The following is a 52,141-nucleotide window of genomic DNA, read 5'->3' on the forward strand; positions in this document are numbered from 1 at the left end:
GAAGCATAAAGATCACTTCTTTCCAGAAAACTTAAGGATGTACACCACTAGCATGGCGTGGGTTAATACAAAGGGAGGGGGTAGTATTCTTGGGGACATCTTGAGGTAGCATTTTCTAAAAGTGTTTAATTACAAAGTAACCAGTCTCTGTACCAGCATGATAGGATGGGAGTCTGGAAATTCTTTTCAAAATGAAAGTACTCTTCATAAAATTTGAGAATTCTGATTTCTAACAAATAAACTTGAAAGTGTCTAAAAAATTAAACTAGAGGCCAGCCCTGTGGTGTACTGGTTAAGTTTGGTGCGCTCTGCTTTGGTGGCCCAGGTTCATGGGTTTGGATCCCAGGCGTGGACCTACACCATTTGTCAGCCATGCTGTGGCAGCAACCCATGTATAAAGTGGAGGAAGATTGACACAGACGTTTGGGCGAATCTTCCTCAGCAAAATGAATAAATAAACTATAGTGTGTGAATGGAAGTGATCTTAATGTAAAATGTGCTTGTTCCTACAAACCTCAGTTTGATAGAGCATCATTCGAAAAGAACCCCCAGGCCACACACTGTCACATTGCTTTAATAACCTCATGGTTGATTCTGATCCACAAATACACTTCAAAAGATTTTCAAACGGCTAACTTATAAATGACCTAACTTCATCATCTACTTTTAAAGAGCCTAACCACAACTAGAAAGATAGGGTGAATGTTGGAAAGTAGTAATATTTGGGTGTTTTTATGGTTAATGCATTTTATCATATCTTAAAACTGGTGTGGGGGCCGGCCCAGCGGCACAGCGGTTAAGTGCGCACGTTCCGCTTCGGCGGCCTGGGGTTTCCCAGTTCCGATCCCGGTGCAGACATGGCACCGCTTGGCAAGCCATGCTGTGGTAGGCGTCCCACATATAAAGTGGAGGAACATGGGCATGGATGTTAGCTCAGGGCCAGTCTTCCTCGGCAAAAAAAGGAGGGTTGGCAGCAGTTAGCTCAGGGCTAATCTTCCTCAAAAACAAACAAACAAAAATGGTGTGTACGTGAGATAGAATTATGTTCAGCCTGGAGGGACAGAAACCCACAATATGGCTGAAACAAGGCTAACACTGATGTTCTCTTGTGAATGTAGCCAATCCGGGGCTGGTGTGGCAGCTCCTCAGTTCTCCAAGACCCAGGCTCCTGCTCTGGTCTTGACTTCGTCACACGTAGGTGGAATCACAGTTACATCAGGATCTCAGGATGAGGCTCAAGCATTGTGTTATATTTCTGGATATACTGTAGTTTGTCAATGCTCTTCCTAAAATGTGGGGCCCAGGGCTGGCCCCAACTCTGTTCCATGGCAGTGAGCACTGTGAGGACAGGGACTGTGTCTGTTCACAGGTGGGGCCAGCTCCACCTGCAGCCATCATGTCTGTGTTCTGCCAGGGGGCAGGAGCAAAGGGGAAAAGAATGACTCTCCCCTTGAGGACACTTTCCAGAATGGTCACCATTTCTGCTTACAGCCCAGTGGCCAGAACTCAGTCAAAAGACCACATCCAGCCTCTGAGAAATAGTCTATACTTTGAGCAGCCGTGTGCCCAGTTAAAATTCAGAGGTAGTTTTGCTGAGGAAGAATGGAAATAGAGGGCCACAGGCTGGCTTTGCCAAATTATAGCTAAAACATACTCACCTACAACTTAAAAAGCATCACTTCAGGGGCTCTGGGTTCAGTTAAAAAGGCAAAGATGCCAGTAGATATTTGTTTTCTAGGCCTGCCGTAACAGCACCACAAACTGAGTGGCTTGAACATCAGAGACATTGTCTCACAGTTGTGGAGGCTAGAAGTCTGAGATCAAGGTATCAGCAGGGTTGGTTGCTCCTGAGGGCTGCGAGGGAGAGACTGTTCCACGCCTCCCCCAGCTCCTGGTGATTGGCAGCCATCTTTGGCGTTGCTCAGCTTGTAGATGCATCACCCAGATCTCTGCCTTCAAGTTCACATGGCTTCTCCTTGTGAGCGTGTGTCTGTGTCCAAATTTCCACCTTCTGTAAGAACGCCAGTCATTGGGTCAGAGCCCACTCTGTTCTACTAACCTCTCTTCACTTAACTAATTATATCTGCAATGGCACTCTGTCCAAGTAAGGCCACATTCTGTGGTTCTGGGGGCTAGGACTTCAACATATGAATTTTGAGGGGACACAATTCGAACTGTAACAAGAGGCGATCACAGAGAACTCAATTTGAGAATGACTTTCCAAAGGAAATGGCTCCTTACAGAGTCTGGAAAGACTTTCCTGCCTGGCCGCAGGCACCTGTCCTGTAGCTTCTGTGTGGCAGCAGCAGGGGGCAGGGCTGCGCCACCTGCTAGGAGCCTCTTCTCCTCAGGCCGCCCTTGGCTGCTGGAAGGATTTTACAGCTCACAAAACTGAGAGTTCAATGTGGTTATTTGGGCACCACCAACTCTTCCTCAATGCCTTAAGTGGCATCAAGACCTATGAATAAACAAGAGAGGAAATGGGTCAGACGACCACAGCCTGTGTGGGCGTATATAGTAGGTTGGTGGGAAGAGGAGGCGAGGGCAAGTGGGAGAGTCACAGGCCCCCGGCCGGGTGACCAGGGGTGTGTGGTGGGAGAGAGAGATGGAGATAAGGAGGTAGCAGCTGTGATTTGCTGCTTCCTCCCTCGCAGCAGGAGGCTCCTGGTGGCCAATCCAGTTCCCAGTCCAGGGAGGTGGGTCTGCCCCGCCAGATCCAGCCAGGACTGGTAGGCTAAGTGGAGGACCCAGCTGTTTGATGTTCCAATCCTCCTATTACAATTCCCGCATTTCCTCTTGTAATTCTTTTTTTTGTTTGCTGTACTTTTGTGTCTAGGAAAGAAAGCATGATGATGATATTCAGCAAGGAAGGCCCACTATGTGCCTCATGACTTTCAAAAGAATTACGAAGCAGCTGGGGAGACAACACTGAAGAGGACAGAATTAAACAACACAGCAGTGAGGACAAACAGAATGTCACTTGTGTGTGGCGAGGATAGGGCAGGCCGGTGTGAAGTGGAACTCTCCATTCACAAGACCAGCAAGCAGTCTGGAATATATTTAAGATAGTGTCGTGTTGATTCATCACTGAGAACATTCTTTTTTAAAAATTTACTTTATTGAGGTCACGTTGGTTTATAACATTATATAAATTTCAGATGTACATCACTATATTTCAACTTCTGTATAAACTGCAATCATGCCCACCACCAAAAGTCTAGTTTCCATCCATCAGGATACAAATGTGTCCCTTTACCCCCTTCATCCTCCCCATGCCCCATCTCCCTCTGGTCTGCATATCTGTGTGTGTGTTTATCTTCCACATATGAGTGAAGTCACTCATATGTGGTTATTGTCACTCATATGTGGTATTTGTCTTTCTCTGTCTGACTTATTTCACTTAGCATAATACCCTCAAGGTCCATCCATGTTGTCACAGATGGCACGATGTCATCTTTTTTTGTGGCTGAGTAGCATTCCGTTGTGTATATATACACCTCATCTTCCTTATCCATTCATCCCTTGATGGACACTTGGGTTGCTTCTACCTCCTGGCTATTATGAATAATGCTGTGGTCAACATAGAGGAGCAAGTATCTTTTCAAATAAGTGTTTTCATGTTCTTTGGATAAGTACCTGGAAGTAGAATAGCTGGATCATATGCTATTTGTATTTTTAATTTTTTTAAGGAATCTCCATATGATTTTCTATAGTGGCTGCACCAGTTTGCATTCCCACCAGGAGTGTATGAGGGTTCCCTTTTCTCCACATCCTCTCCAATACTTGTTATTTCTTGTCTTGTTAATAATTGCCCTTCTGACAGGTGTGAGGCGATATCTCATTGTAGTTTTGATTTGCTTTTCCCTAATAATTAGTGATGATGAACATCTTTTCATGTGCCTGTTGGCCATCTGTATATCTTCTCTGGAAAAATGCCTGTTCAGAGCCTCTGACTATTTTTTGATCAAGTTGTTTGTTTTTTTATTGTTGAGTTGTATGACTTCTTTATATATTTTGGAAATTAACCCTTATTGGATATATTATTTGCAAATATTTTCTCCCAGTTGGTGGGTTGTCTTTTCATTTTGTTGATGGTTACTTTTGCTGTGCAGAAGCTTTTTAATTTGATATAGGAGAGCATTCTTGATACTCTTGGATTTTGCCTTCATAGTCTTTTGTTTTCTAAAGTAATAATTATGTGATTAAAAAGGTAATGCATTTATTTTATACATAAACATATAAAGAAAAGTTATCTGTAATCCTTGCAAGCCAGAGAATCAGTATCTTTTTTCTATACTTATGTCTGTATATAACATTTTTCTTTCTTTCTTTCGTTTTGTAGTCTTATCTAAGCATCCATGCACATAGTTGAAAAAGTCCAATAGTTCTTATAAGGTTTGTTGTGGAACCCTCTTCCCTACCATTTCCCTTCTCACGGACAGCCAGGTTCACCTCTCACGGGGGATCGTGTTGGTATTTTCCTCCAGGTCTCTAAATAATGTGCTCGTATTACCACACCTTGACTTTTCATCTTAGGCATTATCTGAAAATTCTTCTCTTCCTTCCCCCTCCTCTGCTCTTCCCATCCTCTCATCCTCCCAAAGTGGTTATATCGAATTTCAGTTACAGCATTATTTAGCATTTATGTTGTTAGGAGCTTGGAAATATTTTTCGGGGACAAGATAAGACACCACGACTACTTCTTTCTTGAACACCTTTTTATTTTCCCAAAGTGAGTACTTGGTTTTTTGTTTGCTTCATTTTCCATGTTCTTGTCACAAATTTAACCCCACCCTCTGTGTCGGTTGTGATCTCTTGATCTTCAGCCACATCAGGTATTAACAGTTTCTCCTCCCTGAGGAGGTCTGGGCAGATGGTGCTGCGCTGGGTGCCCACCTGGCGCCTGAGAGCTCCCTGCTCCTTCCGCCTGCGATTCCTTGCATGTCCATCCCGTGTTCTCCGTACCGCATTCTTCCTCCGGCTTGGTTTATTTCCTCTTCGATTGTCAAAGGAGAAAGGGTACACGGGAGGTAAAATTTTTCAGATCCTCACACGTTGGATAATTCAGCCAAGTAGAGAAAAACTAGTTGAAAATACTTTTCCTTTAGAATTTTGGCGAAGGCAGAAGATGTTTTGATTCCTGATCTTTGATCTGAGGTGTAGCCTCCCCCATCCTCCAGCCTCCAAGCTTGAGATCTTCTCTTTGTTCCTGGTCTTCTGTCTGAGTTGTTTTTATCTATTGTGCTGTCGTTGGGACGTCATTTGTAAAGTCACGTCTTTCAGTTCTGGAGAATTTTCTTGAATTATTTCATTCTCCCTCTTCTCTCTTTTGGCCCTCATGTCACTCAGATGTTCAATCACCTGGACTTGTCCTCTCATCTTCTCATCGTTTTTCTCCTGTTTTTCAACCGTTTGTCTTCTCGCTCTACTTTCTTACAGTTTCTCTCATCTTTATCTTCCAATCCTGATACTGAGTTTTTAATTTCTGCTTTCTTGTTTTTCTTACCCAAGAGATCTGTTTTCTGAATGTTCCCTTTTTGTGGTAGCTCTCCTTGTTCCATGGGTGCAGTATCTTCCCCTTCTAAGGATGTTAGTGATTTTTGTTAATGTTTTCTTCTTCCTGCATCGTTTGTTTTGTCCAAGCTGCTTTTTCCTGTTGGGTCCCTCTCCTGCATGGTGGAGGCTTTGCTTGGATGGCTAAAAGCCACTGGTGGTTTTTTCATATGAAGAAACTCGGACTGGGGGCTCTGAGCGTGTACGTGTTTGCGGCTGGCTATGAACTTCACTGTAGGGTGGGCTGACTGTGTATCACACAGACTTTCAACTGGTTCTGATTCTAGCCCCTCTCTTTAATCCACTTGGTGCCTCACGTATCCTGAGCCTTTTGAAGATTTTGTTTTGTAAATTGGATTGGCTCTTGTCCCCACTGCTGGTTAAGAATTCAATTTTTTGTTTCCCCTAAACCATTTACCATTTGGTGCACTGCTTTCGAGTCTCCAAAACATTTTTCCTGTTGTTCCTCTCCTTTCTCTTTGATTGTGTGGGGTTTGCCTTAAATTTTGTTTCCTTTGCTGTTGTTGAAGTGGGATTTTAGGAAGGAGCAGAAGTAAATGTGTTTCTTCAATCCAACATTTTTACCCAGCTCTGTTCTTGTTTGTTTCTTTATGTAGTTTATCCCTCCAACTTTATTGAAGTGTAATCAAAATACATTTAGCTGCATGTATTTAAAATGCACAATCGAGGGGGCCACCCTGGTGGTGCAGTAGTTAAGTTTGCATGTTCTGCTTCTCGGTGGCCCGGGGTTTGCCGGTCCAGATCCCAGGTGCGGACATGGCACTGCTTGGCAAAAGCCATGCTGTGGTAGGCGTCCCACGTATAAAGCAGAGGAAGATGGGCATGGATGTTAGCTCAGGACCAGTCTTCCTCAGCAAAAAAAGAGGAGGATTGGCAGTAGTTAGCTCAGGGCTAGTCTTCCTCAAAAAAAAAAACAAACACAATTGAATCAATTTTTACGTGTATATACACCTGTGACATCATTATCACAACTAAGATAATGAAGATTTTATCCTCCACAAAGGTTACCTTGTGGCACTTTGTGATTCTACCAGAGCCCTGTTCTCAGGCAAGCACTGATCTGCTTTCTGTCTCCATAAAATAGTCTACATTTTCTAGGATTTTATATCAATGGAATCATATAGTACGTGCTATTTTTTCTATGGCTTCTTTCATTCAGCATGATTCTGAGATTCGTCCATGGTGCATTTATCAATGGTTCATTCCTTTATATTGCTATTACAGTTACGCGCCATATAACAATGTTTCAGTCAACAGCAGACCGCGTGTATGACAGTGGTCCCGCAAGATTATAGTGGAGCTGAAAAGTTCCTATCGCCTAGTGACATCGTAGCCATCTTAACATCCTAGGGCAACACATTACTCACGTGTTTGTGGCAATGCTGGTGTACACAAACCTACCGTGCTGGCAGTCGTATAAAAGTGTAGCACATACAGTCATGTACAGTACATAATATTTGATAATAAATAACTATGTTACTGGTTTGTGTATTTAATATACTATCCTTTTCATCGTTATTTTAGAACGTACTCTTTCTACTTATAAAAAAGTTCTCTGTGAAGCAGGATGCCGTGTTATGCTGGTAGCAGCGTCACGTCTCATCTTTCCCACGTCTCTTGATTGCATCATTTCTCTTGTGCTTGATTTAACCTCACGTTGTTTTGTTCAGCATGGCCCCTAAGTGTACAAAATCCACTGCTAATGTTGCCAGTAGGAGCCCACGTGGAGTGATTGGCCTGCAAATGAAATTAAAAGTGATTAAGGAGCCAGCCCTGATGGCCTAGCAGTTAAAGATCAGTGCACTCTACTTCAGTGGCCTGGGTTCAGTTCCCTGGGTTTGGTTCCCGGGCGTAGAACCAGACCACTCTTCTGTTAGTAGCCATGCAGTGGTGGCAGCTCACATAGAGGAGCTAAAGAATTTACAACTATACACAACTATGTACTGGGGCTTTAGGGGGAAAAAGGAAGAGAAAGGAGGAAGATTGGTAACAGATGTTAGCTTTAGGGCAAATCTTCCCCTGGGGGAAAAAAGTGATTAAGGACTACAAGGTGGAAAATCTGTGATGGTTATTGCTCGCCAGTCAGGCATGTCCCATTCCACCATAGTTACAATCTTAAAGAACAAGAACAAAGTGACGAAAGTTGTTAAAGGATCTGCTTTATTGAAGGCAACGAGAATAACAAAAATTTGAACACGTGGAAACACAGATTAGATTGGTGATTACCAGAGGGGAAGAGGGGAGGGAGGAGGGCGAAAGCGGTTGTTAGGCACATGTGTGTGGGGATGGATTGTAATTAGTCTTTGGGTGTTGAACATGTTGTAATCTACACAGAAATCGACATAGATAATGATGTACACCTGAAATTTATGTTATAAACCACTATTACCACAATAAAAAAGGAATTAAAAATAAATACATAAAATGTAAAAAAAAATTAGAGAAAGGTCTATATAAGACATGGAGAAACTTCTGATGACCTGGATTGAAGACCAGACACAGAAGTGTACCCCTCTCAGTGCTATGACGATCACGGCCAGGGCAAAAAGTTTGTGATGTTGAAAGAAAAGACTGGACCCTGCTACGATGTTGAATTTACTGCGGCTCTGGGTGGCTTAAACAATTCAAGAACAACAACAATTCATTGCTCATTACATCATGTGAAAGTGAGTGGTGAGTCTGCGAGGCTGATGTGACGGCAGCTGAAGAATTTTTGGAAACTCTACATAAGCTGGTTGTGGAGGAAAATTACTTGTCAGAGCAAATATTCGATACGAATGAAACCTCCCTATTCTGGAAACAGATGCCTGAAAGGACTTTCAGCTGTAAGGAGGGCAAGTCAGTGCCAGGTTTCAAGGCTTTTTTTTAAAAATTTTTTTTGAGGAAGATTAGCCCTGAGCTAACTACTGCCAATCCTCCTCTTTTTTTGCTGAGGAAGACTGGCCCTAAGCTAATATCCCTGCCCATCTTCCTCTACTTTATATGTGGGACACCTGCCACAGCATGGCGTGCCAAGTGGTGCCATGTCCACATCAGGGATCCAAACTGGCGAACCCCGGGCTCCTGGGCCACTAAGAAGGGGAATGTGTGAACTTAATCACTGCGCCACCGGGCCAGCCCCCAGGTTTCAAGGCTTTTAAGGACATGATAACAGTCTTGCTTGGAGGCAATGTGGCGGGCTACAAATTGAAATCCTTTGTGATCTGGCACAGTGAGAACCCCAGGGCCTTCAAGCATATCAGTAAACACGCACTGCCAGTGCGCTACAGGAGCAATAAGAAGTCATGGGTGACCCAGCACCTCTTCCAAGATGCCCTCCTGAATTGCTATGCCAGCAAAATGGAGAAGTACTGTTTGGAGAATAACATACCTTTCAAGATTTTGCTTATTGTTGATAATGCTCCCAGACATCCCCTTTTTATTGGTGATCTTCATCCCAATATCAAAGAGGTGTTTCTCCCTTCAAACACCACCGCTTTGATCCAACCTATGGATCAAGGAGTTACAGCAGCTTTTTAGGCCTATGACCTGAGGAGGACCTTTGCCCAGGCTATTGCTGCAACTGAGAGGACACTGATGCAATTCTGGAAGGATGACAACATCTGTGACTGCATCAAGCACCTTGCTTGGGCTTGGGGTGATGTCACCAAGGAGTGCATGAATGGCATCTGGAAGGAGACACTCAAGAGGTTTGTCCATGACTCAAAGGATTTGCCAAAGATGAGGAGGCTGCAGAAGGCGACAAGGCTGTGGCTGAGAGGGCAGACAACTTGACCCTGGCTGTGGGTGAGGAGGACACTGAGGAGCTGCTGGAGGTGGTTTCTGAGAAACTGACTAATGAGTTGATGGAACCAGAACAGAAACACTCGGCTGAAGAAGAGGCGAGAGAGAAGGAAACTGCAGCAGCAGAAGAAGACGGACCCCCAGGAAAATTCATAGTGAAAGTCTTAGCAGAAGCCTTTGCAGATCTTAACCATCTCCTTAAAAAGTTTGAAAACATGGACCCCAACCCTGAAAGGTTTTCATTAACAGAGAGAAATGTTCATGGTCCATTATCTGCTTACCAGTAACTCTGTAATGAAAAAAAGAGCAAACCAAGCCAAACACCAGGGACATATTTCTTTTTTTTTTTTAAGATTTTATTTTTCCTTTTTCTCCCCAAAGCCCCCCATATACATAGTTGTATATTCTTCGTTGTGGGTCCTTCTAGTTGTGGCATGTGGGACGCTGCCTCAGCGTGGTTTGATGAGCAGTGCCATGTCCGCACCCAGGATTCGCACCAACGAAACACTGGGCCGCCTGCAGCAGAGCACGCAAACTTAACCACTTGGCCACGGGGCCAGCCCCTGAGGACATATTTCTGAAAAGAGTGGCACCTCCTCAAGAAGAGCCTCAGGCAGGTCCTTCGGGAGGTGTTCCAGAAGAGGCACTGTTATCAGAGGAGATGACGGCTCCATGTGTGTTACTGCCCCTGGAGACCTTCCAGTGGGAGAAGATGTGGAGGCAGAAGACAGCGATGTTGATGATCCTGCTCCTGTGTAGGCCTAGGCTAATGTGTGTATTTCTGTCTAAGTTTTTAACAAAAAAGCCTAAAAAGTAAACAAAAATTAAAAATTTTAAAAATAGGAAAAGCTGAGAATAAGGGTATAAAGAACATATTTTTGTACAGCTGTACAATGTGTTTGTGTTTTGAGCTAAGTGTTATTACGAAAGAGTCAAAAAGTTTAAAAACATGAAAAAGTTTATAAAGTAAAAAAGTTACAGTAAGCTAAGGTTAATTCATTATGAAGAAAGAAAAGCTTTTTAAAACAAATTTAGCGTGGCCTAAGTGTACGGTGTTGTCGAGTCTCCAGGAGTGCGCAGTAGGGTCCCCGGCCTCACACTCACTCACCACTCGCCCACTGACTCACCGCGAGCAACTTCCAGTCCCGCAGGCTCCATTCGTGGTAAGCGCCCTAGACACGTGTACCATTTCTTATCTTTTACACTGTATTTTTACTGTACCTTTTCTATGTTTAGACACACAAACACTTAGCGTTGTGTTACAAGTGCCTACAGTATTCAGTACAGAGACGTGCTGTGCAGGTTTGTCGTCGAGGAGCCATAGGCTGAACCGTAGAGCCTGGGTGAGCAGTGGGCTAGACCATCTGGGTTGGTGTAAGGACACTCTGTGATGTTCGCACAAGGACAGAATCACCTAACGACGCATTTCTCAGAACGTATCCCCATCAGCAAGCGATGCAGGACTGTATCCACTGAGTGGATGTACCACAGTTTGTTTATTCATTCACGTTGAGGGGCATTTGGAACAATAGTTTTTCACTATTACAAATAAGGCTGCTATAAACATCTATGTACAAGTCTTTGTGTGAATATGTTTTCGAGGTTTTTTTTAAAGGTAAATACCTAGGAGTGGAATGGCTGAGTCATACCGTAGGTGTATGTTTAATTTTTTTTTTTTTTAATGGAAGATTCACCTTGAGCTAACATCCACCGCCAATCCTCCTCATTTTGCTGAACAGGACTGAGCTAACCTCAGCTAACATCTGTGCCCACATTGCTCTCCTTTATATGTGGGATGCCTGCCACAGCAGGCCTTGATAAGTGGTGCGTAGGTCTGCGCCTGGGATCCCCCACAAACCCCAGATCAGAGCACAGGAACTTAACTGCTACGCCACTGGGCTGGCCCCTGTTTAAATATTTTTAAGTAACTGCCAAACTGTTTTCCAAGTGGTTGTAACATTTTATGTTCCCACCAGCACTGTATGAGCTCCAGTTGCTCCATCTCCTTGCCAAAACTTGCTATGGCCAGTCTTCTTATTGCACTTTTAATTTGCATTTCCCTAATGACTAATGATGTTTAGCATCTTTTTATGTGCTTATTAGCATTTATAAATCTTCTGTGAAGTGTCATTTGAAATCATTTGCTCATTTTTTATTGGGTTGTTTGTCTTATACTGTAATAAGAATTTATTACAGTAAAAACTTTTTCTCTTCTTTTTAAAAATTGAGTTATAATTCACATACTAAAAATTCACCCTATTAAAGAGTGCAATTCAGTGGTTTTGAGCATATTCTCAAAGGTGTGCAACCGTCAGCACTATCTAATTCCAAGCATTTTCATTACCCCTCTCCTCCAAATCCTCAGACCCATTAGCAATTGCTCCCCCATCCCTGCCCCATAGCCCCTGGCGACCACTAATTTGCTTTCTGTGTCTATGGAACATTCGATGTAAATGGAATCACACAATATGTGGTTGTTTGTGACTGGCTTCTTAGTATAATGTTTTCAAGGTTCATCCATGCCATAAAATGAATCAGTACTTCATTCCTTTTTATGACTTAATAATATTCCACTGTATGGATAACACCACATTTTGTTTATCAGTTGCTGGACATTTGAGATTTTTCCACTTTTTGGCTACTGTGAATAGTGCCATTATGAACATTCATGTCCCAGTTTTTGTATGGACATGTGTTTATAATTCTCCTGAGTACATACATACCTGGTGGTGGAATTGCTGGGTTACGTGGAAACTCTATGTTTAACTTTTTGAGGAGGTGCCGGACTCTTTTCCAAAGCAGCTGCACCATTGACATTCACACTAGCAACTTATGAGGGTTCCAATTTCTGCACATCCCCAACAACATTTGTTATTGTTTTGTCACTCTAGCCATCTCATCGGGTGTGAAGTGGTATCTCATTCTGGTTATGAGTTGCATTTCCGCCGTGACGAATGATGTTGACCATCTTTTCATGCACATATTGGCCATTTGTGTACCTTCTTTGGAGGAATGTCTATTCAAAACCTTGCTCACTTTTAAATTGGATTGTCATTTTATGGTTGAGTTGTGTATTTATATGTTTTAGACGCAAGTCCTTTGACCGATATGTGTGTTGGGAATATTTTCTCCCTGTCTGTGGTTTGCTGGGGTGTTTTTTTAATGGTATCTTTCAAAGAACACAAGTTTATAATTTTGATGAAGCCTAATTTATGAATTTTTTTCTTTTATGTTTTGTGCTTGTATGTTCTACAAAAAACCTTTGCCTAACTCAAGGACACAGAGATTTTCCCCCTATGTTTTCTTCTAGACATTTTATAGTTTTAGGTTTTACATTTAGGTGAGTGATCTGTTCAACTTAATTTTTATATGTGGTGTGAGGTAAGAGTCATGTTTGACATTGAAGATATTTCCGATTGTTCCTCGTTGTACGTTTTACGTGTCTCCTCATTGCATATTGTCTCATATTTCATATGAGGCAGTCCCCTTCTTCTCTGAGTCCTTTGTCCTCACCGTGTCTCACACCCCTTAGAGGGAAGGTTTTTGCTTTTTCTTATTTTGAGAGTAAAGATGCAGAGAGATTTTGCTAATATGGAGCATACTTTTTTGACTCAATACTGCCATGTTGCTTACCCTACATCCTTGTCAACACTTGGTATTATCTGACTTTTTGAATTTTTATTTATTTTCTGCCAATCTTGATGGTGTAAATGGATATCTCATAGTTTTATTTTTGATTTCTCTAATTGCTATGGAGTTTCAGTATTTCTCCACACACCTGTCAATCATTCAGATTTCCCTTATATAAATTGCCTTTTATGGCTATATCCATTTTACTGTTGATATTTTTCTGTAATTCCTCTATTTTCTTCTTGATTTGCAAAAATTCCTGGTATATGCTAAATTAGAATTCCTTAATAGTTTATTTTATTTATGAAATTAAATGAATACATATATACAATAACTATTGTGAGTTTTAGACGTTGCAAACATTTTCTCCCAATCTATCACCTATCTGTTAACGCTGTTATGGAAACATAAATCTTCTTTGTGTGTGTGTGTGTGAGGAAGATTGGCCCTGAGCTAACAGTTGTTGCCAGTCTTCCTCATTTTGCTGAGGGAGATTGTCACTGAGCTGACATCTGTGCCAGTCTTTCTCTATTTCTGTATGTGGGACACTGCCACAGCATAGCTTGATGAGCAGTGTGTAGGTCCGCACCAGGATCTGAACCCTTAAACCCTGGGTCGCCAAAGCAGAGTACACGAACTTAACTCACTATGCCACTGGGCTGGCCCCAAGATCTTTTTTTCATATGTGGTTGAATCCATCATCTTTTCAACTATAACTTTCTAAAATCTTTACTGTCTTAAGGTAAAAAAGATGTCCTCCTACATGCTCATCTCTTAGCTTTATCATTTTACCTTTTACATTGAGATATTTATTCTATTAGGTAAGTGTTGTGAGGTAGGGATCCAACCTTATTTTTTCCATCCTGGCTTACCAGCTCTATGTACTAAACATAGTTAGCACAGCAGCCGGGCAGCTAAGGAGCAGGAGAGGCCGTGAGGACCAGGGGCCCCTGAGTGTGAGCGTCAGAGACTGACCCGTTTGATGGTTTTCTCCAGCAGCATTGAGCTGCCAGGGCCAAGAGCTGGACTGAGACAACATCAGGGTTTTTTCCAGGTGTCAGGGTTGGAAGGGCAAGGAGGGGAGGGAATTCAGGTCTTGGCAGGGGTGGGAATAGACAGGATAAACCGTGAAGTCCTGTGGACAGGAGCAGGGGTTTTGGTTCCTGTGGGTAGGCACCTGAGACATGGAACACGCTTAGGGTACAATAAATGAGAATAGGACAAGGAAGCTGAGAGTGTGGGCTGTAACACAGGGCCTAAATGTGACAGCAGGGATTTCCTGCTTCCCTCCACTCCCTCCACCCTTCTTGGTGTCGGCACAGATGGGGGTAGACTGCTGGCGGCAGAGGCTTTTTATAATAACAGCAGAGTTAGGCCCAGCGGCAGCCACCCTTCCTCACAGGAAAGGCTGGGCTGTCCTGAAGGTGCTGGCTCTCAGGCCGGATAGGTGAGACCCCCTCACTGTCCAGGATCCATACGAGGGGGTGGAGTGGCCGCACATGACTGACTGTCTGAAGGCCCTGGAGCTCAAGACCGGATGGTGATGGGTGGCAGGAAGCAGAGAGATTTAGGCGGGAGATGGAAGTTGGGGGTGGGGAAGCGGGCCACAGAGAGTGGGTTTGTCCCAGCAGCAGCAAATGTGGGGCTCTCCAGCCGAGGCAGACTGGCTGTGCTGGGCAGGGTAGCTGGGTTACGTTACACAACAGTCCTATCGTCCAGCCACTTAACACGTTAACAAAGGTTCAGGGCTTGCTGAAAGAGCTCCTCAGGTAACTGCCCCGCCTGGAGAACCAAGGGCTTCTCTATCCACAAGGCAGAGGCAGAGAGGGAAACCGGAAAAGCCCACAGGGCTTTTTAGCGCCTCAGCCTGGAAGTGACGCTTCATTGGCTGGAATGAATCTCCTGGCTCTGCCCAGTGGCAGGAGGGCTGAGAAGAGGAGGCCTCTGCGCAGCTGGCAGGGGGGTCTGGAGAACCCCCCCTCCCACCATGTCCTCTACAGGATGTGCGATGCTGTGTCCCCTTGTCACGACTGGCCTCTGCCTGGGCCTGCCTGGGCTTCCAGCCCCACCCCAGGGCTTGTCCTGGAAGGAGAGAGGTTGATGAGAGGCAATACTGGGGGGGCCCAGGGAGGGCTGCTCTCCACTGAGGGGCTGGCGGGACTAGCTGGCGAGGAGGAAGGGGAGGGGAGCCGGAAGGGTCCCTCCGTGCTGCCTGAGGAGGGGCTCCCTGCCCGGCCTTGCGGGCTGACAGCCGGCCTTGTTCTCACTGATGGATTCGCTTACTGCTCCTTCTCGGTAAGGGCGTTGCAAAGGGCTCACATCCAGGGAGGAAGTGACTCCAAAAACGGACTGACCCCTGGGTTACGGGCAACGCTCCACTGTCTTTTCCCTTTTCTGTTTGTTCCCAGTGTTCTATCATGTGGATGGATTTCTGAGACAACCAGAGAAGATAACAAATGTTATGTGATAAATGTGTGCAGGGTGGGTGTGGTGCATGAGGCTCCGGGGAGATAAAACTTAGGGTCTTTTTGCCCTGACTTGGGGTCTCCAGGGCCTCCCTGGCCCAGGCCTTGGGTGTCCTTGCTGCTGGCTTGCACCAATGAGGCCACCTCCTTGCGTTCCCACTTGGTAGCCCATGAAACTGGGGCTGGGGTCGTTTAAGGGCCTTCCGCAAGGTCACGAGGCATGCTGGTGGGAGAAACAAGCTTGGAGCCCAGCCTCCTGGCCCCAACCTGGCCTTCACCCTCGCTCCTTCCCCTCCCCCTTGGCGCTGGCCTGAGCTGAGCCTGCCCCACAATACCATATTTGACACATTAAGACTGTCTGTTCAGGAGAGTAGAACAAGGTGTTAATTCCTTCAAGCCCTAGGAGTTGAAAACAAGAGGCCTGTGCCCCTAGAGCAACCCAGGAAAGGCGATGTGAAAACCCAGGAGGCGGGGGTGGGGGCCCAGAGCCCGGGGCCCAGGGTGTCAGAGGGTGGAAACAGGATGTGAGCAGAGAGGGGGCCGTGAGAAGCAAGGTGGCTCCTAGCAAAAGGCGCCACCTGGTACGGCATGTTCTGAGCCACGGAAAAAGACCCTGGCTGCGTGGGAGTCGTCACATCCTGCTCCCCAGGAGGCCTCCCCCTGCCCTGCCTGGCTCCAAGCCAAGGCAGAAGCTGACCCCTGAGCTGGGGGCGGGGGAGAGGGGGACAAGAAGGTCGGCTTTGGAGAGATGGAGATTAAATCTTAACAAGGACTCCCAGCTCTCCCGGGGAGGCCTGCCACCCAAACACAAAAGCGAAAATGAAGGGAGAACAGGGCAGATGGCTCACCTGTCTTCCATCTACCCGACACTGATGGAGGACCTGCTCGGCCAGCCTGAGCCAAGAGCGGGGAAAGCGAAACTGCCAGGGCCCACTCCCTGACTCCAGGGAGGCCCAAGAGTTGGGAGGTTCTTGTGATGAGGGCAGAGGTGAGCCTGGACCCTAGGAGGCCCTGGGAGATTCAGCCTGAGGATCTGGGAAGGCTTCCTGGAGGAAGTGAGGCCTAAGGGGAGTCTCGAAGGATGGGCAGGTGAGGGATGAGTAAAGGCATGCCAGGCAGGGTCAGCCAGCCCAGGGTACTGAGGGGACACCTGGCCTAAGGTGTAGGTCCAGGTCGCTGGGGCCCTCTTTTTGCCCCCCTGGCCAGATCCCACCCCCTTGGCCCGCTCAGGGCCTGTACTCTCCCCTCTGGCCTGGCCCCTCGCTAGCATTAACACCTGGCATTCTCTTTTCTTGTCAAAGCAACACCCCACCCCACATCCCCCCAGCAAACCTCGGGGCCCCTTCCTCCCACAGTCCAACATGGAAGTCTCCCCCACACTCACCCCCCACCCTGCCCGACTGTGTGTGCTCCCGCAGCTCCCGCCCCCAAGTCCCCATCGACCTCTCTGTGGTTCAATGCTTTTCCTTGGTTTGTAACCAGACTTTTTCTCCTAGAGCGTTTTCAGACATTTATACATACATACATACATATATAGAGATATATACAATAAAGAGCTTTCTCTTTTTTGTAGAAATGGTATCATACTATATGGCCTTACTTTGCAGCTCACTTTTTTCCTGTTGTCCTGGAGCTTGTGTGTAGATCCACCTCGTTATTCTTTTATAGATGCTTGGCAGAACTAGAAAGATTGTGTATTCCCTTTTCCCCCGATACAGACAAGGCTGCATTGGAAATCTTTGTACAATTCCCTTTTTGCAGAGTGATGCCCTGAAGAGGGGTTGCTGGGTCAAAGGGCATGTGCTTTCCACATTTGGATGGGTCCTGCCAAACCGAGCTCTAAAAAGACATGCCCCTCACGCTGCCACCACGAGGGCACGAGCTTACTCACTTACCGGCCCTCCCGGTGCTGAGTGTCGCCGACCGGATGGGCAAGTGATGCCAGCTCATTGGTCCAGTGGGCAGAGAGGAGTCCCACGTGTGCTCTAAACATGGCACCTCCCGGCCTGTGGAGTCTGTTTTGCTACAGCTGCCCCTTCTTCTATTGTGTTCCCTGACTCCTTACTCATTTTTGGAGGGCCTCACGTCTGTGCTTGCCTTCCCCACACTCCCTTTCCTCCTTCCGTGTTTTCTGTCTTTTTCCAAGACTGCCATCTCACACCCTATATGTTTATTTCTTTATTTTCTACCCTCCTGCCCACCCCACCCAATTAGAACGTGAGAACCAGGAGGGCAGGGATTCTGTCATTTCTTCATGCTAATGTTTCCAGCACCCAGGACAGTGCCTGGCACAGAGTAGGCACCCCTGCTTAATTGTTCTATGAATGAGCGAATGAATGAATGAGAGAATAATAACCTTTTATCTGTTATTTGTTTTTCAAATATTTTCTCCACGTCTGTCACTTGCCCTTTACCTTGGTTTATGGTGAGTTTGATCATACAGAAAATTTTAATTTATATGAGGTCGAATCTATCAGCCTTTCATACATGGATTTTGTGTTCTCCAGTTTGCTTATGATCTTATTTCTTCCAAAGTTATAAACATATTCTGCTATATATTTTCCCTAATACTTGCACATTTGGGTCTTATTTTAAGTGAATTATTCCACATAGAATGTATTTTTGTGAAAGATATGAGATATGGATAAAAAATTTTTAAAAAAAGGATAGTCGGCTCTGCTATTGCTGTATACTGGGGTCCAATCTTTGCCCTGCTGGTCAGAAATGCCCCCTTTACCACTAACTGGGGTTTTGGACTTTCTATGGGTTCCTGATCCATCTGTTAATTACTATGCCAGAACCACATTTTTAAAATCACTAGACTTTTGTAGTTTATTTTTATATCAAGTGGGACATGTCCCCCCTCTTCATTCTCGATTTTCAAACATTTCTTTGCTATTTTTGTACACTTTCTCTGTTGGAGGAATAGAAAACCAGCTTGTCAGGTCCCATTAAAACATCTTGTGGTTTTGACTGGGTTGTGATGCTTTTACAGATCAAGTTACAGAGGCCCCAACATCTACGTGTCAAATATTCCCGTTACCGGGCAGGACTCAGTTCTCTATACGCTTAGCTCTATCAGGTCCTTCAGCCAAATTTTACAGCTGTCTTCCTAGAGGTCCTACACGTTCCTCTTAGGCCTATTTCTTCGTATCCTATTTTGAATGACAAAATTCTATTACAATTTCTCATGGGTTTTTCAGTGTGGAGAAAAGCAGTGCTGCTGTGTGATTATCTCGAATCTGGGTCCCTTGCTGGATTTCCCTTTTTAAAAAGTTCCGATATTTGTCAGATGATTTTTCTGACAGGCACTCATATTTTCTGCAAATAATGATGGGTTATGCTCTTCTACATCTCTTTCTTGCCCCACTGAAAGACCGGGACCCCCCAACATGACCCAGCAGTCCTTCTAGTGGGCTTGCTCGTCTTCCTCCTCCATTAAGAAGATGATCCTTGGGGGCCGGCCCCATGGCTGAGTGGTTAAGTTCGTGCACTCCGCTGCGGTGGCCCAGGGTTGCACCGGTTTGGATCCTGGGCACGGACATGGCACCGTTTGTCAGGCCACGTTGAGGCAGCGACACACATGCCACAACTCGAAGGACCTGCAACTAAGATATACAACTATGTACGGGGGAGCGGGGGGGGATTTGGGGAGATAAAGCAGAAAAAAAAAAAGAGAAGAAGAAGAAGATTGGCAACTCAGAAGAAGTTGTTAGCTCAGCCGCCAATCTTTAAAAAAAAAAAGAGAGAAGATCCTGGAGTTTTGCTATTAAGTTGATGTTTGCTGGAGTTAAGAAGGCTTCTAATTTTCTATTTCCAGTGTTTTTCCAAGAATTCTGCTTTTCTATTATCTCAGATGAGTGTTAATGGTATCCGTTTTTTGACAAGCTTGCTTGGTGCACTGGGCACCAAGATAACGAACACCTTTGTTGAAGTCAGGCGTGGCTAGGTGACTATGTTCTGGCCATTGGGGTATAAGCAGGTGACCACAGCTTCCGGGAAGTGCGCTTCACCTTCTGGAGGGGGCGTGAGGAGAGGGGAGGGTGTCCTAGGAGGCCCGCCCACTTTCCCTCTTGTGAGTCTGTTCTTCCCTATTATTTACGTTTTTTACGCAGGGACAGCCCTTCATAGTTTCCAAAATGCCTTCCTGGATGCCGGCTCATTCAATTCCCACAACAGCTGGGTGAGGCAGCGCTGCTCTGCCCCTGTCCCAGGAGGCGGCTGGGGCTGGGGTGACTCACCGCCCCGCCCACCCGCCTCCCTGCAGAGGGGCCGCCCAGCACGGCTCCCTGGGAAGGGGAAGGCACCCCATTGTCAGTATGCAGCAGTTTCTGTTTCCCTTATTGACTGGGGCTGTGGGGCCTCTTCCTCACTGGGACCCGTCAGCCGCGCTGGACCCAGTCTGGGGGAGCTGCCCTGGCCCTCTGCAAGGTGAGGGTGCAGGGTGAGCCCCACCTGGCCTTGCCTGGGGGCTTCCAGGCTGCTGGATGCTGCCCTGCTCTGTGCCCCCCAGACCCGTGAGGCCCCCAGTGCTCTGGACGCTCCAGCACCCGTTCCCTCCTTGGCCAGGCTGCCAGTATGCCTCTCCTCCGGCCCTGGGGGCTCTGGATGGGGAGGAGGGAGATCACTGAGGACAAGCAGCTACACTGTGACCTGCTGCTTCCACCCCCCGAAGGAACCATGGCTGCCAGCTGTCCACAGCCCCATTGCCCAGCTTGGCTCTGGCAGGGGCCGCCCCTGTGGTTAGGCAATGGGGCCCCTAATGGGAGCCGCCATGGGACTGTTGTTGGCCTGGGGACAGGAGAGCTCTGCAAAGGGGTGGAGGGATGGGAGTGCTGCTCTAGGCAGCCTGAACAAGACCTGTCCTCCACCCCCTGGCCTGGACTTGGCCTTGCAGGACTCAATTCCCCTCTCTGGGCCTCGGTTTCCTCATCTGTAAAGTAGGGCTGATGAAAATCCCTGGGGTGAGGCCTGGGTGAGGGAGAGCGTGGAAAGGAAGGAGGACACAGGAGAGCGCATTGCACTTGCCTCGTTGACTGCATCCTATGCCTGCTGCCAGACACAGAGCGACAGAGCACATCCAAGAGGGGCGAGGGGGTGGTGGGCAGGTGGCCACCCAGGCTGCACAGAGACTCCGGTAGGGCCGGGAGCCCTTGAGGACTCTGCAGTGCTGTGGTGCTCCCAAGAGGGAGTCAGTGCTCCATGAGAGCCACCAGGGAGGCCTCCTGGAGGCAGAGGCGACATGGCCTCATCTCTCAGCCAAGGTCAAGGGGGTTCCACAGCCCCTGGAAGATGAAATCTGGCCCACCTCATTTGTGACCACAGGTGAGGTACCTGCCCCAGGTCCTGGGCAGATGACCCCTCTGTTCTGCTCCTGTTGGATGGGTGAGGGGTGAATGCTGACGCCAACCCAGATCAGAGGCTGCCAGGGGGCATGGAGCAAGACAGCCCACCAGGCCTGCTGCCCGTCCTTGGGGCATCTCTCCCGCAGGCTGTGGGCTAGGGCTTTGGGGCCAAGGCACACTTCAGGGTTGTTTACCGTTGCTGAAGAGGCAGGACCAGTGCACCGAGCGCTGGGACCTCCCGGGGAAAGGAAGGGCTGGTGTCCCAGCTCAACCTTGTGCACACTAAGGAAAATCTCTGAGCCTTAGTTTTTTCTTCTGCAAAATGGGGAGAATAAATAATTCTTATCTCTTAAAGTGACATAACACTGATGCGCAATGGGATGGAATGTAGCTAGCACATGGTAGGTCTGCAAATATGTGAGTTTGGAAACATTGCCAAGTGGTTCTTGCTTTCAGCCAGAATGAGGCAACACCCAGAAGCCTCGGGCTGCTGGAAGAGAGCAAGGAGGCCTTCGGGGTCTCGAGTGGGGCAGCAGAAGGCATGCCCCGGGCTCTTTATCCAGGGCTGGTCTGGCCTCCAGGACCTGGGGAACGTGGAGCAGCTTCTGGGTAGCCCCCTGGCTGGGCCCATTTGCAATGGGACATTCTGGGCTGGCAGAGGGGCCTGGGGTGGAGACAGGTAGGGGGAGGTGGAGTTCTGGTGCATGGGGAAGCCAGCAAACATTGCCATCTACCTGGTGAGCATTCTGTGCTGGAAGGAACTCTCTGGGTCATGTTTGCCATACCCCTGCCTCTAGGAGGGCTGCAGTCCCCAGAGGGAAAAGACATCCCCAGGCTCTGGGGCACCTTCCCTGTGGAGGGCAGGGGAAGTTCTTCTGCAGTCTGACCTTGGCCCCTCAGAGTGCCGGTTTCCCCTCACGCCTCTGCCTTGATGGACAAAGGCCTCAGGCTGCGGGTTGGCCTGGCCCCAGCAAGGCTTGGGCTGGACCTCACCCTGACGCCCAGGGAGTGATGGCTGAGCTCCTCCTCTGGCCCGGCCAGTCCACCTCCCTCTGCCCCAGGCTGGAGGGGCAGCTGTGCCGGGCCTGGAATGGGTGTGGGGGCGCAGAGCAGGACAGAGGAGGCCCAGAGACTCTGGGCAGGAGGAGAAATAAGCTGGGGCTGGGCTAGGGCACTGGGCAGGTTTCCAGGAAGGTGGCTTCAGCGATCCACGGGCAGGGAACAGCAAGGGCAGAGGTTGGGAAGTGGGGACGCAGGGTGGATGGGGGTCGTGGTGAGCTCTCAAGGCCAGGCCCATGAGTAGGGACTGGGCGGTCACCGCATGTGGTCTCTGACAGGGAGAGGTGGCTCCACACTCAGACCAGGTGCTGTCATCAGGGGCCCAGTGCTCATGTCCACACTAGGAGGCTGCAGTCCTGGGGGGCCTCACTCAGGGTCACCCACTGAGACCAGGGCAGGGCGTGCCAGCACCTGGAGCTCGGCCTCAACTCACTGCTCCGTCCACCTCCCTGGGCCTCCTCTGGCTGAGGTGGATATTTAGCAAAAACCGCTGAGGGTGGGAGGCAGCCTGAAGAGGCGGAGGGGAGAGGGGCTGAAGGAGGAGGGGAGATGCTCCTGGGAGAAGAAAGTGGGACGAGTGAAGGGAGAGGGGAGGGAAGGAAGGGGGCAGGTGGCTTTGAAACTGCAGGCCTTTCCAGCTGCTGCACAGACCTTCCCCAGGGCAGCACCCTCCTGCCCTTCTGTGGGTCCTCCTATGGCGTCAGCCGCCCTGTGGCCCTGCTGTCCCTCCCTCACCTTTAGCAGCCGGGCCAGGAGGGGGAGGCTCCAGCCACCTGGGTTGCTGGCCTAATGACTACTATCTTTGGGGCTGCACCCTGGGCCCCGTGGCCTTGTTCTGGCCTCCTGCTCTCCCTCCCTTGGGCCCACTGCTGGGCCAACTTGCAGCCGGAGCCAGCCAGCCCCATGATGGCAGGAACACCGGGCATCTGGGCATGCCTGGCCCCTGCAGGCCCCGGGAAGCTGGGCCTCAGTTGCTATGCCTATGCCTGGCCTGGCCTCCAGGGGCCTTTCCTGTCTCAGACTAAATCTGAGGCCTGCCCTTGCCCCTGGGGAAACTGAGGCAGGCACTCCTAGTTCAGGCCCTGCTGTGCGTGAGTCAGGCTGGGGACAGGGCCAGCAGCCACACCCTGGAAAGCAGCAGGGACAGCAGGATAACCTCTCTGGTTGAGGTCCTCGAGGAGGGCCTGCTGAGAAGGTGGCATGGCTCTGGCCGGGCCGTGCTCTCCCTGGAGCAGGGGTTCCTGACTTGCGGCAGTGGACGGGCTCCAAGGGATGGTGTCAGTGGGGCTGACAGCAAAGCCCAGCTCACAGGGAAGTGTTCCTGGGGCACCAGCACAGTGCCAGACACCCTGGGGAGCCCTGACCACTGTATTTGCAAAATCAAAGACTAAGGACCAGCCCTGTGGAGCAGCTTTGGTGGCCCGGGGTTCTCTGGTTTGGATTCTGGATGCAGACCTATGCACCGCTTGGCAAGCCATGCTGTGGCAGGCGTCCCACATATAAGGTGGAGGAACATGGGCACGGATGTTAGCTCAGGGCCAGTCTTCCTCAGCAAAAAGAGGAGGATTGGTGGTAGATGTTAGCTCAGGGCTAATCTTTTTCTTCAAAAAAGAAAAATTAAAGACTAACACGGGCCCTCCCAGGGTGAGGCCCCCTCCACAGAACAGCACTGATGAAGGGGCTCACAACTTGCAGGGTGTGTGTGGGCTGTGTAAGCGGGTGAGGCTGCGGAGGGCCGAGACCAGGCCCTGAGAAATGGCCCTGCTTGGACCCCCAGCAGTCTGAGAGCCACCTTCCTTCTGGAGCAGGGCAAACGGGGCGGGGCAGCCACGCGGGGAAGGGGAGCGCCACACCTGAGCTGTCTGAGTGAGAGAGGGACTTGGGGACCTGCGTCCAGGCTGGACAGTGTTCTGTGTTAAGTGGGTGGGGTGCTGGCGGGCAGAGGCAAGTCTCAGGGCTGGCGGTCTGGTGAGAAGCTCGGTGGGCTGCACAGGTGCAGGCGGGGAGCGTGTGTGACAGTGCCGTGGGCCCCGGAGCCACAGCTGGGCCACAGGTCAGTGGACTGGCCCCTGGGGCCCCTGAGGCGGGACTGCTCATGGAGGGGCTTCTGTGGGTGCCCTGGAGCTGGGGAGGCCACATCCCAGTGGGCGTGTTCCAGGGTCCATGGTAGGAGGTGCCTGGAGTTGATCATGTGTAATGGCGTGTGATGCCGTGTGCACGAGGACAGGTGTGTGAGTGTATGAGTCTGTGCACACATGTGTGTGCATGCGCATGGCCCTCTCTGGATGTCCGGGGTGACTCGATAGCAGTGATGGCTTCAGCTTTTTCGGGAGCTGACATCTTCAAGGGCAGCATAATCCGATTGGGGGCCCTGATCCTCCCTAATCCTCTGCAGGCACTTCCTCTCTGGCGTCCACCCCAAGCCATCTGTGCTGCTAAACCCCAGCGTCAGCCCCATCTCCTCCGGCCCCTTGGCTCCTCTCTGGCTAGGGCACAGGCAACCTCCCGTCTCTGCCCTTTTCCCTCCCAGGTGCCGAGGAAGTGCTCCTCTTCTAGATTGTGAAACTGAGTCCTGGGGTGGGGTGTGCACACGAAGCAGCTGGCATTCCTCGCCGGGCTCCTGAGGCCCAGTCTGGGGGAGCAGGCGCGATGGCAGGGCTTGGCGTCGGGAAGGAGGGGAGGAAGGCTTGGGCCCCATCCTTTCTTAGTCAGTGGTCCACCGCTCTGCTCAGCCCAAACCCAGGAGACCTCCTCCACTGCTCTGTCCACAATTCCTGCCAGCTTGGCTGTGGCCTGGTCCCGCCTCCATTTTCATTGCCACCCGGGTCCAGTCAACATCCCCTGAGCCACTGCAGCAGCCCTGACCTCTCCTTGCAGCCACTCCTGCTCCCACAATCCATTCTCCACCCACAGCCGGAAGGAGGACATCAATCAGATGGCTCCTCCTTAATCAAGACTCTCCAGGGATGCCCACTGTCCTTTTAATCAAATCAGATTAACACGGCCCTGGTGCGCCCAGGACTCCATCTCTCCACTGGCCCCAGCTCCTCGCCCACCTGCACGCTCGTTCCCACCTCAGGACCTTTGTCCTTGCCGTCCCATCTCTTGGACTGCTCTTCCCTGCCCGTTCCCTGGCCAGCCCCTTCTCATGCCTCAAGTTACAGCTCGAAGGCCACCTCTTCCCAGAGGCCTCCCCTGCTCCATCTTGTTCCCCTGTGGGGTGTCATCCATAGCACCCAGCCTTGTCTGACATTCTCTCAGGTTTTAATTTACTTGTCTAGTCTTTGTCTCCCCACTGGAAGGTCAGACCCACGAGGGCAGGAACCTTATCTGTCTTGTTCGTGGTGCATCCCCACACCCAGAGCAGAGCCTCAGTAAGTCCCTGTGAGTGAGCGGGTGCTGGGACAGGAGGGGAGCCCGTGGCACATGGCATGCCCAGGCCTCCGAGCTGTGAGTGGCAGAGCTTGCCCTTGAATGCAGGACATCTACCTGCCCATGAAAGTTACAAGGGGGCTCTTCCATTCACACACTGGCCTGTTTACTCTCTGGAACCATCCTCTGCTCTGGGGACCTGAGGGAACCTCTTCTGCCCTGGAGCCAGGCAGGGCAAGGTGGGGGTGAGGGGCATGCAGGGCCCCATCCTGACACTGACCTCTGTCCAACAGTGTGGATTTTCAGCTTCCTATGTAATCTACGTCCTGTTCAAGAGCTAGCTGGGGGCACAGAGACAAGTCAACACATCTGCAGAGATACCTCGAGCTCCCACTGTGAGCTGGGCCCTGGGCATCGAGCATCTTCAAGGAGTTTACAGCTGAGCTGGGAGACAGCGCTGCTGCCCTAAAAACAGCAAGGAGGTCCTGTGGGATCGCGGCCTGTGTGGCCAGAGCCCAGCTGAGAGGCAGGAGGGCTTTGGGCGAGGGTGGGAGGCCCGTGGGAAGAAGCTGTGCAGGTGGGGTGGGGACCTGGATTCTTGGGCGGGAGGGACACAAAATTGTGAGTTCAAACTGGCTCCACCGTCTACCGACCGTGACAGTGTGGGAAGTCAGCCTCTCAGTGCCGGCTCCCGCATCTGTATTTGAGGGACCAGTCACTCCCAGCTCTCAGCTTTCTCTGAGGTTCAAATGCGACGATTCCTGTGAAGGTCTTGGAACGGGCCCCAGGACAAGCACCCGATCACTTAATTGTTGTGCTTGTATTTCTAAAGAAAGCTGGGACCTGGCAGGGTGGGTGTGCTGGGGAAAGGCGTGGATGCAGGACACAAAGGGCCCCTGCAGCCCCTGCCCAGAGGCAGGGCAATCTAGAGGTTCAAACCCAGGGTCAATATCAATTCTCCCATTGACAGGCTGTGTGGCCTCCGTTCAGCCATCTAACCCCTCCAGGTTTCCCTCTCTGCAAATGGAAGGTAATGATGCTGCCCTCCAAGCTCCGAAGCTTAGGTGCAGTAAGGCCCAGAAAGCACCTAGCACAGTGCTAGTAATCGCTATTGTTTAATGACAGCACAGAGAGGTTAAATCACTTATCCAAGGCCACACAGCGAGGAAGCAACTGGCTGTATTTGAGCCACGGCCATGTGGCTCCAGAGCCCCCACAGCTCACTGATGCACACCGTTGCCGCCACTGCCCCACTGCTGCTGGTATTACTGGTCTTCAGGGGAGTGGCCCAGCCTGGTCTTTGATGGTGGTAAGGGTACCAGGGGTGACAAGGTGGGAAGAAGCAGTTTCTGGCTCCTCTGGGTCTCAAAGCCCCCTTGCCGCCCCTCACACCGCACCCAGCTCTGGCTTCGGGGGAGCCCCAGGAGTCCTCATAAAGCCACGCACCCTGTGACCGCAGTGCGGTCACATTTCTGAGAATCCCTCGCCTCTTGCTCAACTGTTACCACTTGCGACAGAGCTCTTTTTTAGCAACCTCTTCTTCCCTCCTTGGCTACCTGCGCCTACGCCAGGGGCGCCTCCGGCTGACAAGGTGGGAACGGGACCCATTTCACTGCTGTGACAGCCGTGGGGTGGGGGCCAAGGGTGTGCTGGGGGTGGGTGCATGCCAAGGGAAGAGACGGCGCCAGGCACATCCAGGGGCACAGCCAAACCCATGTCCTTTGATGGACATGCCCGCAGAGGAAGAAGGGACCTGGCTCTGGCCTTGGTTCCCCAGATTCCGCTCCTCAGGGCTGGGGCTCCTCTCCCGTCGGCGCCTCATGCTCCTCTCTTGATGCGAGACCACGGCAGGAGGGAGAACCAGACCCCAGAAGCAGACTGGAGGGGCTGCGGGATCCTCTCCTGGGCAACGGCTCTAGCCTCTCCTGCCTGCATCACACTTTTTGTCATCTTTGGGTACCACTCAACTCGGTTTTTACAAACGTAAAATTGATCTTAAAAGGAAACGATATCATTTCTCTAGGCGGATAACTAGTATCACTTGCCATGAATACAGCATAATCACAAAAACAAATACTATTGGAACGGTGAGGTCTGCTCCCCAGGGCAGCGGTTTGTATCCGCAGCACCCAGGACAGTACCTGGCACATAACAGGTCCTCAAAACATATTTTCTAAGTGAGGGGCCAAGTAAATGAATAAATGCAGAGAGAACGCGTGACCCAGATATGGATGCTGGGGGAAGGTCCTGAGCCTTTGTTAGAATGAGGAAAAGCAAATATTCGAGAGGTGTGAAAGCCACACCAACCCCAAATGGAGACTTTCTTCTTCTTCTTCTTCTTCTTTTTTTTGCAGGGAAAGATTCGCCCTGGGCTACTATCTGTTGCCAATCTTCCTTTCTCTCTCTTTGTTTTCCTGCCCCACAGCCCCAGGACATAGCTGTATATTCTAGTTGTAGGTCCTTCTAGTTCTTCTGTGTGAACTGCCACCACAACATGGCTACTGACAGACAAGTGGTGTGGTTCTGTGCCTGGGAACTGAACCCAGGCTGCTGAAGCAGAGCACGTCAAACTCTAACCACGAGGCCATTAGGGCTGGCTTGGAGGCTGTCTTCTTGATGTTCATTAGGTCCAGGAGAGCTTCCCCAGCAGGGCTGCCTGAGGGACATGCACGCATGTGGGGACAGACACCAGCCCACTCAGACACATGTGGCCGACTTCTGAGCCAGCCTTGCTAAGGCTGGGGGCCCAAGGTGACTCTCCCTGCCCCCACCACTGTGCTGGACAGGGCCATCTTCACAGAGCATGGAGTCACCATCCTCGCCTGGCAGGAGCCTGTGGGGGTGGCCACCGCGCCTTGTCTGTAGAGGCCCGGCACAGGAAACCTGACGTCATCCTGATTCACTCCCCAGGCGGGGCTGGGGGTGGCTGTCACTCGTCACTCTCACCTTCGGACCTTTCTGGCCTAAGGGTCATAGCCACACCATTCATTTCTTCCTCCTCCCCTCAGGGCATCTGCTTGGGGCGTGGGTCTGGAAGGAGGAGGAAGGAAAACGCAACACAAGGCAGCATCATCACAGAGCTCGCAGCTTCGAGACTGTGGAAGGGAAACCACTGTGCATGGGGGCTGGGAGGACAGCCAACGGCGCAGGGAAAGCCCAGGAATCCCCAAGGCAGGAGGCGAGTGACACTTAGCCATCAAAACAGATGGTTACAAACAAGAACAACACAAAATCATCACTTGTTCCAGATGGGTATTTTAATTAAAAAGAAAAAAAACTGAGCCCCAAACCTATAGTGATAGTGACAGTGTATGCTGTATAACAGCTGGGCCAGGAAAACAAAAAACTGAAAACCTCTGGGCATGGCACACTCCTCCTGCTGCCCCAGACCACCTGGTGATGGAGGGTGGTCCTCCCCCAGGACCTGCAGCCTGCGGGGCACTCAGCCTAACAGAGTCCCCTCCTCACGCTGCCCCTCACTCAGGGCCCAGAGCCCCGCCTGTCTCCGCCGGGGAAGGTGGCGAAGGGGGAGAAATCCCAGTGTGACTTGTGACTCACCGAGAGGGTCGAGGGTCGGGGATCTTTAGTCAGAGCAGAAGTGGGAGTGGGATGGGGGCGGACGTTCTCTCCTCTCTCTCTTCTTAGCCCAGGTGGGGCTTTCATCCAGTTCTCGCATGGCGCATGGCGGGGAGTGTTTCCCTAGTTTGGGAATAGGGGAGGGAGGCAAAGGGGAGCCCCTCCTCTACGGCTAAATCAGGCCTCCTTGAGCCTGTGTTCTAGAGCTGAAAAGGGGACAGTCCCAAAGCAAGTGGCATTGAGAGGGTGACATACACGCAGCCACCTCAGGCAGAAATCACAGGTCCCGGCCAGAGTGCTAGGCAGGGCCCGGGGACTGTGCCACTACTGCAAACCTTTGGCAACGCGCTCCCGCTCCCATGTGGAAACTGCCAGCAAGGTGTGCACCGTCCTCCCCAAGGAGGGGAAGAGGCACAGCCCAGCGTGGGAGTCCGGGGTCTGGAGCCCCTACTGCTGACTGACTTTCACTCCTGAGTCAGGACCCCAGCTGGCCAGGCCTCTCTCCTCCTCCCCAAGGAGCTGGAAGGCCGTGGCTCCCAGCTCGGGAGGTGATGCCAGCCCTATGGGTCAGCAAGACTGGACCTGACTGTCCTTTTGTGTGCTCTGTAATTTGCCCCTGGAATCAGCCATTAAGTCATTTGCCGGGCTGATGCCAAGGATAAAGGCCCGTATCAGCCTCTGGGATCTGTGGCCCAGACTCCTTGGCTCTGTTGTGGGCTTTGCCACCTCAGCCTCCAGACTGGCCTGGTAGGGAGGGACAGAGCACTGTGAAGCCTCATAGCTTTGGAACCAGTGTGGGCAAGCAGGGGGTCTATTACAAATGGGGACACTGAGGCAGGAGAGGGTGATATGGCCTCAGGAATCTTTGGAGTCCTTGGGGCTTCTCTCCCTTGCAACCCCTCTCCCTGGAAGCACACTCAAGCCACACGCTCCGTCGCAGACATTGTGGAGTCGCATACAGATCATGCTCCAGCACACATGTCAACAAACCCTTGGGAAGAGTTCAGAGTCTACAAGCCAAGTGGAGGGCTTGGGGGCCCATGCTGGTCCTACTGTAGCCCTCTGAGAGAGTCTGGATATAGGGGTCTGCAGGCAGCTGGAAGGGTCTTACAAAGGGTGTACAGTAGTGACTCAGAGGGATGGGGGCCTAAGGGGGTGGGTTCAGAAATCCCATGCAGCTAGGGGTGGGGGTGGGGGCGGCTCCAGCTCCAGCACACTGTCCCCACCCACTTGAACTTTTCTGCTTCTGAGTTCAGCTGCCAACATTTCTTGCCCCCAGCCCAGGGGCCCAGATCCCCCACGCACACCTGGGGCTCACCACATCCGGCCCCAGGGCTGGCGGCTGGGGTGGGGGTGGGCAGAAGAGATGTGGATGACCAAGCTCCCCACTCTTACTGCTCATGGCCTTGCTCCAGTGCCATCCTGGGTCCCTGGGGGGTGTGCTGCAAGCCGAGGGAGGGCTGAGAGGGGGAGTGGGGGGTGGAGGACGCAGATTCTGGTAGCTCTTGTCCTTCTTCCCCTTGGTGAGTGAGGCTCCTGAAATTCCCATCAGGCCCAGGGGAGAGCCCGGCAGCGTCAGCAGAGTTCCCCTTAGAGACCGTCTGCATCTTGGGGAAGTGCTTCACTCTGGGCCCCTGGGGTTTCCCTGGGCTCCAGGGGAAGAAGCCTTGCCCCACGTATAACTGGAAACTCGTCAGAGGCCCCCTGCCTCCCCGTTACCTCAAGCCCCCCAAACCCCCCAAGGAGGGGGTCCTCCTCATGCCAATGCCCAGGGTCTTGGGCTCCGAGGAGCATGTTCTGGCCTAGCTTGGCCACTAAACTGCTGCAAAACCCCCAGCGCTGGTCTCAGCCATGTAATGGGGGAGGGGGAGGAGGAGGGGGAAGAAAGCCCCTCCTGCCCAAGGTCTCTGAGTACAGGACAAAAGGTCCATCTCAGCAGGGCTCCCATCCTCCACTGTGGCAATCACCCTAGCAGCAGGCTCTGTCAATTTTTGTTGTAACAAATTCCTAAGGGGCAAAATCCTGGGAGGGAAAGAGAAAAGGGAGAGGAAGCAGGGCGAGGGGCACCACCGACCCCAAGTCTCCGTGGATGGGGATGTGCATCTGAGCGGCGCGCAACAGGTCAAGGGGGGGATCGCTCTTCCAGGCTGGGGCGCAAAGATGGGAGGGGGACGTTTGGGGCCCACTGACCATGGCAAACACCTTCCCTCAAGAGCCGGTCCCCCGCGATCTCCCCCAGCGCACCCCCTACCCCCAGCCGGCCCCAGTCCCCGGCCCCGCCCCGCCTGCGCCCCGCGTGAGGCCGCGGGGGCGGGGCCGGCGACTTCCTGCTGTGCCCTTGTATGGTTACCCGGGAGGCCGGCCCACGGGTACTTAAGCCCGGCGCTGCAGAGGGCGCCCAGAGCAGACGGCTCGGAGAGCGCGGCCGCCACGAGAGCGCGGGAGCGCGAGAACAGAGGGGGATTGGGAGAGGCAGAGGAGAGGGAAGAGGAGGAAGAGCAGGCTGCCCGGGCCGGCCGCCATGGGGCTGGAGGCGGCGCGCGAGCTGGACTGCGGGGCGCTGGGCGCGCTGCTGCGGGAGCCAAGGGAGGCCGAGCGCACGCTGCTGCTCGACTGCCGGCCCTTCCTGGCCTTCTGCCGGCGCCACGTGCGCGCCGCGCGGCCGGTGCCCTGGAACGCACTCCTGCGGCGCCGCGCGCGCGGCCCGCCCGCCGCCGCCCTCGCCTGTCTGCTGCCCGACCGCGCGCTACGGGCGCGCCTGGCCCGCGGGGAGCTGGCGCGGGTCGTGGTGTTGGATGAAGGCAGCGCCTCGGTAGCCGAGCTCGCGCCCGACGGCCCGGCCCACGTGCTGCTCGCCGCGCTGCTGCACGAGACCCGCGCCGGGCCCACCGCCGTGTGCTTCCTGCGAGGTGAGCGCCCGTGCCCCTGCCCGCGGCCCGCCCCTCCCCGCCCAGCCGGGTCCTCCCGGCTCACCGTGCCCTTACCCTCCCTGCAGGAGGCTTCGATGGCTTCCAGGCCTGCTGTCCCGATCTGTGCTCCGAATCCCCCGTCCCGGCACTGCCGCCTGCTGCGGCCGAAAATAGCCGCTCCGACGCCAGGGCTCCCTTCTATGACCAGGTGAGTTGAGATCAGGGCTCATTGTCACTGTCCCCCTGGCCCCTTATGCAGGATAGGCGCCTCTGTGGAGTCTGCCACTTGTGGATTCGAGGAGTCTGGCCGTGTCCGCAGTCACCTGTGTGTGTGTCCGCATGCAAAAGGGAGCACACCTTTGTGTGCGCCTCTGTGTGTCTCTATATGTCTGCAGCGTATTTGGGGGCTTGAGAGGGACGTGTGTATCTGTGAGCATATATCTCTGCGTGTCCCCTTGTGTCCTGCTCCTATTCCTGAGTCTGATCCCCGGTCAGGAGTGGCTGAGGGCTCCTATTGCCCCGCCCCATGTCTCTGCCCCTACTGGTGGCAGAGCCCTCCAGGGCTGGGCTGAGAAGACCTCACCCCCGCCCTCCCCTCCTCTTCCAGGGCGGCCCTGTGGAGATCTTGCCCTACCTGTTCCTGGGCAGCTGCAGCCACTCGGCAGACCTGCAGGGGCTGCAGGCTTGTGGCATCACAGCTGTGCTCAACGTCTCTGCCAGCTGCCCCAACCACTTTGAGGGCCTTTTGCACTACAAGAGCATCCCGGTGGAGGACAACCAGATGGTGGAGATCAGTGCCTGGTTCCAGGAGGCCATAGGCTTTATTGGTAAGAGGGAGGGCCTCAGCCCCGGAACCTGGAGGAGCCCCAGGGGAGGGGCCTGGAGCACCTGTCTCCTCTTCTGCCCACCTTCCTGTCTGACGCCCCTCCCCCATTTCCCTTGCAGACTCGGTGAAGAACAGCGGAGGCCGGGTGCTGGTACACTGCCAGGCGGGCATCTCGCGCTCCGCCACCATCTGCCTGGCCTACCTGATACAGAGCCGCCGCGTGCGGCTGGACGAGGCCTTCGACTTTGTTAAGCAACGCCGGGGAGTCATCTCTCCCAACTTCAGTTTCATGGGGCAGCTGCTACAGTTTGAGACTCAAGTGCTGTGTCACTGAGGCAGGGCCGGGGCCCCGCCATGCTGGCTCCTCCAGGGCTGAGGCACACATGGCCGCTGACTCCTGGGGGAGCTGCCTCCCTGCAGTCCCCTTCACCTCAGGGAGAGCTGCCCCTTCCTCAGAGTTTGAAAAGCCCTCAGGTGGGGGTGCTGGGGATGCGGGAATGCTGGACTTTCTCACCTGGTGCTCTTCTGCTAGGGGTTTGAGGGCCGGCCCTCATGCGGGGAGGAGAATGGAGGGTATGCCTCCTCCCCATCCTCTGGCAGAAACTAACTGGACTCTACATCCACGGCCACCCACGGGCCCCACCACCATGTTGAAGCCCTTGGCAGCCTGAGAGCTCCAAGGAACAAGCTGTGACAACAGGAGCCCTGTCTGGGGGGTGGGCCACCCGGGGCCTGGAGCCTGCGCCCTGTGCTCCTGGGGCAGCTGCATCTCCCGGAGGTGATGCGTATATTTCGTGTGGACCTCTGCTTGCGTGTGTACGGATGCGAGCATTTCACGCCTGTGAATGCTGGAAAGTTGTGTTCAACTGACATTTAACACTCCCTCCCCCACTTCCTCCCGCCCTGTGGGCGGGGGTTGGAAACTTAGCACTTTATATTTATACAGAACATTCAGGATGTGTCAATAAAATATTGTTTTGTTTAAAAAATAACTTCCCAAGCGTCTGGTCCCAATTTCTGGGAAAATGCTCCAAAGCCGTTTCTTAATCAGACCTCAGCTTTCCTCGTGTGCTGAGGTCTGGAAAGGAAGAAGGAAGGGGCAGGTGTGACCTCCTTGCTAGGAGGCGCCCTCCCGGCTGGGTGTCCCTGTGCTGGGGTCCTTTCCCAGGCAGCGCTCGTCTCGGAGCTGAAAGAGGCCGGTCCTGGGAGGCCAGCTCCAACCTTATTGTTACCGGCTTTGGTCCTGTGGGGGGAAAGGCTGTGTCCATGACTCAGAACTGGGCCCAGCGCTGCCCTGGTCATGCTCACTCCCTTTCTGGAGCATGTGGATGGGTGTCTGTGTGTGCACGCGTGTGCCCATATATGTGGCCGTTCCTATGGGTGTGTCTGTTGTTGGCCTGCACACACCTACATGTCATGAGTGTGGGTGTTCCTATGTACCTGCATGTGTCCGTGCGTGTGTGCATGTGTGTGGCTCTCCCTGGGGCTGTGTGTACGAATGTTAGGCCAGGCCTCCACTTCCCCACAGTAGGGCAGCACAGCCTCTCACCTCTTCTCCTACATCCCGGGCTGGGCCCCCAGGCCTCAGAATGTCTGGAACAGTTCCTTCTTGTCCCCAGAAGGCATGAGGCCTGGTGTCTGGTGCAGAGGACATGTCACTAGGGATGGGCTTCATGACTTTTCACGCCCACCCAACTATGTAGCAGGAGGCATGAGACATGGGCCAGCCCAAGCCAGAAGCAGATGGGTACCTGCCGAGGCTGGCTGAAGCGGGTGCTGTCATTTGCCTGAGAGCCGGGATGCTGAGGCCCTTGAGGGCGGCTCTGTGAGAGCCGATCTTGCTTCAGCCTCCCCTTTGATGTTCCCGGCCACTCGAAGTGTCACCTAGCGAACTCTGTTTTGTCCTTCCAAACTCAGGTCACCCCTACAGAATGCCGTCTCTTACCCAGTGCATTCTGAGCGCCAGCAGGGTACACCTGAGCGGGCAGTGTTGTTTCATGGTTAGGGTACCAGTTTTGTTCAACCTCGCTGTGTTTTAGTTTCCTTGTCTGTAAGATGGGGTTTTATCATTAGCCCCCCCATCTTGGGTGGTCTCGAGAATTACACAAGTCAGGCCGTGTACAGGGCTTCGCCCAGCACCCCATGTAGCAGGTGCTTAGGAAGTGTTAGCTCCCGACGGCCCGTGAGAGACAGCTGTGTGTCTCGACCAGGCTGGCTACTCCTGAGAGCAGGGCCTGTGGTCTGCTCAGCCCCATGCCTGGAGTCTGGCACTGGCGGGCACTCACTCCATGAGGCTCGGTGAAGGCCAGACAGCTTGCCCCCAGAGCCGTGTGGCCTCTGCACTCCCTGGTGGGAACGGAGCACAGCTGGGGTTGTTCTCAGGGCTTCCTCAGGGCCTGAGTGGGCTTCGGTTTGGACCTGCCCACAACCCCCACGCCCAGCTCAGGGTGGGCGGGGGGCCTCTGGGGCCAGTCCCAGCCCTGTCTCACACACAGCAGGGCTGGCGGCTGAGGCCCCTGCCACCCGTCCCCCTATCTCTACCTACCCCTACCCCCATCCCATTCCATCCTATCTCTACCTCACCCTCTCCCACCCCACCCAACCCCCACTGCACCCTCCCCTCCTTGCATTCTTGTTTGTCTTCCAAACTGCATTTCTTTCTTCTTTCTCTCTTCTTTTCTATTTCTCCTTTCTCTCTTTCCTTCTCTTTTATTTATTTATTTTAAAATTTTTAATTGTGGTAAAAACATATAAAATTTACCGTCTTTACTATTTGTAAGTGTACTGTTCATTAAAGTTAAACGCATTCACATAGTTGTGCAATGGATGTCCAGAGCTTGACACTCTGTACTCGTTAAAACGGTGGCTCCCCAGTTCTGCCTGCGCCCGGTCCCCGGCAACCACCGGCCTATTTGCATCTCCGAATCTGACTATGCCAGGGACCTCGTGTAAGTGGAGTCATACAGTATTTGTCCTCTTGTGACTGTCTTATTTCACTTAGCATAATGTCCTCGAGACAAACTGCATTTCTTAACTGAGAATCTGTTTCTCTTCCCAAGCAGGGTGATTATTTATTACCATGCTTATGTTACTGTGCACTCCTCTGAGGCGGTTGCTTGCTGCGTCCTCCCCTCTGTTAACACTCTACCTGGGCAGCAGGGCATCTGTCTTCATCACGGTCCCCCTCTGATTCTGACTCCTGTCTTTTGAGAAATGCTGGATTCCAGGCCTGGCAGGATGCTGAAGGGCACTTGTGGACAATAGATGGCGACCTTGGCTCTCTTGCTTCCTTTCACGGGGCAGTTGTAGGGGGGTGGCCCCAAATCCTCTACCTCCAGGATTTAAATCCAGGTGGGCCCCTTGGTGACCAAGCTCCGAGGATAGGCCTCCTGAGAGGGTGATGGGTGCAGAGGAGGAGGAATACGGGTAAGGAGCTTCAGTTTCTGAATCTGTGAAACGGGTATAAACACCGATTTTGCAAAGCTGTTGTGGGGATGACAGGGGTAGTGTCCATGCGAGGGTGTAGGTATCCAGAAGTTCTCTCTCTTTCCGCATGGCAGGCTTCTCTGGGGCGCCGGTGACCCCGGGGGTTCAGCTTGTGAACTTCTACTGACCCTGCACTTTTGATCGTCCATATCAAAATGAAAGCTTAGAAAAATGTAGTCACCTTTTCCTCCTTTCACCTCAGGGTCTCAGGCAGCTTTTCCCACGTCTCAGCTCAGGGTGGGGGCAGGAAAGGGGGCTCCCCCATTTGGAGGTCGAGGTCCCTCCCAGCGCTCCCGCCTCAGCGCCTTTCTGCAATGTTTCTCTGCCCCCTGGTGGTGGGAGGGGACCTCAGAAGAGGCGCACCCCCAGTGGGACAACCATCCGAGGTTGCCTTATGCCTGGCTTCTCCCCACCTTCTTGTCCACTTCAGCCAGCCCAGGAGGGGTCTGACAGGGTCCAGAAGGCTCGGGCCTGGGCAGGGGGTGGGGAGCACGTGAGGGAGTGGGCAGGGCTGCAGGTGGGGGCTGCTGGGCGGGGCACAGGTGGAGTTGGTTGGGGCAGGCCTGCAGGTGGGGGCTGGAGAAGCTGCCATTTAAGGGGAGGGGGTGGTGCTAAGCCTGCCATGAGGCTGCCTTGTCCTGCTGGGGGTTTGAGCTCCTGCTTGTTGAGGGGCCAGTGAGGGCCCGCCACAGGCAGCATGAGCATGGGGGGCCTCTGGCCTTGGGTGCTGGGTCTGCTATCTGTTCCAGGTAAGCAGGCTGCCTCACTCTCCTCCTTTTGGCTCCAGCCTGCAGAGTGCTGGGGAGAGGCCAGAAAGGTGTGGCTGGTGTCCGCAGGAATCTAAAAGGCTCAGAGAACTGGCTCTCCAAGGAATGTTCCTAGAAGTCAATTCCCGGTGGCCCCAAGGGGACCTGAAGACCCTGGTTGCAGAGGGCCTGCCTGGCAGGAGTGGCACTCCAGACGTCCTTGTTCTGCTGGCTGTGCCAGGCTTGCCCAGGCTGAGAAGGGAGCCATGGGGCAGGGTCTGAGACTAGCCCGCACCCTGCCATCAGCGTTGGAGCCTGAGGTCCATCCCTGCCTCCTTCCTGCTCCCTCCCCTACCTCACACACACCCAGACACTCAGAGCATGTGGCTGCCTGGTGTTGGTCCCGCTAAGGGAGCTCCTTGCTCAGTTGTTTGGGCCTCAGCACCAGCTGGGGCTGAGAGGAGAGGCTCCCAGGACTCCTTGCTGGAGGCCTCCCTTTGTGAAGGGCCTGGGTCTTGAGGTCTGACACCCCACCCCGACCCATGTCCTGTCGTCCTGTCTCACCAATGGGGGCATCTCGGGCACCAGTGTGTATGCACCTGTCTGTCTGGGCCAGGTTTGATCCTAGGAGCACCCTCAGCCTCCAGCTGCCCAGGAGCCTGTGAGCCCAGCTTCTCAGAAGGTCTGGCCCCTGAGGCAACCCAGACGTCTTGGGACAAGGACATCCCTGCGATTAACCAAGGTGAGGGCACTGTGTCTTCTCGTGGGGTGGAGGGGATTTAAAATTGTCCATAGTGTGCTGAAAACCATGCCAAGCACTCAGGCGAGCAGAAGCAGCTGGGAGGGACCGTGCTGGCTCGCTCGGCCGGCTCTCTATGAGCAACCTCTTAGGAGTCTATTTTCCTGTGTCTTCTCTGCTGGGTTGTTACTTCCACAAGAAGGGAGAAAAGCGTAGGTTTTTAAAGACGGCCTGATGTAAGCATGGGTCCTCGGGGCTCTCCAAGTCTGGTGTTGAGCCAAGTTATTAGTGGATGTTTGGAAACGTATCACTGCCTGGTGCAGGATGGTGGGCAGGTGTGAGGGTATGAGGACAGAGAAGCACGAGGCTCAGTGCCCCCTGTCTGAGGTCTCAGCTGAAGAAGAACAGATAGATTTCCTGGGACAGAGCTGGTAGAAACCGACCAGAGTGCAGATGCTGGAGCTGAAGCTGAGGGATGGGCAGCTGCCAGACGTGGGGATGTGGTGGCCACTGTGTGGTTGGCCCCTCTCCTTCTCTGTCAGCTCACTTGGAGCCCCAGTGCTGCTGAGCACGAGCAGGTCAAGATGCCACCTTTTGGTCACTGTGACTGGTCTGGAGATAGCCAGAACCAATCTGAGGCTTCCCTGGCATTGATTTTCAGCTGCCAGGGAGGACACTCTCAGCCCTGGCTGCTGGTGGCCCGATGGCCATCTGCGAGCCTCTGGATAGCAGGTGTTGATGCCCTTCACCAGGAAGCACACCCTCCCCAGCGGCTGCGAATGTTGGCTGCTCAGGCCTCACAGCTGAAGGCCATCAGCCGGTCGCCTGGGGGGGGCCACACCCTCCCCTGCCCGGGCCGGCCCCCAGTGACTCATACAGGGCATGGGGCTGGCCCCCGCCTCAAGGGGGGACAAGTCTGTGGTGCCATTTGGGGTCCAGAGCTCCCTGGGATGAGGTTGAGGCTACCCTCCAGCTGAGCCCAGTTCTTCCCCAGCGCTCTCCAGCTGTCCTCGCTCCCACAATAAAGCACTTGCAGATGCTTCTGGGGAACCCAACCCAAGGCTCCTCCAGGGTGCCCGGAGCTCTTCTAAGATTCCTCGTGGGGCTGATGATATCTTAGTAAAGAGGCTGTGGGGAAGGGCTGCCAGCTGTGGCAGAAAACGAGGTGGGAGGAGAGAGAAGCGGAGACAAGCTGAGACGGGGAGGGAAGGGGAGAAAGAGGGAGAGCCAGGCTCACTAGAGGGAGCCAGTACTCACCTCCTATGGTGGTACGAGCTGGAATTTCTGTCACCTGCCACCATGAGGGCCCCGAGTATCACACAGGTGGGTAGGAATTAGATAGGGGATGTGGTGGGACAGGAGAGCCCAGGGCATGTTCTGAGGAGTGGGGCTTGGGCTGGGGTGGAGGATGGAGACAGCTGGAAGAAAAGGCTGCTTCCTGACAGCAGAGGGCCTCGGTGCAGGAGGGAGGAATTGGGCCTGGGCTGTGTGGGTCGTGGGAGCTGTGGACTGTGTTTGAGCAGGAGAAGGATGTGATCAGGCTGAGAAGCACCACGCAGGTTTGTAGACCGGGACTCAGAGAGGCTGTGTGACTTACCTGAGGCCACATAGCCTCAGAGCCTAGGGAAGCTCTAGCTCCGGAGTCGGAGGAGGGCCAGACCCTGGGGTTTCTTGGCCTGAAAGCCAAGGTCTCTGCTGGACCTGCTCAGGGGGCACGGGCCCATGCACACCCCTCCCTTCCTTCCCAGGGCTCATCCCAGAGGAAACCCCAGAGAGCAGCTTCCTCCTCGAGGGGGACATCCTCCGGCCGGTGAGTGTGAGCATGCACACACGTGGGTGTAAATAACCTCACAGATAGCGTTAGAGGCCTTTGAGCCCACCCCCAGGCATATTGGGGCTGTGAAATGTGAGGGATCCATCTTCATTGCTCATAGCTTGATAGACACCTTTTCTTGCCAAAGTGAGAGCAAATGTTCTGTTAGGAACAAGCCAGCCTAAGCGCTAAGGGTCGATCTGGAGGGGTGGCGGCAGCAGTCAGCCTGGGAGGGCTTCCTGAAGGAGAGGGTTTGAACTCTCAAGACGCAGCTGGGTACCCTGCCCAGGAGAGGTGCTTAGGAAGTAGTGGGATGAGGGGAGACAGGAGCACAGGTTGGCAGAGTGGCTGGTGGGGCTGTGGGCAGGTGTGGTGTGAACACTGGGGGTGGTAGTGGTGATCTGGGGAAGACAGGACAGGGAGTAATGGGACCCCATCCTGGCAGGGGGTGAGGGGCTGAGTCAGAAACGCAGCAGGCCTGATGGGAATTGGGAGCACTTGCCAGTGGAGGAGGGCACATCCTGTGTTCAGGAGAACCATGCCATCTTTCAGGAGACTGGGGATGGCAGGAGGTGATCCAGTGACAGACTGTTCTGTGGATTGGAAGCCGCCGCTGATGGCGCAGCATGAGGCTGGCTGGAGAGGGCCTGGGCAGGACCCCCAGGGGCAGGGCGAGGCCCCTGTTCCTGGTGACCCAGTGAGGGCAGCGGGTAAGAGCAGAGTCCAGGAAAACCTCTGGTAGCTGGTGAGGCAGGACCTGCTGGGGTGCTGTGAAGCCCAAGCTTCAAAGGGTATGGTTGGTAGAAGAATGGAGCATGGAGCTGCAGAGGCCAGGGGTGTCGCCTTAGCATCAGCCTGAGGAGGACCTTGTCCCAGTCTTTCCACCTGCACATTCAGGAAGCTTGGCGAGGGGCACTGCCGAAGTGCTTGCAGGGGGCTGCCTGGGGAGCCCTGAGCCCTTCTGAGCTGGGCCCCCTGGGGCCCACGTCTAAAAATAAGTTTCGAGTTCTGTGTTACACAGAGCAAAGCGTCATGTTGTGCACCATCATGCACACAGCTGGCCTGCTGACTTCCCATGCTGCTATCCCATTTCTAATGGCCTCCCACCCTCACGTACCTGGGGCCTGCCTCTCACATCCTTAGACCTCTTGGGGCCTGAGGTGTGGCATCCTTGTGGGCAGGAAGCTTGGGTGGCCTGGGTCCCTGAGCTGCCCTCTCTCCTCAGAGTCCCTTCCGGCTGTTGTCGGCTTCCAGCAACAAGTGGCCCAAGAATGATGGGGTCGTGGAGGTCCCCTTCCTGCTCTCCAGCAAGTACGGTGAGTGAGTGTGCACCCCCAGTCCTGGGAGCCGCAGGCTTCCCTCCCTGCCCCAGGCCCTTAGTCCAAATGCAGCCTGGGCTCCTCTCTGGGTTTTTTTCCGTCTTCTTCCACATCACCACCCGCCTCCACCATCACCCCATAAAGGGCCCTTCCACCAGAAGCCCTTCTTTTCCTGAGGGCTCCTGAGTTGAGATGGTTAAATCCTCGAAGAGCTCATGGGGAAGGTACATCTAGGTACTATCGGATCTGTCTTGAGACCGAATGGTCCAGTGGACAGTGACCTACCCAAGGTCACACACCTGGGTCTGTCTGGAGCCCCACTTTCTTCCCCCAGCACTGTCACCTGCCCTTTCTTGATGTTCCATCTTGGGAGAGTGATGTGAGGCTCAGTGGCCCATCCCACTGCAGGCTTCAGGGGGCACGAGGCTCTGGGGGCCTGGCTGGGGGTTCAGCCAGGGCGTCCTCCCCAGACCAGCCCAGCCGCGAGGTCATCCTGGAGGCCTTCGCCGAGTTTGAACGCTTCACGTGCATCAGGTTTGTCGCCTACCAGGGCCAGAGAGACTTCATTTCCATCATCCCCATGTCTGGGTAAGTCCTCCTGGGGGTGTGTGTGCGCGTGTGTGTGCAGGGGGAGTTCCTCAGCTTGCTTCTGAGTTCAGCCGGGAATTAACTAAGCCATTGTCTCAAACTTACTTCTGGGTCTGTCTTCCTGGGTGCAAAGTCCCCGTGCCCACTCTGAGGGGTTTGCCCAACGTGAGCTGGACCTACAGATACTCAGGGCAGAGGTCGGGGAGAGGAGGGGAATTAGTGCTCGCCCTCCTTAACGAAGCCCTCGTCTCGGGGAGACTTCATGGTCTGGTGAGTGAGTGCAGGTTTTGTGGGACAGACCTGGCCTCGGATCCCGGTTCCACAATGCAGGAGCCACCTGACTGCGGGCAAGTCTCTTAACTTCTGAGCCTCTTCCCCCTTCTGAGATGGGGATGATTGGCAATACCTAATTCCTAGCTTGTCAGTGGCCTAAGATAATGTGTGGGAAAGCTTTGACTCAGGGCCCTCCCACCCCACAGCCATATGTTCACTTAAGGAGCTGCTCCTGTTACCCACGTCAATATCAGTTCCGCCTTCTCCCTGCCGCCCAGGCTGGTGATGGGGTCCCAGTACACCCATTTTACAGAAGGTCAGGTAGTGAAGGGACTTGGGAGCAGCAAGCCTGGGACTAGAGTCCAGGATGGGGACTACCTGTTGGTGCTCATTCATCCTGGGACTTGAGAGGAGGGGGCAGGGGCCTGGGTCTATTCTGGCTTTCTCTGGGCTGGTGCCCACCAAGCTCTTTCTCATGGCCCTGCAGGTGCTTCTCGGGTGTGGGACGCAGTGGAGGGATGCAGGTGGTATCCTTGGCACCCACCTGTCTCCAGAGGGGCCGGGGCATTGTCCTGCATGAGCTCATGCACGTGCTGGGCTTCTGGCACGAGCATGCACGGGCTGACCGGGACCGCTATATCCGTGTCAACTGGAATGAGATCCTCCCAGGTAAGCCAGGTCGTGCACAGGCCAGGCTGGCCCCGGGGGGCCCACGGGGAGAGGGCAGCAGGCGCGGGCCAGGGCCTGAGGAGTTGCTGGGCTACTTGGAAGAGGTTGGCCATCTTCTCCCACCACCTACCTGTCTCCCATGGGGAAGGTGGTGTTCCTGCTTCTCTCTGAGACCTGGAGAGTGGTCCAGATGCTGTTGCTCCGGGCTCCAAGCCTTCACCTGCCCACCCACAGTCACCCCTGAGCTAGGGCAACACCACTGAGCACTCTCATCTCTCCTCACTGAGACTGTGGGTTACTTGAGGATGGGGCTGGTGGTATCTTATGACGTTTGCTCTTTGTGTACTCAACTAGAGTCCCTCAGGCTCCAGACTCCGCTGTGTGCTGTGGGGGCAGGGGCTGTGTTCCAGCTGTGGGGGCTGAGCCAAGAGAGAAGCCCTGGAGATAGTAGGCTGCATGCCCAGTGCCAGACAGAGGAGGCTGAGGGTAGTGCTGAGGGGCTCGGTGCCTGTGAGATGGGCACTGATGGGCACGTGGGACAGAGGAGGCACAGGGAGACCACGTCTAAAAGGCGGCAGCGTGAAAGCAGAGGTTGTCTGGGGAGTGGGCCACTGCACCAGAGGCCAGTGAATGGCAGCAGCTGTGTGCTGGGTAGGCCCTGGGGATCTGACCTCAGTAAAGGTGGGACTCCGCCCTCGAGGGGCTTGACATCCTGATTCGTGGGGTAAGAGGAGTAGAGTCAGTTGCTTCATGAGGGAGGGGAGCAGAGGACGTGCATGATCAGCAGTTTGGTTTGGGGGGTGGGAGCAGAGGGGGAGGAGTGGGAAAGCTTCCTGCAAGCAGAGGGCGTTTGGCTCAGGCGCCCCTGCTGCTGGGGCCAGCGTTAGCCAGGTGGAATGGCGGGGGAGGGGGCCCAAGGAGACCAGAATGCATGGAGCCCCCAGAGAAAGCGGTGGTCTGGGGGATGTGGGTAGCTCCTTATAATGAGATGGGGGATGGAGATTGGAGATTAGGGAAGTGGGGAAGAGGGGTGATAGTGACTTTGTGCCCTGAAAATAGAGACCATAATCCCTCCAAGTGCTCGTGGAATACTTGTGAAAACTTAGCAGGTGATAGCCAGAAAGTACAAATTTGAAAAAGCGGAGTCAATACAAACCTTCTGATCATGATGGAAAGTAGAAGATAGAAACTAGTGACAAATCAGTCAAAAACTGCTTCCACTTGGAAATTAAAGTCCGACAAACAACAAACCTCTTAGCTCTGGGGTTAAAGAAATTCCCAGATTTCTGGAAAAAATTCACAAACACAGAGCCAGGGGCTCACAACTAAAGCAGCGCTGAGGGGAAATGTGTAGGCTTAAGTGCTTACATCAGTAACCAGGACGAATTAAGTGTTTCAGTCCAAGTCAAGAAAAAATAAAGCAGGAGGGAATTAAGGTAAAAGCAGAAACTAATGAGTTAGAAAACAGCACTAATAAACTCAAGAGCTGGTTTCTTAACATAAAACAAGTGAAAACATTGGCTCCCCTAATGGAAAACACTGCTTAAGAACGGAGAAAAATGAGAGTGCATTTGTGGTTAGTGACTATGTACAGAATAAGCTCTGCAAAGATACACAAATAATAACAGTAATTAACTGAGGGTGGGGAGGTCGGAACTCAAAGGGGAATGGGGTTGGAGATTTGTTATATCTTCTAACATTTCTTGATTCTTGAATCAGATCAATATATTGCCTATTCAAAATTATGTTCAATAACTTAAGGGATTTTAAAAAGAAATGAGCACTCTCTAGGGGCAGGTGTTTCAGGCAGGTGATGGATATAAAGGCGGTGGAATGCCATTTGGTTGGTGGTGAGGAGGCTGCTGGTGCCCAGGAGGAGGGTGTGGGAGGGGCTGGCTGGGATTTGGCGGGCAGAGATGGAGGCGCAGCTCTTCTTTCGGAGGCTCACTGTGAGGGCAGGAGAGAAGTAGGGGAAGGGACCCCTGCCCGTCCCAGGCCTGGAGGACCCAAGTGACAGGGAGAAGTGGGTGCTCTGGCCAACGGGGAAGCGCTGGATTCCAAACATGGGGGTGGGTGCTGCTGGCTGGAGGCAGGAAGAAGGTGGGCTTGCTGCTGGAGACCGGGCGTTCACAACAGCAGGAGATGGGCGAGCACGTCACTAAAGCTGGGTTCAGGAGTAGGCACCTTATCTCGCAGGCAGGGGGCGTCCAAGGCACTCTGAGCAGCATGTGACTGTGGAAGCTGTAGGTTGATCAAAGATAGTCTCACACCAGGTGAGCTTGAGAGGAGGAGGAGGAAGTGGAGAGAAGTCTTAGGGAGCTACTGCCAAACAGCCACAAGGTCCCTGTGCTTCCACATCAGCTGATACAGTTCTGGACCCTCCCCAGGGTGGGGCAGGGCGGGGCAGGAATAGGCAGTGAAGACACGAAGGAGATGGGGACAAGGGGAGTGCAGTGCAGGAGGAAGCACATTTGGCTGTAGTTTTGGACACCTCAGCTTAAGTATCTTATAAGTTCTCAGAAGTCCCCTATCCCCTTCCCTGCCCCCCACTGCTCCTCTACCCCGCCTGCCCCCATCCCCCATCGCCAAGTATTTTTTCAGGCTTTGAAATCAACTTCATCAAATCTCCGAACAGTAACATGCTGGTGCCCTATGACTACTCATCAGTGATGCACTATGGGAGGTGAGGACCCCTTTCTGTTTCTTCCTTCCCTCCTCACTGCCTTGCCAGCCCCTGCTGTGATCCTGACTCAGGCCCCAACCTACTGGGTTTCAGGCTTGCCTTCAGTCGGCGTGGGCTGCCCACCATCACGCCGCTCTGGGCCCCCAGTGTCCACATTGGCCAGCGATGGAACCTCAGCACCTCGGACATCACACGGGTCCTCAGGCTTTATGACTGTAGCCCAAGTGGCCCCGACCCCCGTGGGAGAGGTGAGTGATATGGGCAGAATGGTTTGAAGAACCTGGAGCAGGCTGCTGTGTCGAGTGTGTCGATGAGGGTGAAGCGGTGGGAGATGAGGCTGCAGAGGTGAGCAGGGCAAGATCACCGGGGACTCACCATGAGAGATGTAGAAAAGGCATTTGAAAAAGGTTAACACTCACTTATGACTAAAAACTCTTAGCGTATAGGAATAGAAGTCACTTTCTTAACCTTAACTTGGGTATCTACCAAAAACCCAGAGCAAAAATCATTTTTTAATGTCGAAACATTCAAATCTGAACCAAAGCAAGTTTTCCCTCTATTCTATCTGTTCAACCCTGTAGGGAAGGTCTTGGCCACTGCGGTACAATGAGAAAAAGAAAGTCTGAGGGTGGGGAAGGAAGCAAAAACTGTCACTGCTCATAGGTGGTGATTTTCTGCATTGAAGGCAACAAAATCTATAAATTAGTAGAATATTAAGAATTTTAAAAGGTAGATGTAATCAATATATAAAACAATTGTATTTCTGTACATCAATAGAAAACATAATTTTTAAAAACAACATTATAATAGCAATAATAAAAATAAGGTCCCAAGGAATAAATCTGATGGAAGCTGTATAAAAACTCTTACGGAAAATTAACCTTTATTAAAATCATTAAAGATACCTAAATACACAGAGAGATGTATCACATATCATTAATAGGAAGACAATGTAAAAATGTCAGTTCTCCCCAGCCCAATCTATAGATTCAACAAATTCCCACCGAAAATCCCAATGAGTTTCTTGACAATCTGGATAAGGTGATTCTAAAATTTGTGTAAAAACATTGAAGGCCAACAATAGCCAAGAGACTCTCGAAGAAAAATAAAGTGGAGGGACTTGCCCTAGCAAATATCAAGATATATAGTTTATAAAATGTCTTCATATAAATGTTTAACATATAAAATGTATAAATGTGTATACATTTACATATATGTACATAAAACGTACAGCATATAAAATGCCTCTATATAATTGTGTAGCATTGGTGTAAGGATAGATAATTGCTCATTGAAACGGAAGGAGGAGTCCAGAAACGAATCCTACTCAGAAGTGGAACCTCGATTAGGGCGCATTGACGGTCCCTAGGGAGAGAAGAGACTAGCCATGAAATGGCTCTCAGACAACTGGTTATCTATTTTAAAAACGGAATTCCTGACTCATCATGCACAAATTCTAGCTATATACAAGACTTACATGTAAATAGAAAAACTTTAAAACTTTTAGAAGAAATATAATATCTTCATGACCTTGGGATAGGTAAGGATTTCTTAAGACACAAACAACAAAGATCATAAAACTGGAAAGATGCATGAATCCAACTACATTAACCATAACAGCTACTATTTACCAAAAGGCATAAAAGTGAAAATATGAGTTACAAATCAGAATTTTTGTAACACGTAACTAATCATATCCAAAATATATAAAAAAGCTTCTACATGTTAATGAGAAACCACAAAGTAGAAAAATGGGCAAGAGATTTAACAAGTGTCTCACAGAAGAAATGGAAAATAAACATTAGTAATGGAGGAAATGCAAATGAAGGCCACAATACCATTTACACCCCCTAAATTGGCAGAAATTTAAAAGTCCAATAATACCAAATACCAATAAGAATATGGACCACAATGACATTTGTACTCAGCTGACAGGAGTGTGAATTGCTGCAACCACTTTGGAAAACAATTTGCCATCTTGTCAAGTTGAAGTGCGCACACCCCATGCCCCAGATCCTACTCCTAGGGTCATGTTGTGTGTGAGTGCCCGCAACCCAGCTGTGGGCAATCACTAATCTACGCTCTGTCTCTATAGCTTTGCCTGCTCTGGACATTTCCTATAAATGGAATCATATGATATGAGACCTTTTGTGTCTGTCTTCTTAGCATGACGTGTTGAAGTTTCATCCACGTTGTAGCATGTGTCAGTACTTCATTCTTTTTCATTGTTGAATGTAATATATCCATACAATGGAATGTCAATTTGTTTATCCATTGATCAGTTGAAGGATATTTGGGTTGTTTCTACTTCTTAGCTATCGTGACTAATGCTACTATGAACATTGGTGTATGAGATTTTGTGAGCACATGTTTTCTTTTCCTTTGGGTATATACTTAGGAGTGGAATTGCTGGCTCCTCTAGTGACTCCGTATTTAACTGCTAAATTGTTTTCCAAATTGGGTGCACCATTTTTCATTCCCACCAGCAATGTATGAAGAAGGTTCCAATTTCTCCACGCCCTTGCCAAAGCTTGTTATTATCTATTCTTTTGATTATAACCATCCTAGTGGGTGTGAAGTGGTATCTCATTGTAGTTTCGATTTGCATTTCCCTGATGACTAAAGATGTTGAGCACCTTCTCATGTGCTTATTGGCCATTTATGTATCTTCTTTGGAGAAGTGTTTCTTCAAATCCTTTGCCCATTTTTCAGTTGGGCTGTCTTTTTATAGCTGAGTTGTAGGAGTTCTTTATATATTCTAGATACATGTCCCTTATCAGATATATGACTTGGAAATATTTTCTCACATTCCATAGGTTGTTTTTATACTTTCTTGATGGTGTCCTTTGAATATAAACATTCTTAATTTTGGTGATGTCCAACTTAGCTACTTTTTCTTTTATCACTGTGCTTCTGGTGTCATATCTCAGAAGGCTTTGCCTAACCCAAGGTCATGATCCTGTCTTTTGCATGTGACTATCCAGTTGTTCCAGCACCATTTCTTAGACTATTCTTTCCCATAATATCAAATATTACATACCTTCTTTTTAGTTAAAAAGAATAGGAGATAATATGGCAAGAGCTTTGTGGGTAACTGTCCTAGAGGTTTTACTATCATGAGGAACAGAATTGGGAGGTGGCTGGACGGGACTGTGGGTCAAGAGAAGGGTTACCAAGATGGCAGACGTGGGAGCGTGTTTACATGCTGAAATGACCCAGTGGAGAAGGAGAGAAGGTGGATTCAGGAGGCAGAAGGAAGAATATCGAGAACATTTGGGGAGGAGCTGCCCTTGGTAGGAGCTCAGGAGCTTCCTCGGACCTAACGAGAAGGAAGATAGACCCTAGTTTGCATGAGAATCTTGGGCTGTGCAGATGAAGGGGCTTCTGTCCAAGGGTTTTGATTGCATAAAGAGTGAGGTGAGGTCGCCAGCCAAGAGGTCGAGGAGAAGAGGTGAAGCCGCTGACTGGAGAGCAGGAAGGGGAACCTGGTAGAGACACATGGCAGGGCTGTGGGTGGTGCTGGGGCGGCTGGCTGCCCTGGTGGGGGCATGGTGTAGGTTGGCGACTTGGTCCTCCGGGACTGGGGTTTTGTGGGCAAGTCTGACAGAGGGGGAGGTGCTTGAGGATGTCTCCAAAGGAGTGATTGTAATGAAGGCCGTGGAGCCCAAGCCAGGTGAGGAGAGTGGTCTGGAAGTGAGGAGGTTGGAGCAAGAAGACATTGGAGTCTGTGGCTCAGCGGGGCTGAAGAATCGTGATACTGAAGGCGGGTGAGCAGGAAGCAGAGGAGGCCGCAGGCAGGGGGTGGGCTGCAGGAACTGAGACGTCAGCAGAGGTGGTTTCTGGTTCTGACCAGGTCTGAGGAGTGAGTGGGCCGTGAGGTCAATGGGAAGGAGAAGAGTCACCGGTCAGCATGTAGCACCTCAACTCAGATTGGTCAGTGTGGGAGGATGGAAGACTGGGCTCTTCACAAAGGCTTCAGTGCATGGGCGGGAGCGACAGGGAGGGGTGGCGGCAGTGGGTGGGCGGGCAGTCTGGCCAGATAACTGGGGCCAAAAATGAAGATGGGTTTTACAGAGTAGCGGGTATAGCCATGGTCTGGGAGCATCAGTGAAGAGCAAAGCAGGACCTGCCCCACCAAGGGCCCGGGCGTGAGAGCACTCAGCCACGTCCTCCTGATGGCCCTGGGTTTGGACAGAGCTGCAAGTGCAGGGAAAGCTCTTGAGGAGGCTTTGAAAACAGGGTGAGAGGTGGAGTGTTGCTGTGCACAGAGTGGCCAGCAACGGGGTTTGGATGGGGAGGGCTGCAGTGCTAGAGGGGGGGTGACCATCAGAGCAGCCTGGGGCATGGGTGGGAGGTCACAGAAGATCCCAGCGGCCTGCCCTTCTGGTGGTGACCTCTGGGGCCAAGCGGGGAGGGAATGGGAGGGCTCTGGGGTCCTTGTCTCTAAGTCGGCGTTGGGAATTTGGGTCTTGAAGGTACTGGGCAGTGGCTTAGCAGGGGCATGGTGGGTTATCATAGCCCATGAGCTGAGTCTTATGTCACTATGAACAAAGCTGACGACAGCTCTGGCTCTCCCCAGCTGGGCCACACACTTTCCTTCTGTGATTGTGGGACATGACCTCCTCTCTTTCCTGCTCCAGGGTTCCAGGCCCACAGCAGTGGCAGGAGCCCCACTCCTGCCTCAAGACCACACCTGCAGAGGTTTCTGAAGGCATTGTTGGCAGAATCCAGTGGCTCCAGGGCTGGAGGACAGCGTGTCGCTGCAGGGCCTGGAGAGAGCCTACATGGGCTGGAGCCCCCTGCCCTGAGGAATTTCGGTGTGGAGGCCTCTGCAAGACCACCTCAGACCCCAGCTTCCTCCCCAAGGTCAAGGCCTGGAGCAGGTGCTCCTGGTATTGCTCCGGAGCGGTCCTGGCAGGGCCAAGTACCCACTGTACCCCCAGCCCCATCTCTAGAAGCAGAAGACCAGCCAGCACCTATCCAGGCTGCTTTGGGGAAACCCAGCTCAGCCAGGAGCCAGAGTACCTGGAAGTCACATCAGGGGGACCCCCAGAGGTCGAGCCTGTGGCTTCTATCCCTGAGTGGGGAGGGCATCCTCTGCCCGGAGGAGCCGGCTAGCACAACCCTTGACCCCTCTGGGCAGCAGCCCTGTGTTCTAGCCCCAATCTAGCCACCTTGTCTGAGGCCCAGGCCTCTCCCTCTGCCCCCTCCTTCCCCATCATTTCTCCCAAGGGTTCCTGGGGACAGAGGATCCCTTGAGGTCTGTCAGGGGAAGGCAGGCCTGTGGGGGATGCCCGGCTCTGCCCACTCTTGACTTCTGCCTCAGCCCTGGAGGATACTGGGAATGGGCGGTGATGTTCTTCTCCAGGACTCGAGGGATGGGGGTCTAGAGGTGTGGGGCAGAGGCAGGTTCCAGCCCTGAAGGTCCCTGCGAGCCCTCCTGTAGCTGAGGCCCAGTCCCCCGGCATGGACTAAAGGCGCTGCCTCCACCTCTCCCTTGGGTGGGCATTGGGAGCCCTGCGGCTGGGACCCTGGGAGTGGCCTCCTGTCCTGAAGTCTGAGGGCCGGGAATGGTGCCCTGCAGCTGTGGGCTCCAGCCCTGCTCTTCAGGAGGTTTTCAAAGCCGATGCCCTACCCTGCAGCACCGGACGGCTCCCGCCCCAGGGATGCCACCTAGGGGAGCTACCACCCTGCCAAGACTGCATAGCGTCACTCAGCAAGAATGCCGGACTCTGAACACTGGACTCCAAGCTCCTCTCCACCTGGAGTTGCTGTTTCCAGGAGCCCCCACCCCGGGGTTTGTCCAGGGGAGGCCCTGGAAGGTGGAAAGAGGCTGGAGGGCGCACCCTGCTTGTCTTCCTTCAGCCAAACCCCACTCCTCTTCCTCAGCTCCTGGCTCCCTCGTAGGACCTGTTCCAGGGGTGCCAGTGAGCAGCCAGGAGACCCGGTGGTGCTGTTTGCGTGGCTGTCAGAAGCCCAAGGAAGCCCAGCTTGGGGTGGGAGGGAGTGGGAGCCTGTGCGTGTCCCGGGGGCCAGGCGCCTCAGACAATTTTGGGGGAAGGCAGAAATAAAGTTGGGTGCTTGCTCCAGGAGTCGGGTGCCGTGCTGGGCTGACTCTCTCACACATGGGTGCCTTTAACCCTCCTGCCGGCGCTGGGAGGGGCCCCAGGTGCTTATACTCGTTTTCCAGAGGAGGAAACGGGCTCAGTGAAGCAAAGAGTCTGCACAGCGCGGCAGCAGCGCAGGGCTGAGGTGTGGCCTTGCCAACCCCTTGGTGACGTCAGGGGAGAGGAGGGCACGCCCACCGACGCTGGAGCCTCTGCCCTCAGTCTGCCTGGGGTTTCGGTCTCAAGGATTTTCTGAGACCACTCAGGGGCAGGGTCTCGGGTGTTAGCATCAGGGAAGGATCACAGTGGGAGGGGGACACTGTTCCTTGTCCCCAGACATGGGAGGAGGGTGGAGTGGGTGGGCAGGGGCCCTGGCCGTGCTCCTAGCAGAGTGACAGTTCCCCTGGGAGATGCCCAGGCGCAGGCTTTGGGCCAACCCTGAGACAGAGAATGCACCTGTAGTAGCCCTGCCTCTTGGACAAATGAGTGACTGCCTCACGACCTGTCGGTCTCTGAGTCGGTGAGCCAGGCCTCTGGCAATGGGCTGGGGTTTCCTGCGGGCCACACTGGGTCAGAGAAGGTGATGTCTGTGTGTGCCATGAGGCCCTCCCAGCTTTCAGAGGCTGCCATCACTGGCCTCTGTTAGGATGTGGTCTTTGGTCTCGGAATTGCCAGAGAGCTCTTGGCTGGTTCCACAAGCCCCACTCTGACTCTGGTGGTTCAGCCCCTGGAGCACCAGCATGGGGGGTGTGATATGTATGGGGCCCTGGGGTATTGACCAGAGCCCTGGTGGCTAGCCACCCCCAAGGTCTGTGGCCTGTCCCCCAATTCCCAACCACATAGCTATGTGGGCTCACTCATCAACTTATTCACTCATTCAACAGACATCTATTGAATTAGGTGCGAGGCTGGCTCTGTTACAGGCAGTGTGAATAACATGATGAGCAAGGCAGGGTTTCTATCGTAGAGTTTATTGAGGGGTGGGGATGGGGGCAGTAAACAGGCCAATAAGAAAGCACCTGGGATTGATAAGTAGTGGGGGAGGGGAGCCTTCATTTAGGTTGATGGCATTTCAACTGAAACCTGAATGACTGGAGGAGGCTACCCTGGAAAAATCTGGGGGGGGGGGGGGCGGAAAGCAGCCAGTGCAAAGGCCCTGAGGCAGGAAGAAGCAAGATG

The 52,141-nt window shown here is 52.7% G+C and overlaps 2 protein-coding genes across 2 annotated transcripts; both read left to right on the forward strand.

Moving 5' to 3' along the window:
* The first annotated feature begins 31,195 nt into the window (after positions 1-31,195).
* Positions 31,196-33,531, forward strand: DUSP2 (dual specificity phosphatase 2). Its single transcript, XM_044772894.2, has 4 exons — positions 31,196-31,713; positions 31,800-31,921; positions 32,321-32,540; positions 32,659-33,531. The coding sequence occupies exons 1-4, from the start codon at positions 31,326-31,328 to the stop codon at positions 32,871-32,873; spliced, it is 945 nt and encodes a 314-aa protein (XP_044628829.1). The 5' UTR covers positions 31,196-31,325; the 3' UTR covers positions 32,874-33,531.
* A 3,197-nt stretch (positions 33,532-36,728) lies between these two features.
* On the forward strand, positions 36,729-51,102 carry ASTL (astacin like metalloendopeptidase). Its single transcript, XM_014864218.3, is given in 10 exon segments — positions 36,729-36,774; positions 37,388-37,513; positions 39,259-39,320; positions 40,549-40,639; positions 41,113-41,230; positions 41,991-42,172; positions 44,774-44,855; positions 44,949-45,103; positions 49,496-49,839; positions 49,841-51,102. Coding segments are annotated over 10 exon segments (1,302 nt in total). The 3' UTR covers positions 49,937-51,102.
* Positions 51,103-52,141: the final 1,039 nt, after the last annotated feature.

This window comes from Equus asinus, chromosome 6 (genome assembly GCF_041296235.1).
Source record: "Equus asinus isolate D_3611 breed Donkey chromosome 6, EquAss-T2T_v2, whole genome shotgun sequence".
NCBI lineage: Eukaryota > Metazoa > Chordata > Mammalia > Perissodactyla > Equidae > Equus > Equus asinus.

Excerpts from the sequence above, each read along its gene's own strand:
- DUSP2 (XM_044772894.2), top strand. The coding sequence starts at position 31,326 with ATGGGGCTGGAGGCGGCGCGCGAGCTGGACTGCGGGGCGCTGGGCGCG. Across the intron at positions 31,714-31,799 it reads CGCCGTGTGCTTCCTGCGAG|GAGGCTTCGATGGCTTCCAG; the intron begins GTGAGCGCCCGT and ends CCCTCCCTGCAG. Across the intron at positions 32,541-32,658 it reads GGAGGCCATAGGCTTTATTG|ACTCGGTGAAGAACAGCGGA; the intron begins GTAAGAGGGAGG and ends TTTCCCTTGCAG.